The sequence below is a fragment of the Stigmatopora nigra genome, chromosome 16 (assembly GCF_051989575.1).
Source record: "Stigmatopora nigra isolate UIUO_SnigA chromosome 16, RoL_Snig_1.1, whole genome shotgun sequence".
Lineage (NCBI taxonomy): Eukaryota > Metazoa > Chordata > Actinopteri > Syngnathiformes > Syngnathidae > Stigmatopora > Stigmatopora nigra.
Genome location: NC_135523.1, coordinates 11,410,074 through 11,482,162, shown reverse-complemented (window position 1 = coordinate 11,482,162; position 72,089 = coordinate 11,410,074). Strand labels below are relative to the sequence as shown.

General features: G+C 41.8%; 2 protein-coding genes and 1 long non-coding RNA gene across 6 annotated transcripts in view; 2 read left to right on the top strand and 1 right to left on the bottom strand.

The window, feature by feature from the left end:
• Positions 1 to 15,495: 15,495 nt before the first annotated feature.
• On the top strand, positions 15,496 to 47,346 carry LOC144209888 (uncharacterized). Of its 3 annotated transcripts, none has more exons than XM_077736438.1 (8): positions 15,496 to 16,281; positions 33,314 to 33,428; positions 33,493 to 33,637; positions 33,719 to 33,832; positions 38,895 to 39,039; positions 39,104 to 39,252; positions 41,295 to 41,434; positions 46,810 to 47,346. In XM_077736438.1, exons 2-8 carry the CDS (start codon positions 33,329 to 33,331, stop codon positions 46,968 to 46,970), a joined length of 954 nt encoding a protein of 317 aa, XP_077592564.1. In that variant the 5' UTR covers positions 15,496 to 16,281; positions 33,314 to 33,328; the 3' UTR covers positions 46,971 to 47,346. The 3 variants fall into 3 exon arrangements, with proteins under 3 accessions (XP_077592564.1, XP_077592566.1, XP_077592565.1); XM_077736440.1 differs by lacking the exon at positions 15,496 to 16,281 and adding an exon at positions 26,345 to 26,478; XM_077736439.1 differs by lacking the exon at positions 15,496 to 16,281 and adding an exon at positions 28,273 to 28,751.
• LOC144209890 (uncharacterized) lies at positions 28,807 to 30,285 on the bottom strand. Its single transcript, XR_013329272.1, has 2 exons — positions 30,059 to 30,285; positions 28,807 to 29,490 (listed from the first exon to the last, which is right to left on the bottom strand). It is a non-coding gene; the product is annotated as an uncharacterized LOC144209890 (long non-coding RNA).
• Positions 47,347 to 66,124: 18,778 nt separating the features above from the next.
• The window catches only part of alg14 (ALG14 UDP-N-acetylglucosaminyltransferase subunit), a 17,179-nt gene continuing 11,214 nt past the window's right edge, over positions 66,125 to 72,089 (top strand). Inside the window, exons 1-2 of one of the 2 annotated variants that reach the window (XM_077736566.1) lie at positions 66,563 to 66,708; positions 68,338 to 68,466. Coding sequence is in view for 1 of the 2 variants with exons in the window: in XM_077736565.1 (XP_077592691.1) it covers positions 66,567 to 66,708 (142 nt within the window). In the remaining variant the exon portion in view is untranslated. Of the gene's footprint in view, positions 66,709 to 68,337; positions 68,467 to 72,089 lie in introns of both variants that reach the window. The other variant, XM_077736565.1, reaches the window with a different exon arrangement.

Genomic DNA, 72,089 nt, shown 5'->3' with positions numbered 1-72,089 from the left:
TAGGTTCATTAATAATTACCTTCGTCCGTAATTATCAATAACTGCAGGCAGACATCTTATTCAATTATTGACATTTAATTAAATAGAAATGGATAACAATGGGTAAAGGCCTCCGAAGGGGAGAGTCAGCAAGTGTCACCTTACAACTTCCGAACGTCTCCCCGAATAGACGTTTTCGTCCCACTCTTATGGTCATGAATCAAAACAAGTTACAGAGTTGTTGATCATTCCATCACGTATGAGTAAAAACAACATCTGGGACTACAATAACTAAGTATTTTACCAATGACAAAAACAGGAGACTAGACCTAACAACATTTAGATTAGAGTAATTATACAACTTCCTTGACCTAAGAATCATTTAATATAATCATAATCATATAATGGTTACATACAGAAAAACCCGAAGTGCGCGGTTACATAACGATAACAACATTCTTGTTATTGGCCGAATAGCCCTGTCCTCGTCACCAAGGGCCCACCAAATCTCAAGGACCCAGATTGGGTGGATTGTTTGTATAACCATCCTGGAACAGGCCGTCCAGGTTAAAGATGACTTGGCAATACTCGTGACCTCGCAACACTTTGAAAATAGAAAGAGAATGATTTAACAAAGAAATGAATTAATACAGAGAATAGAAAGAGAATGATTTAATAAAGAAATGAATTAATATAACTATTATAATAGTAATACAGAATAAACCCAACATTCCCCCGTTTTTATAATATGTATGTTATTAATCTTTTTTTTTTAGTAATCACTAAATGGTAATGTCGGGTGACTGTGAATTTTTCCCGCCTACTCCTTACTCCCATGGCTGGTCTGAAAGAGAAAAAACATAATCATATTCGTCCAATTGGTCCTCGGATTTCATATAAGTAACTTCATAACTTCATATAAGGTCCGCCAATTGTGGATGGTAGACAACTATTATATTAACAAACTGCAGAATGTCCCCACCTTGTGGAAAACTTCCTGCGTGGTCCCAGTCCCAAAGACTGCGAACCCCAGGGAGCCAAACCACTTCAGGCCGGTAGCACTAGCCTCTCACCTGATCAAGACACGGGAGAGGATCATCCTCAACCACCTGAGCCCCCTGATGAATGCAGAGCTGGACCCTCTGCAGTTCGCCTATCGTCCAGGCATTGGTGTGGAAGATGCTACCACCTACCTGATGCACAGGTCTCTTTCACACCTGGAGAACTCGGGAAGCACGGTAAGAATGATGTTTTTTGACCTCTCCAGTGCATTCAACACCATTCAGCCGGTCCTTCTGAGAGGGAAACTGGAGGTGGCTGGAGTAAGGAACCACCTAGCTGCATGGATCATCGACTTCCTCACCAACAGACCACAATATGTGAGACTCCAGGACTGTACGTCTGATGTGGTAACTTGCAGCACGGGGGCCCCACAAGGCACAGTGCTTTCCCCACTCCTCTTCTCCCTCTACACGTCAGACTTTAAACATAATACAGACACCTGCCACCTCCAGAAATTCTCCGATGACACCGCCATTGTTGGACGAGTGACTGACGGGAACGACCTGGAGTACAGGGGAGTCATCACAGCCTTTGTCGACTGGTGTAGGCAAAACCACCTGCAGATCAACACCAGCAAGACAAAGGAAATGGTCGTTGACTTTCGGAGGACACCTCAACAGACCACTCAGGTGAACATCCAGGGTAAAGACATTGAAATCGTGGAGAACTTGAAGTACCTGGGTGTTCACCTCAACAGCAAACTAGACTGGTCCACAAACATAGATGCCCTGTACAGAAGGGGCCAGAGCCGCCTCTACCTGTTGAGGAGCCTACGGTCCTTTGGTGTGTGCAGGTCACTGTTGAGGACCTTCTATGACACTGTGGTGGCATCTACTGTGTTTTATGCTGTGGTCTGTTGGGGAAGTGGGAGCACGGAGAGGGACAGGAACAGGCTGAACAAGCTGATCAGGAGGGCCAGCTCTGTTCTGGGCTGTCCTTTGGACTCTGTGGAGGAAGTGGGAGAGCGGAGGATGCTGACCAGGATGAGGTCCATCATGGACAGCACCTCCCACCCCCTGCACGAGTCGGTGGAGTCCCTTCGAAGCTCCTTTAGCAGTAGACTGCGGTACCCTCACTGCAGGAAGGAGCGCTTCCGCAGATCCTTCCTCCCATCAGCCGTCAGGCTCTTCAACTTAAAAAAGGCTGTGGGTTAGGACCTCCTGAATTCGGATACAGTATAGATGTGCTTCTATATATATGTATGTATATGTATATGTATATGTATATGTGTATATGTATATGTGTATATGTCTATGTGTATATGTATATGTGTATATGTGTATATGTATATGTGTATATGTATATGTGTATATGTATATGTGTATATGTGTATATGTATGTGTATATGTATGTGTATATGTATGTGTATATGTATATGTGTATATGTATATGTGTATATGTATATGTGTATATGTATATGTGTATATGTGTATATGTGTATATGTATATGTGTATATGTATATGTGTATATGTATATGTGTATATGTATATGTGTATATGTATATGTGTATATGTATATGTGTATATGTATATGTGTATATGTATATGTGTATATGTATATGTGTATATGTATGTGTATATGTATATGTGTATATGTATATGTGTATATGTGTATATGTGTATATGTATATGTGTATATGTATATGTGTATATGTATATGTGTATATGTATATGTGTATATGTATATGTGTATATGTATATGTGTATATGTATATGTGTATATGTGTATATGTGTATATGTATATGTGTATATGTATATGTGTATATGTGTATGTGTATATGTGTATGTGTATATGTGTATGTGTATATGTGTATGTGTATATGTGTATGTGTATATGTGTATGTGTATATGTGTATGTGTGTATGTGTATATGTGTATGTGTATATGTGTATGTGTATATGTGTATGTGTATATGTGTATGTGTATGTGTATATGTGTATGTGTGTATGTGTGTATGTGTATGTGTGTGTGTGTATGTGTATGTGTGTATGTGTATGTGTGTATGTGTATGTGTGTATGTGTATATGTGTATGTGTATATGTGTATGTGTATATGTGTATATGTGTATGTGTATATGTGTATGTGTGTATGTGTATATGTGTGTATGTGTATATGTGTATGTGTATATGTGTATATGTGTATGTGTATATGTGTATGTATATATGTGTATGTATATTTATATGTATATATATATATGTATATATATACACATATATACACATATATACATATATATATACATATACATACATACATACATATATACATATATACATACATATACATACATATACATATATACATATATACATATATACACATATACACATATACACATATACACATATACACATATACACATATACACATATACACATATACACATATACACATATACACATATACACATACACACATACACACATACACACATACACACATACACACATACACACATACACACATACACACATACACACATACACACATACACACATACACACATACACACATACACACATACACACATACACACATACACACATACACACATACACACATACACACATACACACATACACACGTATACACGTATACACGTATACACGTATACACGTATACACGTATACACGTATACACGTATACACGTATACACGTATACACGTATACACGTATACACGTATACACGTATACACGTATACACGTATACACGTATACACGTATACACGTATACACGTATACACGTATACACGTATACACGTATACACGTATACACGTATACACGTGTACACGTGTACACGTGTACACGTGTACACGTGTACACATGTACACATGTACACATGTACACATGTACACATGTACACATGTACACATGTACACATATACACATATACACATATACATATACATATACATATACATATACATATACATATACATATACATATACATATACATATACATATACATATACATATATATATATATCTATATATATATATATATATATATATATATATATATCAGCAACACAGTTACCTATTTATATATTTATTCATGTATTTATTTATTAACTTACTATTAAGTACCTATTTGTGTATAATGCCTTTCCTATTCCTGCATCCTCACCCTCTTCCTATTGCAACAAAGAAATTTCCCGATTACGGGATGAATAAAGTTATCCAATCCAATCCAAAAATGGGAGCCATTATCACTATAAATAGTTTCTGGAATTCCATATCGTGGAATGATATCTAAATGATCTAATAAAAATAAAATAAAATCTATATGTATTTTTTTTTGTTTTTGAGATGGATATGTGGGTATGCATATAGATTTAAACCATAAGCCTTGTAGTGTCGTTGTAGCAAGGCCACCTCCCCCTTGTCGAGACATAGGACTTCCCTTGACTCAAGCCCAAATTATTTTCTTTATTGATAGAATGTCTCGTTGGCCTGCCAATCAAAAAACACAAAAAGACAAACTATCATTCACGCTCACACTCATAACCAGAAGAATTTAGTGTGTTCAACCAGTCCAGCATCCATAATTTCATTTTGTGGGAGTAAACTGGAGTACCCGGAGAAAATCCACAAATTCTCGAGGACACCATGAATACCCCACATTCCGGAAGGTCTGGATCCACCCCGCATTCATTAGTAGATCCTTTAATATACACACCCCCACTCTAGCATTTTAACCGTTTGTAAAAAATTACCTTCAAGTTTCACACAAAGTTATATCCTTTTTAATGCTATCAGTTTAGCTGTTTGTTCCCCGAATTGAGGTGGCAATAGTTTCACATCTAAGGTTTTTATTTTCACAGCCGCCATGACCTGATGGCCCCCTATCAGGTTTTTGGAAAATCCCAATTTCCTCTAATAGCATGCCAATCACCTTTTAATGCGGCCATCCAATTTTGTTTCCACTTGTTTCAGGTGATAAGATAATCTCCCCCATTTGTAAAACAAATTCATCCACGCCTATTTTATACAACATGACGCCTATGGCCTTTATTACGTCGCCTTGACTCCAAATTCTATGAACCAAGATAACACGGCGAATTTGTAAGCGAATTTCGCCCATCCCATTTTGTTCATAGACAACCCATCTACCTAAAGCGTCACTCGTTTCAAAACATGAAAGGCCCCACTAGAATTCGGGCATCCAGCGCCAAATAGAGCCTATTTACACATTTGTCTCAAATTTGTTTTAGATATGGGGTCCCCAATTTCCCAAAATTTCCCAGAATTTATGTACCACCACATCCTGTCAAAAACCCAAAACGACTAACATAACCTGTTTCTAAGCCAGATTCTGGAATTTGGAGAATTTCTCCTTTCCCTCCCTTATCTAAGCTTGTTATTGCCACTCGTTATCACTGTAACATTCAGGCGTATTAACCCCATCGTTGCAATGGTATGAATTTCAAGCTAAAGTTCTCACCAATTTGCATGCCCTTAAAGCAGTAAAAAGCAACGTTATTTGGTTGTATCAATTGACCAATGCTTATCCAATCCGTAATATCCTTAAAATCATCAATATGACCTGTGACAAAGCATATTTCCTCCCGCCAGGACAACAGACAATGTTCTTTCAAGTGCACTTTGAAAAACATTCCATGTTACTCCATTCTTAGGGAAAATATGCTCATCCTAAACCAATTATTTTATCTACAATTCACCTAATTATTTGGATGAATGCCAAGAATTTTCTCATGCTGCTATCGCATTGTAAATTTCCCATCTGATGTCGTTAACAGCCAAATAACTCAATACCTACTATATACTTCGTAAACCACCTCATATGATGTTTACTTAAGACAAGAGTCATTTCCCATAGCTCCCTGTTACCAAAACAAAAATCTACAACCATTAAATTAGAGAAATCAACCTTTTGTTAGGCATTTCCTAATTACAATTTTTAATGTTTTAAAAACCTTATTGTCACCAATATACCATAATATTGTAAATTTTGTCATCCTGGCCTTTTCTTTAACCAGCCAACCTCCTGGATTAAAGTATTTTGAACAATCAAAATATTCAGAAATAGAATTAATATTATTTTATCCTCCAAAAGCTAGTTTCCTTTAACTAAGAGCCCTTTGAAATCCACAATTGCTCAAAAATGACTATTTTGGTCTATTCCCAAATCCAAAGCTTTTTACCAAATCAACCTTTTACTAATCAGATTTTCTATCCTCTTAATATACATTTCAACCCAAAAAATGAATGCGTAAGTATTCGCATAACCTTGCATTTCTTGCAGCCCATGTATTGTTCTTATTCTGAAAAGTCCAAACAGAAAACGCCATAAGCGGCTAACTATGACCTCCACTCTTGTTGCGAAAACAGCATTGTTATCTTATGTTTACAAACCAGCGAGTCAACACTTGAAACGTCGCCTCTTTTTCCCTGTGCCCAAATACAACGCTTTTTAGAGAAGACAACCATTAAACAGTCAAATGAACCCCTCTTCCGATATTCAATTACATCACAATATTTTTCCAAGACCCCATATATCCAGAATATGTATGCTGCAAGCACAATGGCAAAAACCCATTTTCTGCCCTCAAGTTTGCTTCAGCACCCCCAAAGCCAATTATTGTTATTATAATGTCTTCACGGAAGGGATCACAAAATTTTAGTCGTTTACACGGTCCGAACGCTCCCAAAGCCCAACACAGTTAAATCGTCAGCCCCGCGGCCCACATGTTTTACTCCCATCTAATCAGCAGCCGCTGCACCAGAACGCTTCTCCCTCAGTCGACACATTATTTGGCAAGTCTAGAGCATAATAAAAACACAGGTGACATTCCCTGCTAAACATTTAAATGATCATTTTGTATATATTCTTTTGTCTTTTTAAACACCATCTTCCCGCTAGCGGACGGGATCAAAAACCAAGCTGCAATAAGCCATCACATTGCTGTAAATTGACAGTACATATAGGTTATATTAACAAAGCACCACCAGCACTTGGAAATAACCATTCTAATTGTTGTTATACAAGCCCAAGCATCACAAAAAAAAACCCAATTTAATTGTAATCACAAAACGTCATACCTGGATTAACCAAATCAAATACCAGTGTCCCCATTAATTTTCTAGTTCCCTTTATTTTTGTTAAACTTCCTCCGCGCCCGTCACCTATCTCAGTAAATATTTTCCCCGTCAGCCGAGGAGGCCCCGCTATTTTTTCTTACCAAACAGTACTTTCCCGCCGCCACGGTCTTAAATATATCCCCGTTATCCGAGGGAGTCCCCACTATTTTCCCAAAATAGTATTTTTAACTTCTCCCCGGTCTTATTTCGCCATTAGTGTCTGTGGAACAAGCTGTTACACTTTTATCCACTCACATATTATTTATACATCTATATTACCTTTATGCATTAGTGCATATATTATCCTGCATTTTATGCATTTTTAAGCTGGCCAGCAAACCCATATTTATTTATCCATAAATATAGCTGTGTAATATTTTTAAAGCGCTTTGTCTTTCCAATTTTTTCCAATCCTTACAAGTTAGACGTATTTTTTGGATCGTCATCGAAACCCGCCTTACAACACGTGTTTACCATATTTTACTTTTTTGTAGTGAGTTCGTGTGCCTCACACAGTTAACTTTATTATATTTATTATTATTATTATCACCCCTTTGACTGTATTTCCTAGGCTTATCTTAATTTTACTGCAGAAACCACACAAACACCATACAACATTTACAATATATTCGTGCCTACCCTTGAGACACAGGACACTTTCCAGCCCCAAAATTGTACCTGTTGTACAATATATTCGTGCCTACCCCTGAGACACAGGACACTTTCCAGCAAAGTGCCCCAAACCGTACCTGCCATTGACTAGTATAAACACAGGGTTTTTGTCGCATACCTGTCAACTGGTACGTTCTCGCCGTAATTGGTACAACTGAAAGCCCATTTTTATATTGGTACGCTGTACACATGAAAATGGTACGCTAAACGGTGATTTTGAGAAAAAAAAATAAATTAAGGCACTTTCTAGCCATTTTTCACCATCCGCCATTGTTTCTTCCCGGAAACGCATGTCTGCCAAGTGATATATGTACCGGCGCCTCTGATTGGCTAAAAAAAAAAGATCATGATAAACATTTCGTTTTGTAACACTTTCACCATGTGATTTCCGTTTCCTGTTCCATACCTGTCAAAATATTATTGAATGCACCAGGTATTGGAACAATTTTTGTAGGAAGCTGTTGTAGTGGAACTTTGAAAGCAATAAACACATAAACATACATTTTCTACTTGTTGTTCGTGATTTTTTACAAAAAAGTAAAGTGGTAAGATTTTCCATGTATTTATACATATATGTAAGGGCGAAAACAAAATTTGGTAAGATCACAAATGGTTCGAGGTTGACAGGTATGTTGTCGCCGTCACCCAGGACGCGAAAACCAGCCCACAATGGACCTCACATTCAATGTCCCTTTAACGCATTTGGAAACACCGTCACAACATGCAGACATTAATGTGGACTTACCCGAGATCCATCAGATGTCTCCCTCCAGCAGGAAAAGTCTTCAACCGCCGAGAATCCAGGCGCCCCCGTCGAAAACTCCGGCCCACCAAGGGTTTTGAAGACGCCGTGCGCACGGTCACTTACCAGATGTCGAACAGCAGCGCCTGGGTTCTCGCTCCGGTATATTGACCTCCATGGCTCAGAAGGACCAAAATGTTAGGTTCATTAATAATTACCTTCGTCCGTAATTAGCAATAACTGCAGGCAGACATCTTATTCAATTATTGACATTTAATTAAATAGAAATGGATAACAACAGGTAAAAACCTCCGAAGGGGAGAGTTTCAGCAAGTTCCTCTTACAACTTCCGAACGTCTCCCCGAATAGACGTTCTCGTACGACTCTTATTGCCATGAATCAAAACAATTTACAGAGTTGTTGATCATTCCATCACGTATGAGTAAAAACAACATCTGGGACTACAATAACAATCAAAGTATTTTACCAATAACAAAAACAGGAGACTAGACCTAAACAACATTTAGATTAGAACAATTATGCCTTCCTTGACCTAAGAATCATATAATAATTACATAAAGAAAAACCTGAAGTGCGTCACGAGTGTTATGGACGTGGCAGAAATAATATCTTTGTTATGGGCTCCGTTGCTGGAAATGGCAGATATCCAGTCTTTGCCCGATCAACAACCCTCTCAGCCCGATACTGGGTATGTGGATGTAGCAACAATCCTTGGAGAAGTCCATGTGAGAGTGGACTAGGCGGCAGTTCATGACCTTGCAACACTTTGAGAATAATAAGAGAATGATTTAACAAAGAAATTACTTAATACAACTATATTTATAATAGTAATACAGAATAAACCCAACAACTATTATATATACGTGTGCATTAATCATTTTTGTATAAAAGCATTCTTCAAATTGTCTGAAGAGAACTAGGGGTCGTAACCAGCCACCTATTCCTCGTTCCAAGGACTGGTTATCTGACATCTCACCCAGTCCCGGGCTCCGATGACTGGTGATCTGGGTTTGCAGCGAAGAGTCGTCGAGGACTCTTGATACCACCAGATGGAAATCAATCACTTCCAGGAACACTCGCATAGTGTTCCTACATCGTGACACACTTCTCGCTTCTTTATGTAATTCTTACGCCGAATGAAGGCGTGATTGTTTAAATTCAAATGAAGTTTGTTTTTAGTTTCCTCTGTTTATTATTGTTAAATACCTTAATTGTTATTATAATTGCAGATTTTATTTTTGCTTATGCTGTTGGATTAATCAATAACCTTGTAATTTTTTCATTTAAAGCCGAACGAGAAATTACTGTTCAGGAGGATATTTCGGAGACCAAGAGGAAGTCTGGATGTATCTTCCCTTATAAGGTTGCTTATCAAAATGCCTATTTAATTAAATGTCAATAATTAAATCAGGTGTCTGCCTGCAGTGTTTGATAAATATATTTAAATATAATTATTAATGAACCTATTTTAATTGTGATAAGAGGGAGCTACAAAAAATGGCTCTTATTTTAAATAAACACAACCTTGGAGCAGAATAGGGATTAAGCTAGTGCAATTTAGCAATCCGCAATTTAGCTATTTTAGCAATATGAGTGATTTGCGATTTAGACTTAAGTATTAAGAATCATCCAAATTATTAATGATATCAAACATGAAGAAAACAATGCAGAAATGGCATTGATCCAAATTGTTAGGTACATTGTACCTGACAAGTTAAGTTATAAAATTAATTTAGTATAGGCATGATTTCCCTGGGATGGAATAAACATGGGGTATCTTCAAGTGCACAGAAGATAGTTCATCGTCTTGCCTTGAACAGTTGGTGTTACGATCGCCGCCGCGTAGTGCGACGCGATCGTAGGGTAAGTTGAACCCAGATGCAGAGTCGCCGAAGTAATGGAAAGGTGAGGCAGATCTGTAGCTCTTGTAGGTTGATTTAATAAACGGGGTAACATAACTTCAACAACTTAGCTTGACCACTCATTACAAACGAAAAGAACATGCGGCGTGGCGTCAATGGAAACAGCAATGACTACGAGGATTAACAGGAAACAAAACCAGAACTAAACCAGTACTACACCAGACGATCCAACGGCGTTCACAGAAAATCATAATGCTTAAATACCAAAAATAATCTAATCACGTAATTAGTCACAGCTGATAATTATCGTGACGTCATGTCAGGAGAGGCAATCCAGCGACTCCTGACAGTACATCCCCTCTAAGGGACGGATTCTAGACGTCCCTAGGTCAATTACAACATGAGAAACGGGAACAAGCAGGGAGGGTGGGTGGGAGATCTAGTTTATTCCGGTGGTCTTCCACACCAACCCAAGAACAGACGGAGAGGTCGCTCCGGCGGGCGTCCGCGCCAGCCAGAAACGAGACAAGTCAGTGGCAGGTCTGGCGGGCGTCCGTGCCGGTCAGAAACAAGACGGGGCAGAGGCCAGTCTGGCGGGCGTCCGTGTCGGCCAGAAACAAGACGAGGCTGTGGTCGATCCGGTGGGCGTCCGCGCCGGCCAGAAACGAGACGAGTCAGTGGCAGGTCTGGCGGGCGTCCGCGCCGGCCAGAAACAAGACGAGGCTGAGGTCGATCCGGCGGGCGTCCGCGCCGGCCAGAAACGAGACGAGGCTGTGGTCGATCCGGCGGGCGTCCGCGCCGGCCAGAAACGAGACGAGGCTGTGGTCGGTCCGGCGGGCGTCCGCGCCGGCCAGAAACGAGACGAGGCAGTGGTCGGTCCGGCGGGCGTCCGCGTCGGCCAGAAACGAGACGAGGCTGTGGTCGATCCGGCGGGCGTCCGCGCCGGCCAGAAACGAGACGAGGCAGTGGTCGGTCCGGCGGGCGTCCGCGTCGGCCAGAAACGAGACGAGGCTGAGGTCGATCCGGCGGGCGTCCGCGCCGGCCAGAAACGAGACGAGGCTGTGGTCGATCCGGCGGGCGTCCGCGCCGGCCAAGAACGTTACGAGGCTGTGGTCGATCCGGCGGGCGTCCGCGCAGGCCGGATACGAGACGAGGCTGAGGTCGGTCCGGCAGGCATCCCAGCTGGTCCCTTAAGTCTTTGCCAAACTGCCTGCCTTCAGGAAATATTAGAAGTTTAGTACGGTCGGGCACCTTACCCTGTTTGCTCGGGGGGTGGACAACCCTCCTCTCCCAGGAACCCGGATCATTGCTTCTCTGGACGTCGCCGGCCCCGTCCTCCAGGGGCACCGGCGAATTGCCACTCTCGACGTCGCCGGCTTCTTCATCCAGGGACTCCGGCGAATTACCACTCTTGACGTCGCCAGTCCCTTCTTCCAGGGACTCCGGCGAATTACCACTCTTGACGTCGCCAGCCCCTTCCTCCAGGGGCAACGGCAAATTGGCACTCTCGACGTCGCCAGCCCCTTCATCCAGGGACTCCGGCGAATTGCCACTCTCGACGTCACCGGCTTCTTCCTCCAGGAACACCGGCGAATTGGCACTCTCGACGTCGCCAGCCCCTTCATCCAGGGACTCCGGCGAATTGCCACTCTCGACGTCACCGGCTTCTTCCTCCAGGGGCACCGGCGAATTGGCACTCTCGACATCGCCAGCCCCTTCCTCCAGGGACTCCGGCGAATTGCCTCTCTCGACGTCACCGGCTTCTTCCTCCAGGGGCACCGGCGAATTGGCACTCTCGACGTCGCCAGCCCCTTCCTCCAGGGACTCCGGCGAATTGCCTCTCTCGATGTCGCCAGTCCCATCTTCCAGGGACTCCGGCGAAATACCACTCTCGACGTCGCCGGCCCCGTCTTCATCGAGCGCCGGAGCATCGTCGCCACTTCTGGGCGGGCAGGCGCTGGACGGGCAGGCGCTTGGGAGAGCGGTGCTTGGGAGAGCGGTGCTTGGGAGAGCGGTGCTTGGGAGAGCGGTGCTAGGGAGAGCGGTGCTAGGGAAAGCGGTGTTAGAATGGCCGTCCGTCACCAGAAACCTGATCTGTGGCTTCGGTACGGGTGCGACCGGCGACCCCAAAGGCAACGGGAGTAATTTGCGTGGCCTTGGCACAGGAGCTTGGGGCACTTGAAACGGCGCGCTGGGCCGAGTAACTTCGGCCACTTGGACAGGCGTGGTCGGCCGAGTGACTTCGGGCACTTGGAACGGGGAGGGCTGAATAGTCCTTAGGAGCTGCTGGTACAGCGGGGTCGGCCGAGTAACTTCGGGCACTTGGAAAAGCGTGGTCGGCCGAGTGACTTCGGCCACTTGGAACGGGGAGGGCTGCATAGTCCTTAGGAGCTGCTGGTACAGCGGGGTCGGCCGAGTAACTTCGGGCACTTGGAAAGGCGTGGTCGGCCGAGTAACTTCGGGCACTTGGAAAGGCGTGGTCGGCCGAGTAACTTCGGGCACTTGGAAAGGCGTGGTCGGCCGAGTAACTTCGGGCACTTGGAAAAGCGTGGTGGTGGTCGGAAAAGGAGCTTGGAGGGACGTGGTCGGAAAAGGAGCTTGGAGGGACGTGGTCGGAAAAGGAGCTTGGAGGGACGTGGTCGGAAAAGGAGCTTGGAGGGACGTGGTCGGAAAAGGAGCTTGGAAGGACGTGGGCGGGCGCGTAACTTGGACAGTGGTTAGTGTGTCCAGGCATTGCTTTCGCTTCGCTCTACGGCGTGGCGCTCGGCGCCTCCTCTGGGAGGATTGCACAGCACCCCCGCCATCACGTCGTGCCCCATAACTGGTGGTTAGCTCACTCTGTAATTGCTGGTCGGGGTATTTGTAATAGGAATTATCGGGGGAACAATCGGGATAATCCTCCTCCAGTGGAAGGTCTCGGGGTCCGAATTGGTCAAAGAATTCATCATCAGATTCCGAAACGCCAGCGAAAAAATCAATTTCCTCAATGATGTCCTCCTCACCAGAATCTTCAGGCTCCCTCCATGGTGAATCAATTCCTCTGGGCATAGGCATAAGATAACTTGGGCGCTCTCTGGTGGTTGTACGCACCTGGGCATCATGATGAAACGGTAAAGGCTTCCCAGGGCGACGTGCATAGCAGTGGTGGGGCGTATGAGTACGCTGCGGCTCTAACTTTTCTACCAGCTGTGGCTCATCTCTAGAAATGATGTGCCTGAGAGCCCCGCACCACGGTGTGTCCATTACAAAATTCAAATTCCCGTGTCAGCTACCCCCGCGTGTCAGCTAGATGAGTCCAGACACAAAAAAATCGAATACCGATCCATACCCTTACTATATGGCTGGAGGCATCAATAATCGAAGAATGATAAACACCCAATCCCAAAACTATTTTTACATCACACATGCACTCATTTATAACTTAACTCACTTTACCCTGTCACATACATATAGTCTGCACCAACACTGATCAAATTTCTGCTGTGATAACGGATCTTAACATCTCGGACGAGCCCCCACTCTTCACACTTCCTTTAATACACCAATCAAAACTGCCCTCCCTTATTTTATAATGTCGAAGATGTTATAATTTAAAAAAAAGAATTATGCCGCAATAAATAGTCAGGCTGGCTTCCTCCACATGCAAATTCTTTGCTTCTCACCCGTGAACATAGGAAAGGAGACTTGATTCCAAGACAATAGAATGATACAAACAAAAATCATGTAATCTTAAAAATAGGGAAAACATACAGAAGGCAAACCGGGCTGGATTCTTCACAGGAGTTCAAAAACCTCTTCTACAGCCAGTCACAGAAAAAAAAAATGTTGTTCTCTCCAATAGTTGCATTCACATGAATTAACATTCAGAAACAAATGATCACATTTATATTTCTTAATAGAATTGAACCATTAACTCCCCATGTTCACTAGGATTACCATTTTAAGCGTGGGTATATAACTCTGCCCTTTAAATCAATTACACCACACAGCTAATAAAATACATATCTATCAATACATCCAAATTCCTTCAATAATGTGTAATGTTTTTTTATATTAAAACCAGTTGATTGAAAAAAAAATCCAATCTAATAGCTTTTTAGCAAAATAATTAACATTACATTGTCTTTATAGGTTGTCTCTCATCTACTATAACACTTTAAACAAAAGATAATTCTACAAATTATCCACTTAAACTTTGAAAAGATAAAAACTATTTACAGTTAATTTCAGACATTAAATGCCAGGCAAATGTATGGATATTAAATCACTTTGGATAAGTGTGTTAACAAAAGCAAAATGAACACAGTCATTTTTGGTAAAGTTAAAAAAAAGAGAACAATTAAAAAGGTTAAAAAAATTAATGAAGGTACCTTACTTCGTTAATCAGAATTCTGAGAGAAAAATGTAATAAAACAACATTTAACATAATCCTCGGCAACCTGTCATTATGAACTTTTGAATTGAAAATCGTGACAAAAATTATATAAAAAGAAAACAATCCCTTAATATTTATGGTCAAATTGTATAGCGGTACCTAAATTGTAAGAGTATATTCATTAAACCTGAACCGAAAGCATTTCAAATAGGCTCTTACTCCAAATCTCCAAATGTTACCACTTTCTACTATAACTAAGTCCACTTTAGCATAATAAAAGCAATTGTCTAGATTCAGAAAATGTTTCCCTTTTTAGTGATTTATAAATTAAACGCTATGGCTGATCTCCTTGGTATTGGAAAAAACGTCGCATAATCTCAAAACATTCAAATTCACATACATCAAATTATTAATTTTCCCCTAAGAGGCGCGAGTGGTTAGCGCATCGGCCTCACAGCTCTGCGGTCCTGGCTTACAATCCATGTCACGTCCCACCTGTGTGGAGTTTGCATGTTAGCCTGCATGGATTTGCTTCGGGTACTCCGGTTTCCACCCCACAATCCAAAAATGTGCATGGTAGGCTGTATGAACACCCCAGATTGCCCTTATGTATGGGTGTGAATATACATGGTTGTCTTTCTCCTTGTGCCCTGCGATCAGCAGGCCACCGATTCAAAGTGTCCCTCGCCTCTGGCTCGGAGTCAGCTGGGATAGCTTCCAGCACCCTGCGTGACCCTAATGAGGATGAAGTGGTTCAGAAAATGAGATGAAATAAGATGGGACTTCAAGTACCGCAGATGAAGATGCTTAGGCTCTCCTTAGGAGTGTTTAGTATAGATAGAAATATAAATAAGACAATAATAGATAGTGGGAATGTTAAACAATTTGGAGACAAGGTGAGGGAGACCAGACATTGAAGGATTTGACATTTCCAGACGAAAGATAGTGACTAAATTGGTAAAAGGATATTTAGGGTGGAACTGCATGGGACCTGGGCAAGAGGTTGGCCCAAGAGAAGATATACATGGATGTGGTAATCAAGGAAAGTACATGGCCTCGGGGAGGATGATGCAAAGGAAAAAGTTGATTCGCTGAGGCTATCGTTCACAAGAAGAGCCAAATGTGTTGTAGTAGCTGATCCATACAACCCACCACAACCCTAGTGAGGATAAAGCGGTTCAGAAAATAAAATGAGATGGGAGTCTGGACAATTATCAATGGTGCCCATTTTATACCACTGTATACCAAGAAAGGGGGGAAATAAGGAGGTGTGCTGCAATAGTCAACCTTTTTTATGACTGCTTTCCTCAAGTGTGTACAAGATAAGAGTTCCACGTGCTTCTTGTCGTTGTCATAAATATAGTCATTGTTTAACAAACAAACCCATAAAATTGGACCTAGTTCTCCCACCACCACTCTGTCGTCAATTTCTACACCTAACTTCAAGCGGTAGACAGCGAAAGGTATGTTTTTATATTAATTACAGATTTTGTGTCTAATTTTATCAGATTTTCTCGGGATTTAGTGGTGTTTTATTTTCACACAATTTATAAGACAAAACAAATATTTTTATAACATTTAGTGGCAAATATGATGTACATTTATTCTCAATTAAACTATTATCTCTGTGAACATAATTTTGATGCATTGTAAATAATTACGATCCATCAATCAAGTAATCTTAATCTTTCGCTCCCAATTGGTATGGGTTTAATATATATATATATATATATATATATATATATATATATATATATATATATATATATATATATATATATATATATATATATATATATATATATATATATATACATACACACATACACACATACATACACACATACATACACACATACATACACACATACATACACACATACATACACACATACATACACACACATACATACACACACATACATACACACACATACATACATACATACATACATACATACATACGTACGTACGTACGTACGTACGTACGTACATACGTACGTACGTACATACGTACATACGTACATACGTACATACGTACATACGTACATACGTACATACATACATACATACATACACACACACACATATATATATATATATATATATATATATATATATATATATATATATATATATATATATATATATATATATATATATATATATATATATATATATATATATATATATATATATATATATATATATATATATATATATATATATATATATATATATATATATATATATTGCACTCATCAAAAGCTTTACTGGGTATTTATTAGGGAAATCTGCAGTGGTCAAGATGCAGCTCCTCTTCTCTTTTGTATTTCCTGCAATAGAAAAACATAAGCATTAGCATGCAAAATTTGTCATTCATGTATGTATATATATTGGATTAGATAATTTTATTCATCCCCTATTCGAGAAATTCTGTCGTCACAGCGGCAAGAGGGTGATGATGCAGAAATGGAAAGGCAATTCAGACATAAATAGATAAGTAATTGGATTGGATTGGATTGGATAACTTTATTCATCCCGTAATCGGGAAATTTCTTTGTTGCAATAGGAAGAGAGTGAGGATGCAGGAATAGGAAAGGCATTATACACAAATGGGTACTTAATAGTAAGTTAATAAATAAATAAATGAATAAATATATAAATAGGTAACTGTGTTGGTGAGATATATATATATATATACATACACATACATATTTATACAAGCACATCTACACTGTATCCGAATTCAGGAGGTCCTGACCCACAGCCTTTTTTAAGTTAAAGAGCCTGACGGCTGATGGGAGGAAGGATCTGCGGAAGCGCTCCTTCCTGCAGTGAGGGTACCGCAGTCTACTGCTAAAGGAGCTTCGAAGGGACTCCACCGACTCGTGCAGGGGGTGGGAGGTGCTGTCCATGATGGACCTCATCCTGGTCAGCATCCTCCGCTCTCCCACTTCCTCCACAGAGTCCAAAGGACAGCCCAGAACAGAGCTGGCCCTCCTGATCAGCTTGTTCAGCCTGTTCCTGTCCCTCTCCGTGCTCCCACTTCCCCAACAGACCACTGCATAAAACACAGTAGATGCCACCACAGTTTCATAGAAGGTCCTCAACAGTGACCTGCACACACCAAAGGACCGTAGGCTCCTCAACAGGTAGAGGCGGCTCTGGCCCCTTCTGTACAGGGCATCTATGTTTGTGGACCAGTCCAGTTTGCTGTTGAGGTGAACACCCAGGTACTTCAAGTTCTCCACGATTTCAATGTCTTTACCCTGGATGTTCACCTGAGTGGTCTGTTGAGGTGTCCTCCGAAAGTCAACGACCATTTCCTTTGTCTTACTGGTGTTGATGTGCAGGTGGTTTTGCCTACACCAGTCGACAAAGGCTGTGATGACTCCCCTGTACTCCAGGTCGTTCACGTCAGTCACTCGTCCAACAATGGCGGTGTCATCGGAGAATTTCTGGAGGTGGCAGGTGTCTGTATTATGTTTAAAGTCTGACGTGTAGAGGGAGAAGAGGAGTGGGGAAAGCACTGTGCCTTGTGGGGCCCCCGTGCTGCAAGTTACCACATCAGACGTACAGTCCTGGAGTCTCACATATTGTGGTCTGTTGGTGAGTAAGTCGATGATCCATGCAGCTAGGTGGTTCCTTATTCCAGCCACCTCCAGTTTCTCTCTCAGAAGGACCGGCTGAATGGTGTTGAATGCACTGGAGAGGTCAAAAAACATCATTCTCACCGTGCTTCCCGAGTTCTCCAGGTGTGAAAGAGACCTGTGCATCAGGTAGGTGGTAGCATCTTCCACACCAATGCCTGGACGATAGGCGAACTGCAGAGCGTCCAGCTCTGCATTCATCAGGGGGCTCAGGTGGTTGAGGATGATCCTCTCCAGTGTCTTGATCAGGTGAGAGGTTAGTGCTACCGGCCTGAAGTGGTTTGGCTCCCTGGGGTTCGCAGTCTTTGGGACTGGGACCACGCAGGAAGTTTTCCACAAGGTGGGGACCTTCTGCAGACTGAGGCTGAGGTTGAAAATATGCAGAATCACTGTGCCAAGCTGATCCGCACACTCTCTCAGTAGTCTGGAGCTGAGGCCGTCCGGACCGGTAGCCTTCCTTGCCTCGATCTTCTTTAGTTGTTTTGTCACCTGATCGACAGTGATGCAGAGACCGGTGGAAGAGGGGGAGGAAGAGGGGGAGGAAGAGGAGAACGAGGGGGTAGAGTTGCTTCTGGTCTGGGGGGTCAGAGGAGCAGGGGCAGGGCTGGATCTGTTAAAGAACTGATTCAGTTCGTTGGCCCACTCCCCGTCTCCGGACTCCGGGCCTCTCCCACTGTTGCCTCCATGGCCCGAGATGGTCCTCAAGCTCCTCCAGACCTCTTTGGTGTTGCCTCTTTGGAGTTGCTTCTCTAGCCTCCTCCTGTAGCTGGTCTTTCCCCTCCTTATCTCTCTCTTCAGCTCCTTCTGGACCGTTTTGAGACTCTCCTTCTCCCCAGACCTAAAAGCCCTCTTCTTCTTGTTCAGGAGGGCCCTTAGATCCCTGGTGACCCACGGCTTATTGTTGGAGTAACAACGGACCTTCTTGGAGGGTACGATGTTCTCCACACAGAAGTTGATATAATCTGTGATGCAGTGGGTCAAGCTGTCGATGTCTTCCCCATGTGGTTTGCACAGCACCTCCCAGTCGGTTGTCTCAAAACAGTCCCTCAGTACCATGCTGGTCTCCTCGGTCCATCTTTGTATGATCCTCGTGGTAGGTTTTATTTTCCTCACCATAGGGATGTAGGTGGGGATCAGATGGACCAGGTTGTGGTCTGAGCGGCCCAGTGGGGGAAGGGGGGCTGAGCTGTATGCCTCCTTTGTATTGGCATACAGCAGGTCCAGAGTTTTTTGTTCCCTGGTGCAGCACTTCACATACTGAGTGAAGGTGGGGAGAGTCGAAGTCAAGGGAGCATGGTTAAAATCACCGGAGATAAGAAGGAGAGACTGGGGGTGTGATGTCTGTAGCCGGGACAGAGTAGTGTGGAGCAGCTCACGAGCCACTGCCGCATCGGCCGAGGGAGGTATATACACAGTTATTATGATGACGTGCGAGAACTCCCGGGGGATGTAAAACGGCCTGATGCTAACAGCTACTAGCTCGATATCTCGAGTGCAAAATTGCTCCTTCACAGTAATATGCCCAGGACTGCACCATCTACTGTTAATAAAGACAGCTAGTCCCCCACCTTTCTTCCTACCGCTCTCCTCAGCGTCCCTGTCCGCCCTCACCAGCTGAAAGCCATCCAAGGAGATGAGAGAGTCTGGTATTCGCTCATCCAGCCAGGTCTCCGTGAAGCAGATAATGCAGGCACCCCGATATTGTCCTTGTTGTTTGGTCAGCGCCGTTAGCTCTTCCATCTTGTTGGGGAGAGATCTTACGTTCCCCATAATAATAGATGGAATGCTGGGTCTGAAGCGTCGCTTTTTCTCCTGACATTTTCGTCCGGCTCTGCATCCTCTTCTCTTCCTCTTTAACTCAGCGGGGAGGTCCAAGTCCAGGGGAATCCCGGTGTTGCGTAGCGCTAACAGTTGATCCCTCGTGTAAAGCAGCGTAGGCATGGCTGGGTGGGTCAAAATAGTCTCCAAAATTTTGAAATTTGAATTTGAAAAGATGGACTAAACTAGTAGATCAAAGACTGCCTCTCGCACAGCTTGAGTCTTGGAGTAGAGTCTTGAAAGTAAAGTCCCAAAACATTAAAGTATCGAATATAATATATAAAGTGAAGTAACAACTAAAGTCTTAAGAGACAATAAAAACATAAAATAAAGGATAAAAATCCGTAAAAAAGCTGTACAAACACAGAATTCGAGTGAGGGTTTAGGGAGCTATTGCAACAAGCAGCCGCTTTGAACGGCGCCCTATGATGATAAGCAAGTTAATAGCATATATATGTGTGGCGTCTCTCGTCCACAGGAATTTTAGCAAATATATGAACTCAACCGGCATGCAATTGATAGAATTGACACTTTTAGCAGTTTGGAAAGCTTTCGGCACCTGCCTCGGCCGCGCGACGACGACAGTTTCGATTGTCGTCGTCCCACCATTCCTCGTGTTGCTCAACCGCAGGAATTTGAACAAACATAAACTCAAACGGCATGCAATTGATAGATTTTTACATTGGGTGACAAAATCTCTGGGTCATTGTCAGGTTCATTAATAATTACCTTCGTCCGTAATTATCAATAACTGCAGGAAGACATCTTATTCAATTATTGACATTTAATTAAATAGAAATGGATACAACAGGTAAAAGCCTCCGGAGGGGAGCGTTACAGCAAGTGTCCCTTACAACTTCCGAACGTCTCCTCGAATAGACGTTTTCGTCCCATTCTTATGGTCACAAGTTACAGAGTTGTTGATCATTCCATCACGTATGAGTAAAAACAACATCTGGGACTACAATAACAATCAAAGTATTTTACTAATAACAAAAACAGGGACTAGACCTAACAACATTTAGATTAGAGTAATTATACAACCTCCTTGACCTAAGAATCATATAATATAATCATAATCATATAATCGTTACATACAGAAAAACCCGAAGTGTACGGTTACATAACAATAACAATATTCTTGTTATTGTCCGAATAGCCCTGTCCTCGTCACCAAGGGCCCACCAAATCTCAAGGACCCAGATTGGGTGGATTGTTTGTATAACCATCCTGGAACAGGCTGTCTAGGTTAAAGATGACTTGGCGTGACCTCAACACTTTTGAAAAACAGAAAGAGAATGATTTAACAAAGTAATGAATTAATACAAAGAAAAGAAAGAGAATGATTTAATAAAGAAATGAATTAATATAACTATTATAATAATAAAACAGAATAAACCCAACAGTCATTTTCAAACAGTGCTACTTGCGGTCAATTCGCAGTCGTCTTGTTCCGTTGACGGTGATGTGTCGTTTATGTGGCGCGCCGGTCAAGAAAGAATGGAGGTAGGTCGTGCCGCCCAAAATGGAATGAGGGTCGCTCGGGGTAACCCGGATGTAGATCTTTCGTGGCGATGCTCTTATTGATATTTTGATATTGGATATTTACATATTAAACTCTCATGAATGGTTTCAACAGTAGATATTTAGATATCAAACTCATGAATCAACATTTGATGCTACAATGAAAACACCATCTGTCAATTTGCTTTGTCTTCTTTTTAATAAGTACATTTAACTTATTGCCTTTTGTTTTAATGTCAAAGCTCTGGGCCAAAAGTATGCTAAGACTTTTATTTGTTTGATAAAAATGACCATCTAAAGCAGGGGTGGCCAACCCGCGGCTCGCGAGCCGCATGCGGCTCTTTGCCCGGTTTCATGCGGCTCTTACGTCCATATCAAAGTTTGTATTTGTGTTTTATTTTTATTTGCGTGTGCGCTTCGCTTGAGTTCAATACGGTATTTTCGTCCAATGCGCATGTGCTCGGGATGAAAATACCTCAAAGTTTTCCAGTAGGAGCAAGGTCATTTAAGTAAACGTTTTTAACAGAGTGGGAGAGCTCCCGTGAACCAGAAGCGACAATGAACAGCGTCGCGCACACACAAAGTATCCCAAAGATCGAGCGTCGGCTGAAAAAGCCACACCCCCTGCGAGGCAGACCAAGGCGAGAGTGCTCAGCCGGGAGCAGCCAATAGGAGAGTGAGGCGTACACCACGTGGTGGGCGCGCTACTTAAAAGCCATTCATAATAAATGAGAGCTCACAAGGAGCGAATGTTGCGCAAAAATAGGCTCTAATTTTATGCCAGAAGTCCCACTAAGTAACATGCATAGCAAAAGAAAAACGCTATTGTAAATTATTATATTTTTGTTTGTGGACTTGGTTGAACTGAGAGTTTGTCTGTGTGAGACAGTGCACACAATGTTCATTGTTGATAATGACTGGCCTGTGCTGTTAGTGCTGTAGCAGTCAATTTATGTCATTACTATGCTGGTGTGTGACATTTACAATAAATCTGGCTGAGCAAAGGTATGTGTATGATGTGGCTCTTTGCGGTAAAACAGTAAAAAATGTGGCTCTTTGCGGTACCACAGTAAAAAATGTGGCTCTTTGCGGTACCACAGTAAAAAATGTGGCTCTTGGTCTCTGACTGGTTGGCCACCCCTGATCTAAAGTATTTTAACATTGCAACAGTGGATATTTAGATATTAACCTCTCTCTGTCATGAATCAACTGTAGATATTTAGATATTAACCTTTCTCTGTCATGAATCAACAGTAGATATTTAGATATTAAACTCTTGTGAATATAATTTTGAGAGCTGGTTTCAACAGTACTTAGGTATTAAATAGTACTTAGATATTAACCTCTCTCTCTCATGAATCAACAGTAGATATTTAGACATTAAACTCTTGGTGAGAGCTGTTTTCAACACTACTTACTCTCGTCACCATTTGACTGGCGACCAAAAGACCGGGGACCAATGAGGACCAAACGCCCAGCGACCAAACGTCCGGGCGACCAAACTTCTGGGTGACCAAACTCTCGGGAGACCAAAAGTCCGAGCGACCAAACTTCCGGGCGACCAAACGTCCGCCCAGCGACTAAACGTCCGGCGACTAAACGTCCGGCGACCAAACGTCCGGCCAGGCCAGCGACCGAACGGCCGGGCGGCCAAGCAGCCGGGCGACCAAACGGCTGGGCGACCAAACGGCCGGGCGACCAAACGTCCGGCGACCAAACGGCCGGGCGACCAAACGTCCGGCGACCAAACGTCCGGTGACCAAATGTCCGGCCAGGCCAGGATGTCATCTGCTATTGGTTCAATATCAGCTAAGCCCGCTCGAAGTTCGTTCTGTTTGCGTCGGTAGATATCCGGTGCTACCAAAACACAGAATGGCAACTTGAGCCACCTCATGCGGACCCACGGCGTCCAAAACGTCGTCAAGCGACTGTTTTCCTCATCAAGTCTGCACTCTAGGAGAGTGTCGCGGGCATCGACCAATGTAAATATTTGATCCTTGGGTAGCTTGAACAGTACCTATTCAAGTGTTGGCATGTGATAGTGAGACCTCAGCAGTGCTCGGTTTAAGGGTTTAGGGTCTATACACAGTCATGTTTTTCTGGTTTTGCGACTGTTACCATATTACTAATGCATGCAGTAGATTCGCTCACTCTTTAGACATGCTCTGCTCTGATGTGTCTGTCTAGTTTGTCCTTGACCCCCTCCCTTAATGCTGCAGGAACATTTCAAGGTGCGCACTGTACGGCTGGTACATTTGGATCGAGCTCAAAGTGTATTTCACCTGGGACTGACTCAACAGGGCCATTGAAGACATCAGCATACTTGTGTAGCAGCTGCTCTTTAGTGAGGGGCATACCTTCTCCTCCCTCTACTTTGTTCAGCTCTTTGGGTATTGTGAATGTCAATAGGCCCAGGCGTCCACATGTGGCCCCAGAGAGGACGGGCTCTCCTCCTTTAATGACGCATTCTGTGTGGAATCTCCCTTGTGATAGCATAGTTTCACCTGAGTAAAGTCTCAGCCTAGTTGAGCTTGGGTATAGGGCTGTGCCCGGCGACAACTTCTCTTTGGTCCTACTGCTCATGACGTTACAAGTGGCACCGGTGTCAAGTTGGCATGCTTGTCTTTTCTTGTTCAATCGCAGGTGCACAAACCATTTCCTACTTTTTGAATACACTTTGCTGATGCATTCTGTATCCATTAACATATTATGCAAAGACTTCATCTCCGACCTCATCTCTACGCTCTCGCTCTAGAGCAGACATGGGCAAACTACGGCCCGCAGGCCATATCCGGCCCGTTAGGCTCTTTAATCCGGCCCGCCGACGTTGTCCAAATAATCTTTTTAACTAAAAAAAAATCCCCAAAATGGCACTGTCACGCGGAAGCCAGTGGCAGTAGCTCTGTCCACTCTTATTTGTTTTTCGTGTTTTACAGCCCCTGTATCTTTTTTAAATGACATTTTAATATTTCTCAATTCATTCCTTTTTACTTTACTTTGTACTTTATTCTTTAATGATGAGTGAGGAGTATGTTAATACTTTAGTCCTTTTTTTCTGTTTATGTTTCATATGTACTGTTAACGGATGCAGTTTTTTATATGTATCGTATCTTGTGCTGACCCGGCCCATCTGTCAAAATTTTTAAGTCAATGTGGCCCCCGGACTGAAAAGTTTGCCCACCCCTGCTCTAGAGCTTCCAGCACATTTACTTTCTTGGTCCTGTTAACAGGCTGGCATACCTTGGCAAAATGATTTGCGACGCCACATGCACAACATGCATTACATTACACTACATTACATTACCGGCTGGGCATTGTTCCTTGCCATGCTTGTGACCGTTTCTGCAGTATTTGCAAGCCAACTGCTCTCTTTTCTTGTCCAGCATTCTATATCTCCCAGTCTGTCTCTCTGCTGCATTCACACTGTCCACTTGTACTTGCGGGTTCTCCATGGTTTTCATGCGTTCTCAGTCAGCTCAGCAAGCTGACATATTTCCACTTAAGCTGGCAATTTGAGGTCTGGCTCACACAGCAAGCGCCTTCGAGTGTCCTTACTTGCAACCCCAAGCACGAGCCTGTCACGAATCATCTCATCCTCTTGCCCACGATACTCGCACGATGTAGCTCTTTCCCTTAGCCTATTTAAAAAACAGCTTATTGGCTCATCAGTCTCTTGTTTGCAGCAATCGAAAATTTATCTCTCATAAATCAAGTTTCTTGCAGGTTTAAAATACTCCCCCAATGCATTTAAGATGGGTCTTTCCTTTGATCTTTCGTCAATACCACATTATGCATATAGACGTGGCAATACTCGTTACCCATTAGCTGTCTCAGGGCGGTAGCTTGCACCTCCTCAGGTTTCTCGTGTAGCCCTGTGGCTAGCACAAAGTCCTCAAATTCAGCAGAAAAAACGTCCCAGTTCTTTGCCAAATTCCCAGACATCTGCATGCCCTCGGTGGCCTCGAGATGTCCTCCTGGTGTGATGGGTATATCGCATCTCCTCCAGAGAGTAATTAAATCCTGGCGACTGTAGAAAAAGTTTGCCTCGCAGATGTTAGTAAATAACGATAAGATTTAATGGGTGGGTTTAAGTGAGAAGGGAACATCCAATGTACTTTGCTTGTTTGATCAATTCAGGTGACCCTCTGACTTGGGGGAAGGAGACTTTTACGATACTGCACCCCTTGGATAACTACCAGATTCAGGAACTATAAATCAAACAGTGCGGTTTAACATAAAGAATTTTGTGCATGGGTCAGTAAAAGCTTTTACAATGTTGGTTTCTCTTTGAACAGCTTTTACAACTGCAAGAACAAAGGAATAATTGTTTATAATGCATATTGTGTTTCTGCAAACTATTGAAATGTAAAGCATAATGAAAATATGTATAAAAAGAGAACAAAGTATAATTTCTTGCTCATTCAAATTGGCAAATTCAAATTCCACAACATGAACCTACATTTTTAAGGTGATCCTTTATCCGCACTTGCATGTTATGCAATGGGCAAATGTTGGTATTTTTGGAGACAGCTTCAACATGGGATATTTTGTCAAATGGCAACCAATAAACTTCTGCGTGTCTAGGTTTCTGATTAGAAGTTTCATCCAAACTGCCATGCATTTTGAGCTTATCCCGAGCAGGCATATCAACAAGATTTATGAGTGGTGAGTATTCCACCTCCTTTAGAACAACCCCTAGAAATGATAAGATTTGTTTCAAAACAAAAGATTGGTAGTTTAGTCAGTCTTAATAATACTTCCCTTGTGAAAAAAACGACAATATGTAATCTATTCAGTATTGATTGCCACGCAGGAGTCACACAAGACGAATCATTTATCAGAACTTGTAACACGGATGATTCACTATGCACTCATGTTACCAAGTTCATCCGGTTTATAGTACAGTTGAATCTAATTTAGAAGAAAGTTGCAGATGCTGTAGCGATGGTGTGAATTTCGATGCTTTCAAATGAGAAATTTGGTACTTTTCCGAAATGCTTCCTTCCAAAAAAACTTTAAGGGATAATTTTTGGATTTCCGGAGTTTAGGGAGGTTGTGCAGAGTCCCGGAGTTTCCGTTGATCGTCTGGGGAAACTGAAAATTCCAGAGAATTTGGCAGCGTTGCTTTTCTAAATGACTTAAAGCGAAAGGCAGCGTACCGTATTTTCACAACTATAAGGTGCACTTAAAAGTTTTATTTTTTTTCCAAAATAGACAGTGTGTCTTATAATACAGTGCGCCTTATAATACAGTACACCTTATAATACAGTGCGCCGTATATATGGAAAAAATATCATTCATTGAGGGTGCGCCTTATAATGCGGTGCGCCTTATAGTCGTGAAAATACGGTACATCCTAGACTGGTCGGCAATCTGCCATAGGGCACAAAGAGAGACAAACAACTGATGATGAGTCCAGCGACACAGAGCTCCCATGGCAAACCGTGTATCGGTGCACGTACTGCCTTAAGATAGTCACGTGACCAATGCCGACACAGAGCTCCCTTGGCAAATCCTGCATCGGTGCACGTACCACTAAGATAGTCACGTGACCAATGCCGGAACTGTGTCAACACAGCAGTTGCGCACCAAACCGTGTTCATAAAGAACTGCATCTGTCAATAGGGTGGAGGCTCAATCGAGGATGGAGTTCTTGACGTGTTCATGCTTATTGAAAATTGTGGTCAAGGATGGAGGACCTCCATTGAGAATAAAAATGTTGAGTAGCGAACAAGTACCTATGCACACCTTCATCTTCTAGTTCTTGAGAACGCATTTTCTCTAAAGCAGGATAAATTGTGACAAAGAAAAAAAATAGACTCGGTTACAAAAGTCTGGAGAAACTCCTTTTTTTAAATAGAAATCTTTAAACAGTGAGTCCAATGTCAGTTTTTCACAGTAACTGCATTTAGGTTTGGACATTATCACAGATGTTCTCTTAACTCAATTGTGTCTCAGATATTAAAGAGTTTTAATAACATGAAATTTATTGAACAAGAACATGTGAATGAGAATATGTAAATGATGGTATTGCATACAATGGGTCATCAAATCAGTGTCATTTGAGTCTGTCAACTATTCAGCAACAATGTGTCAAGTGTGTCACTGTGTCATACCTGTCCATGTATACATTTTCCGATATTTTATCTGATTTTTTTTGATCATTTGAAAATGCTGACGTCGTTTAATAACTTTTGTACAGAAATTTAGTTTTTTAAAGTACAGACGCACTCCTGCTAACGAACATTCAACTTACGAACAAACGGTACATACGAACATGTCTGCAAATTGCGTTTATGTGGAAAAATGTTTGTAAGTTTGAGTTTGTATTGCACGCCTTTTTCTGAGTAGTGCTTCTTTCTGCCGCTAATACCGACGCCTGGCACTGTGAGAACTCAGCTCACCCAGCATCCACCTTCCTCTGCCAAGTGCGTTGCAGTGCGGAAGTGCGAGACGTATCTCCAGTGCGCAAAGAACCATTTTCATTTCTATCTTTAAATATCTTGTACATCCATTATTCAATATGGTTGGTACTGCGTATTTTTGTGAAACTGATCTCGTTTTACCCATTTCAGCTCTAATCCGGATCGTCTCGGTCACTGGTATCAGACAAAAAAGTCATCGTTGACTGTTAATATTCTCATCTCTCATCTCATTTTATTGGGTTGCAGGAGCCTATCTCAGCTAACTTTGAGCCAGAGGCGGGGGACACCCTTAATTGGTAGCCAGCCATCCGCATGGCACAAGGAGACAAACAACCATTCACACTCACACTCATACCTAGGGGCTATTTAGAGTGTCCAATCAGCCAACCATGCATGTCATTGGAATGTGGTAGGAAACTGGAGTACCCGGAGGAAGCCGGATTACCTGGAGAAAACCTACGCAGGCCCGGGGAGAACATGCAAACTGACGGATCAACCTAGATTTGAACCCAGGTGTGCCACTGTGAAGCCGACACGCTAACCACTCGTGCCCCCAATAATAAATGCATTCCTTATCTGCTATTTTATTTTGAAAATACTGTCATGGATACATTGAACAATGTTGACGTACACAAAAGAAAAAAAACATACTTTACAGTTTACACCAAGGGTGTCAGACTTGGGTTGGTTCGCGGGCCGCATTAATGTCAACTCGATCTCATGTGCGTCGAACCATTTTAGATATAATATTTAGATTTTTTAAATAAATTGCTCAAAAGAACTGGATCAAAAGTCCTCAATATTCCATTATTTATAGATCTAAAAAAAACATTTGAGTTTTTTTTCTTAGTAAGGGAAAATTTCTTAATCATTATGTTCCATATTAAAGTGGAAAATAGAAAATATTTTTATATATTTTTAGATTTTACAAAATTATTTTTTAACTAAAAACACAAAAAAAACATGTATGAAAAAATGCTATTATCTATTTAAAAGGGCGGAAATCAGGATATATAATCTATCTATATACTTCATTATAATTTGATCCACAAACAGAAAGTCGGCACTCACGATTTACTTTCCCTGGGCCACACAATATGATGCAGCGGGACAGATTTGTCCCCTGGGCCGCCACTTCGACACCTGTGCTTTAAACACTACTTCATTATGGTAACAAGAAACTAGGGGAAAAAATTACTCGAAGGTCTGCCACTGAAGTTCTTCTCATAGTCCTTCCTCTTCTTCCTAAGGCCTGTCAATAGAAGTCCACATTCAAAGCAAAATAACTATGTTTCACTGACATTATTTTATAAAGCTCCTTATGAACAGCATCAAAACGGCCATGTGAAGGGGAATACTGAATGAGAAAATCATACACAACAAGTGATTAAGAAGCAGAAGCATTAAAGTTATTAATACTAAAAATAAATTTCTAATCATACATACATGCAACAATACAGCAACTAAGAAGTAAAAACAATAAGAATATAGGTTTTAAAAGAAGCAATTAAAGAAACTACCCATTTTTCCATTTCGAAAGATTGTCAAAAGCAATGCTAATTTTGTATAAATGAGTAAAAGTGCATATGACATAATTTAACAGTATATGAAGTTCACATTCGAATAGACAGTACTTTAAAGTGTAATATCAATACTGGAAAAATAAACCATGAAATAGGAACTCTTCAGCCAGATGCACAATCAGGCAAACTGCTTTTTATCAGACACAAATATCTGTGAAAAACACAAAGATCCTCCACTCCTCAGAGCCTTAAGAATAAAAGTAAGCAAATGATTAAAAATGCACTTATTATTATTACCATTGCTTGTTTAAGATCCTCCAGGCAGAATATTCTCTCTTTTTTGTTGTTGTCCTATGTTCTTCACAAATTTCCAATAGATCTGATTGTGCTTCATTGAGATAGGACTGGTGCTGCATTGTTTCCTTGACTGTGATGTCTGTCACCCAACCAAACGGCCTGCATGTTTAGGCTAAGTTTACGGAGCGGCAGGAGTGAAACTCTGATTGTTTCATCAGGAGTCGTAAATCCTCCACCGCCCTCGCAAGGATGTGGGTTTGAACCTGCTTGGGTTTGTGACAATCACAGCTTTTCATGTCTTCATATTTCCACGTGTAGCCTGTATAAACAATCAACAGTTGTTAATTGCTCAAGTCCAATATATATTTTTTTAGTGGATCAAATCTTACTGTCATACGATCTACCAATAGTACCTCAAGGATCAACTGGTAGCTCGTGAACGACGTATTGAGCACCCTTGATTTCAATAATTTAAAAACAGGTTATTGGAGCTTTAGTCCATCCTTTGTCAGATTCAAGAGGCATTTTTCTTGCACAATTATTGTTGTTGTTGTTGTTGTCATGAGACTGTCGAGATTATTTACAAATTGAATGGCTTGTAGTCTTAGCTTGTGAGTTTCAGAATGCATTTTGACATATTCATGTTGTCATCAGTCTCTTTCTGAGTGGCCTCATCCAGTGTGTTGACAATGTCAGTGGTGGCCTGCGACAGACCAATGTTAATTATGTTTTGTCCATGAATACTATAATTACAAATTGTCAGCTTCTTATCATTGCTTTTCTCCTGGTTGCGCTGCTTCTAGATGTGTGTTTTCATATTTAAGTATCTAATCATTCACATTTCAGCCATTATTTGTTGTCAGGGTCAGAAATCTGCCTTGAGGCCTTCACAATCAGTTCTGCAGACTGTGCTGCATAAAACAAGCGTTTATAAAAATGTTGCTTTAACCAATTAGATTTCAAGTAAGCGACACCAATGCTTTCTTGAAGGCATAGGAATATGTCATCGCTTTCATCAACTATGATTGACTGGTAATAGAGTGGACTAGCCAGTGATACCAAACTGTATCTGGAGCGAGATGAACAAGCAAATATATTGTTGTGTTGATTAAATAGCGGTTTTGTCCACCCGTAATTGCTGAAGGAGGAGAAGAAATGGATTTGGTTACAGATTTACTGTCAAAGCCATTTTCAAAAGAGACTTTTCAAGAAAAGCTGGACTTAATTAAAAAAGGTTGGACAACTCCGAAGCAAGCAAGCCTGTCACAACCGGGAACGAACATTTCAGCAATAAATCTGATAAAAACGTATGCCAGAAATACGACAGGACAGGCTCGACTTTCCGCATTAGCTTCAATGGCGATAGAAAAGAAGAAGGGAAAAGGAGGATGGATTTTGTGTACAGATAAAAACTAAGTTTGGTGAGTAAAATGGGGAAAACCTGGCAACTCGCTGAAACGGGAGAATTTGTTTGGCTGGCCAGAACGAGAAGATGGGGCGCTGGAACGGGGATACTGAAGTTCAAATCGGGCGAGGAAATCACTGTCTGAGTATAATTCATCTATCAAGGGGGAGGGACAAACAATCTCAAAAAGCAAACATACGCACGTGGAGGAGAAAATGAAATACCAACCCATAACACACCTAACAACAAGGCATTTTGGAAGCTTTAAAAAAAACAGGAAGACTTCCTTTGATTTTTTTAGTGGGCTCGGTGATGTCCTGCATCTCGTAATGTCTCATTTTGGCTGTGGTATAGTCCTTCTATTTTCATGCTCAGTGTTAGTCGCTCTATTCCTAACCATGCTAAAAATAGCTGTTTGTTCTTTACCATCTTTTTTGTCTACTGATGCTGGTCTAGAACTAGCATTCACATATTACCATTTTTATGGCGTTCGACATTTATCGAAAGCTTATATTATTTTTAACAGAAATTATTTGACAATAATTATTATCTTTTTATCGTCCAGGTCTACTATATATCATCTAAACATTCTCTTTACCCACTACAAAATATGTTTTTTTTTACATTTGATAGCTCTGTAAACATGTAACGGTACAGAAGTGAACTGAACAGAACATGCAAAAATGAAACAGTTCAATACACCTGTCTGAACCTCTCCACTCTCATAACATGACCTCCCTCCCCAAAAACATACAGACGCTCCCCAACTTCCGAAGGTGTTACAGTCCGAGCGCTTGTTTATAAGTTGAATTTGTTCGTAAGTTGATTCCGTGCTATATTTTGTATTATAATTAATGTTTAAGGCTTTTATAAGTATATTGAAGGTTTATATAAGTGGATTTGTATGTTTAAGGCTTGTATAAGTAACCAGCATTGGTTTGTACTGAAAAAAACATTTAATAAAATGGAGAGAATACATACAGTACTGTATACATATATTAAAGAGAGAGATTTACTAGAAACTGGCCGAATAAAGCTATCGAATGACAATTGCACTGTTTTCTTCTTTTTTTTCATCATAAATGATGCGGTAGCACTGTATGGCATCATTCAATTTATTTGCAATCTTTGTGCAAGGTTCAATATTTGGGTCCTGCTGCTCGATCTCTGTTTATAAATGGTACTGACGTTCGAACGATTCAAGCTGTATTCCTGTGCAACGCTCACCACTTTCTCATGTGCATCAAGCTTCTTTATTATTGCCACTTTCGTTTCAAATGAAATGGCTTGCATCTTCCTTGCACCTCCCTCACTAGATGGGTTTAGCTTTTCACCAACCATATTGAACAATGGATGCACAAGATAATAAATGATAACAAGGAAAAAGGTTCTTTTCGCACTTTGTGGAGATACATCACGCACTTCCACACTTCCGTATCTTCCACACTGCAACGAACTGGGTAGAGGAAGGTGGATGCTGGGTGAGCTGAGCTTTCACAGCGCCAGGCGTCGGTATTGGCGGCGGAAAGAGGCACTATTCGGAAAAAGGCACGAAATACAAAATCGAACTGATGAAAATTTTTCGACATAGACGCAATTTGCAGACATGTTCGTATGTACCGTTGTTCGTAACATGAATGTTCGTAAGTAGGGGAGCGTCTGTATATCCATATATACCAGTAACCATAACAGTAATATCAAGTAACATGTTATTTTGTGTTTTATCAACTATAAAGAGGGGTGATAAATTAAAATAAAACACATTTAAAAAATCCATCAAACGACGTGCCAAATGATGAAAAGATACAAATGTTGTTCAAGTGATACATTATTTTATTATTTATTTGCAGAAGCAGTTGCCTACAATGGGGAAACACAATGTCGGACGCCTTATTGCTATATCACTGTCTGTTGTGGTTTATGGCATAAGTTTGGTGTTCAACAGTCTTTCAGTTTTGGGAATAGGTAAGACAAGGTGCTCGGTGTGACAATTGCATTCAGCGAACACTGCACTTTAAAATCTGTACAGGACCCTTTAGTACCACTACAGGCAACGTGTCCGACTTATATGTGACGGAGATTACTCCATCAGGATGGACCTTCAGTATCTGGAGCGTAATTTATGTGTGGTTGACGCTGATGATTTTCTACATCCTGGCAAACATTTGCAGAAAGTAAGTTGTTAATGATGTATTTATCAATTTAAACATTTTGTCTGTGACATTGTAAATAATTCCTTGTTTTGTCTCTCACAGGAACGTTAGTGGCTTTGTCTACTGTAGTCCACCAGTTTTACCTTACGGATTCTTCATTTGCTGGTGTCTCAATATGTGCTTCAATATCGCATGGTTGCTGGTCTGGGATAGAATGTAAGGTTTTTACAATCTACAATACAATTATGGTAAATTTTTGAAACTAGAATTAGTAATATTATGCTTTACAAAATTTTAGTCATTATAAGGCAGTACATTCTGTCTCAATGGCCACGGCTGTCGTCTTTGACATTTGGGTTTCCGTTTACAGTAGAAAGACAATCGTTCATTTTCTGAAACCTTTATTCTCACAAAGGTTGCAGGGGGTGTTGGAGCATATCTCAGCCCAGGACCCCAGGCGAGGGACACCGTGAATTGGTGGCCAGCCATTTGCAGAGCATAAGGAGACCGTAAACCATTCTCATTTGCGCTAATGCCCAATGTCAATTTTGAGTATTCAACCAGCCTACCCTGCATATTTTTGGGATGTGGGAGCAAACCGGAGTACAAGGAGACAACCTACGTAAGCGCCATGCAAACTCCATACAGTGATGATCGACCCGCATCCCCAGAACTGTTAGGCCAACGCACAAACCACTCGTCCGCCACGCCCCAGTAAGAAGACAAATAATATATCTAATTATTATTATTTCATAAAAAGGAAAAATGTTGCTGGGTTGGCAGTGGTTAGCATGCCCCACTCACTGTTAAAGAACAGTTAAATTCTTGGTGGGCTCGTAATCGTAGTAGTGTCTATGGTCGTCGTCGTTGGTCATAAGGCAAAACAAGAGGTCCAAGATCAGGCCATCAAAGCAGGGAAATAGCGTGAGAAGGTACTTAACAGTAGACTGTGTAAGACGATCCAGTGGTGTGGTCAAGCTCTGGGTGGCTAAAATAGTTCCTTGACGACTGATGAGCCACAACTGAACCGCTTGGCCCAACCGGCGCTGGACCTGTGATTAGCTGGCAGGCGCAGCCCTGGGCCTGACAGTCTCTTTGTGCCCTGCGATTGGCTGCTAACCAATTCAGGTTGTTGGCTGGCATAGGTTAAAGTGCTATTATTTATGTGTCTCATCACAAAGTACAGTAATACCTTGACATACAAGTGTCCATTCATATGAGAAATTTGAAATATGAGGAAAAAGGAGACCGGCAGACCGGCAGACCGGCAGACCGGCTGTTAGGTTCATTAATAATTACCTTCATCCGTAATTATCAATAACTGCAGGCAGACATCTTATTCAATTATTGACATTTAATTAAATAGAATGGATAACAGGTAAAACCTCAGAGGGGAGATTCAGCAAGCTCCTTCAACTTCCGAACGTCTCCTCGAATGGACATTTTCGTACGACTCTTATTGCCATGAATCAAAACAATTTACAGAATTGTTGATCATTCCATCACGTATGAGTAAAAACAACATCTGGAACTACAATAACAATCAAAGTATTTTACCAATAACAAAAACAGGAGACTAGACCTAAACAACATTTAGATTAGAACAATTATGCCTTCCTTGACCTAAGAATCATATAATAATTACATAAAGAAAAACCCGAAGTGCGTCACGAGTGTTATGGACGTGGCAGAAACAATATCTTTGTTATGGGCTCCGTTGCTGGAAATGGCAGATATCGAGTCCTTGCCCGATCAACAACCCTCTCAGCCCGATACTGGGTATGTGGATGTAGCGTCAACAATCCTTGGAGAAGTCCATGTGAGAGTGAACTAGGCCGTTATTCGTGACCTCAACACTTTGAGAATAATAAGAGAATGATTTAACAAAGAAATGACTTAATACAACTATATTTATAATAGTAATACAGAATAAACCCAACACCGGCAGACCGGCAGACCGGCAGACCGGCAGACCGGCAGACCGGCAGACCGGCAGACCGGCAGTCCGGCAGACCGGCAGACCGGGACAGACCGGCAGACCGGGACAGACGGAGAGAGGGACAGACGGAGAGAGGGACAGACGGAGAGAGGGATAGACGGAGAGAGGGATAGACGGAGAGAGGGGCAGACGGAGAGAGGGGCAGACGGAGAGAGGGACAGACGGAGAGAGGGACAGACGGAGAGAGGGACAGACGGAGAGAGGGACAGACGGAGAGAGGGACAGACATAGAGAGGGACAGACGGAGAGAGGGACAGACGGAGAGAGGGACAGACGGAGAGAGGGACAGACGGAGAGAGGGACAGACGGAGAGAGGGACAGACGGAGAGAGGGACAGACGGAGAGAGGGACAGACGGAGAGAGGGACAGACGGAGAAAGGGACAGACGGAGAGACGCCAGGCGTCGGTATCAGTGGCGCAAAGAAGCACTACTCGGAAAAAGGTGTGCAATACAAAATCAAACTTAGGTACATTTTTCGACATAAACGCAATTTCCAGACATGTTCGTATGTACCGTTGTTCGTAACTTGAATGTTCGTAAGTAGGGGAGCGTCTGTATGAGCTCACTCCTACAACACACTAAGGTCGTGTTTAAAGGTATGACTGTATTTACACTCGTAGGATGATTAATATTTTATAAGTTGGACAGCTTTAAGTCTCAACTTCCATAGCACCCATTCTCGAAAGGGTTGTGAGGGTGGCTGGAGCCTAACCCAGCTCTGTTCAGGCAATAGGCAGACTACACCCTAGACTGGTGCCCAGTCAGTCGTGGGGCACACAGAGAGACAAGTGACCACCCACACTCCCAATAATTCCGCCACCAGCGAGAATTGAGCAAGTGAACCCCTTCACTACAAGGCTGCTCACAGCTTTATGGTTATTGGAACATTAATTTGCATATTAAAGTGGTTTGGAACCTGAGAATTTCAAATTTATATAATCATTTGTAAGTAAATGTACCCCTGTATTCATATAACTAATTTACAGTAGCTGAAAATGGATAACTAATATACGGTCATACCTTGAGATACGAGCTTAATGCGTTCCGGGACTGAGCTCGTATGTCGATTTATTCATATCTCAAATCAAAGTTTCCCATAGAAAAAAGGATAAATAAAATAAAAAATTCCCACTATCAGAAAAACCAGCAAAAAACAGGATATTATAATGGAATTTTTTTTGTAATTCACCATCTAGTAACAGAGTAAAAAAATAAGAGAGAGAGAGACTTGAGAGATTCGCTCATAATGCAAAAAAAACACGGAAAAATACAACGCTCAGATACCTTTGCATGAGGGAGATGCTGCGAGAAAGAGCTGAAATCATAAGCAGCCTCTTGCGGCCACATGGCTGTCTCGAATGTTTGTAGTATCTCAAAATTTGTCTCGTATCTGAAGGTAAATATTTAGGTTACGTTAGGTTAGAACTTTAGTTCATCCCGTATTCGGGAAATGTCTTGGTTGCAGTAGCAAGACAGACACAAGCCACACAAGACATTGTAGACCTTCTGCAGCTTGGGAGTGAGGTTACCACAGAGTCTCTCGGTAGTCTGGAGGTTTTAAAGATCATCTTCCTTGCCTAGATCCTCCTAAGCTCTCCTATCACCTAATCAGCAGCAGGGGAGAGGCCGGTCGGGGAAACACAAGCATCCCAGCAAGCACCGGCAGCCTTTCCATGACCGAAAAACAATGATGGAATGCTCGGTCTGGAGCGATGCCTCTTCTCCAGGCACTATCATCCACTGCTTACAGCTGATCCTGCATGCATGACAGCGGAGGCGCGGCTGAACGGCTCCAAAGACATCTAGGACTAGCACAAAGAAACCAAGCCACTCGATGCGTGGGGCTGAGTCACAAAGGCCGCAGAACAACAAAGAAAAAAGCACACAGTACAAATCAAAGCAAAGTTTATAGGAAATCATTAAGAAATTCCAAAATGCAATCAAAAAAGACAGAATAGCAGCAAAAACACAAAAGGAGCAAGAGTGGACGAATCTACCGCTACCGGCTGCCACATGAGCGGCGCCATCTTGGTTGCAGTGGCAAAAAGGGATACAGACACAAAAAAAAGATGTAGAGTTGGATAAAACTGGAACCACACACAGTATGTCTTGCACAAGATGGGGAACTACTGCAGACTATGACCGAGGTTGAACATATGAAGTCACTCTTCCAAGCTTATCCGCACAGTCCCTCAGTAGTCTGCAGCTGAAGAATCAACAGTAGCAGAGTATAACTCTCCGACTCCATTTCTGGCCTGATAAGCGCCAACAGCTCTTCCATCTTATCGGGGATGAAACTCACTTTCCCCATAATAAAAGATGGAATGGTTGGTCTGAAGCAGGGGTCGGGAACCTTTTTGACGAGGAGAGCCACAAACACTTCATTTTTTCAAATGTCATTACTTGTGAGCCATACTACGAATTAAAAAGTCAAAATACATGTGTATAAACGAGTGCCTTTTCAATTTTGGGGGGTAATTTCAGCACTTTTAAAGTGACAAAAATGCCAATCAATTAGAATGTATTCCGGAAGAATCTTTAGCGAAAAAAATGAAGATTAAGCAGTTCTAGATGTAGTATCTCAGTTCTGTCACCAGAAGTTTCCATATTTTATCTCACAGGTTAGCAGAGAGCAAAAGGCACTCATATAAAGAACCACATATGGCTCCCAAGCCATAGGTTCCATACCCCTGGTCTGAAGCGTTGCTTCTTCTCCCGGGAACTTTTGTCCAGCTCTGGATTTCCGGCAGCATTGCTCCTTCTTCTGCATATTATACACAGATAATCCCATCTGTACGAAAGCGTAGGCATGGCTGAATGGTTCCAAAAAAGAAGTAGCAGAAACATGTAACTGAACAAAAAAAATTGTAACAACATTGAATTAAAAAGTATAACGTGCAAAGTAAAAATGATTGTAATAAGAAATATTAAAATGCAATAAAAAAGATAGAAAGGCTGTAAAACATAAAAAAACAAATTAGAGTGGACAGAGCTACTGCCACCGGCTGCCGCCTGACAGCGGCATCTTGGAAAATAATTAAATAAATAAATAATTTGATCGGAATTTTACGTGTCTCAAATTCCTCGGACGCACTCTTAAGTCAAAGTATTACTGTATTTAAACCCTATTGCTAAAAAATGTTTCCCAGTAGTTAAATTCATACACAAGTTAAAGCAGATGAGCAAATACTCCTGGAAAAATAATTTATTGAATTTTGTGCCTAAAAATTGTCCACCTGTTTGCTTTAACTTGTATTATTTTTTACATATTCTCGAAGGTGGATGATTACTGCGCTTGTTTTTCTGATCCTGGTCGCTGGCACAAACTATGGCATGATCTTTTTTGCCTGCCAAGGTCTGCATGTTTATGGATCATGGCTCAATAAATACCACAAAGTCGACCTATGGCTATTCCGCACACTGGTTCGTAGACCGCCAACTGATTCGTATAAATAAAAACACTTACAACAAAATATTGTGACTGCAGGTTCAGAATGGCGTGATGATCTACACAACATGGACAACCATTGCCATGCTTATCAACTTGGCCATTGTTCTGACCTACGAAGCCAACATTTCCCCAGCGAATTCAGCTACCGTTTCCTACTGTATGTTGACGGCTGTGATGCTTATTTGGTAAGCCATACTTATATATACGTATATATATATATATATATATATATATATATATATATATATATATATATATATATATATATATATATATATATATATATATATATATATATATATATATATATATATATATATATATATATACGTATATATATATATATATATATATATATATATATATATATATATATATATATATATATATATATATATATATATATATATATATATATATATATACGTATATATATATATATATATATATATATATATATATATATATATATATATATATATATATATATATATACGTATATATATATATATATATATATATATATATATATATATATATATATATATATATATATATATATATATATATATATATATATATATATATATATATATATATATATATATATATATATATATATATATATATATATATATATATATATATATATATATATATATATATATATATATATATATATATATATATATATATATATATATATATATATATATATATATATATATATATATGTATATGAAGAACAATGTGAAGCCTCTTGAGTTTCCAATTATTTCTACAACTAAGATTTTACTCTAATAGAGTGAGTGTAACAGATACTTCTTCGTCAAAAAAACATTCATGAAGTTTGGACTTTATTATGGGTGAACAGAAAAAAGTGATCACATATGCTGGGTCAAAAATATACATACAGCAGTGCTAATATTTGGTAACATGTCGCTTGGCCATTTTTACTTCAATTACTTCAGTTAAATTTGATGATTTTCTGACATAGACTTGTTTCTTCACCATTGTCCACTAGTTCTCAATGTGGTTTAAGTAAGGAATTTGGGAAGGCCATTAAACCTTAATTTTAGCCTGATTTAGCCATTCCATTACCACTTTTGATGTGTGTTTGGTGTCATTGTCCTGCTGGAACACCCAACTGCGCCCAAAACCCAATCTTTGGGCTGATGACTTTAGGTTATCTTGAAGAATTTGAAGGTAGTCCTCCTTCTTCATTATCCCCTTTACTCTCTGTAAAGCAGCAGTTGCATTGGTAGCAAAACAGCCCCACAGCATAATACTCCCACCACCATGCTTGACGGTAGGCATGGTGTACTTGGGAATAAAGGCCTCACTTTTTCTCCTCCAAACATAATGCTGGGAATTGTGGCCAAACAGCTCGATTTTTGTTTCATCTTACCACAGAACTTTCTTCCAGAAGGTGTGATCTTTGTCCATGTGATCAGCAGCAAATTTCAGTCGAGCCTTAAGGTGCCGCTTTTGGAGAAAAGGCTTCCTTCTTGCACGGCAGCTTCTCAGTGTGGACACTGGCACCTGTATTCCAGCAGCTTTTAATTCTTGGCAGATCTGCTTTTTGGTGATTCTCGGTTGAATCTTCTCCCTCCTGACCAATTTTCTCTCATGGTCATAGCTTTCGTTTTCTTCCTGATTGTGACAGTGACAAACAGTGCCATGCACTTTGTACTTCCAAACATTTTTTGCACTGATGCTCTTGGGACCTGCAGCTGCTTTGAAATGACTTTCCTGACTTGTTCAAGTCAAAGAATCGCTTTTTCAGATCCATGCTGAGCTCCTTTGACTTTCCCATTGGAGCGTTTTTGGGCGTTTTCATTCAATGAGCCCCATTTAAATGGCCTCAGAGTAGTCACCCGCAGTAGTCACTCATAATCACTCACAAGAAGTTAAGAGGACATGCTATGAAGCTAATTTCACTGATACAACTTTCTAAGTCACCAAAATTGCTAATTCGTGTTGATGTATGTATATTTTTGAGCCAGCAGATTTAATCACTTTTTCTGTTAACCCATAATGAAGTCATAAAAGAACCAAACTTCATGATTTTGTGTTTGACAAAGAAGTATCTGTTCCAATCACTCCATCAGAGAAAAATCAGATAACTTGAAACTCAAGAGAGCCATGACATTATGATCTGTACTGTATATATGTATGAAGATTGCTTAAAAAATCCCCTGTTCTTAAATAATATTCTTTCTTATAGGTTTTTCATGCAAAATGTAATACTGGACAAGCACATGCGTTATGTTCTGGTTGATTACCCAGTTGTGATCTGGGCACTGGCAGGAAACTTTGATAAAAACTACAATACTGAATCACCCAGCCGTAGTGGTATCTTCATTGGTGAGACAGTACATATTTTTACAAAAACAAGTAATTCACCTTTGCTCGGTATGACTGTGAGTGTTAATGTATTTTTCCTTGTGCATTGCAATTGGCTGGTGACTAATTTAGGGTGTTCCATGCCTAGTGCCTTCAATTGAATGGGTAATGTTAGGTTCATAAATAATTATACTTTAATATAATTATAAAACAATACAAGAAGACATCTGTTAAATTGAAGACATCAATTAATTTACCATCTCTGATGATACTTGCAAGGAAAGTTCATTCTGACATCATCCTCGTCACAAATGAATTTCTGGCGAGCGGCATTTTCTCCTGTCCATTTAAGGCCTCAAATCAAAACAATTACAAGGTTATTGATTAATCCAATTGCGTAAGGTAACTTGTATGAAAAAAGAATGAATGAATGAAAGTCAATTATGATCTGAGTGTACTGTACTTACGGTGAAAATAGTTCAGCCCTGCTTGATTTACTTAATTAAAAATAAGGGTTCCTGGGAGCTTGTGTCCAAGTGCTCTTCGTCAGAATCGAGAGGCATTAGATCTTCAATGGAATCTTAACGGAGAAACAGGAGGCTTCGGACTTCTTCCTGCGAGAGGTTTTTTGCTCAAGAAACATGGCAACTGCTGTTTCTTTTTTGTACTATTATGCTGTTGTAAAGGGACATCACGCTGTCAGGACGATTGCCAAATTCAATGACTCCGACCATGTTGTCATCAATCTCCTGGTGGAGTCTCCTTCTGAGTGGCCCCATGCAGTGAGTTGTCATCGTCATGCCAGCTTTACGTATTTACGTGCTGGTTCATTTTTTTATTCATGGGTGTAGAGCGAGGGTGTCTAAGTTCACACGAGAAAATATCTCATCTCATCTCATCCCATTTTCTACTGCTTTATCCAAAGTCGGGGTGTGGGGACAGCAGTTTCAGCAGGGAAGCCCAGGCTTCCCCAACCGCGGCCAATTGGATTGGATTGGATAACTTTATTCATCCCGTATTCGGGAAATTTCTTTGTTGCAGTAGGAAGAGGGTGAGGATGCAGGTATAGGTAAGGCATTTTACACAAATAGGTAGTGAATAGTAAGTCAATAAATAAATACATGAATAAATATATAAATAAGTAACCGTGTTGCTGAGATATACATATTTCATACACATACATATATATAGAAGCACATGTATACTATAGTCCTAACCCACAACCTTTTTTTGGTTAAAGAGCCTGACAGCTGATGGGAGGAAGGATCTGCGGAAGCGCTCCTTCCTGCAGTGAGGGTACCGCAGTCTACTGCTAAAAGAGCTTTGAAGGGACTCCACCGACTCGTGCAGGGGGTGGGAGGAGCTGTCCATGATGGACCTCATCCTGGTCAGCATCCTCCGCTCTCCCACTTCCTCCACAGAGTCCAGAGGACCGCCCAGAACAGAGCTGGCCCTCCTGATCAGCTTGTTCAGCCTGTTCCTGTTGTTGTTGTTGTTGTTGTTGCACTACAAGCGGCTGAGGATTGCCCTCAGATAGCGCTAGAGCTGCCACTGGAACGCGGATTATTTCATCCGGGGGGTAGTCGGAGGTGGGGGGCAGTCAAATGTCTCCGGCTGGATGAAAAACGTAGGGTGCCACGGTCCTTGTTGGCAGCTCTGAGTGGTATTTGTTGGAATTCGCAGGCCGCGGCGAGCGGCCTCTCAGGAGACACCACGTGAAGGTTTCCAACTTTGTCTCCCCCTGTTCCTGTCCCTCTCCGTGTTCCCACCTTCCCAACAGACCACTGCATAAAACACGGTAGATGCCACCACAGTGTCATAGAAGGTCCTCAACAGTGACCTGCACACTCCAAAGGACCGTAGGTTCCTCAACAGGTAGAGGCGGCTCTGGCCCCTTCTGTACAGGGCATCTATGTTTGTGGACCAGTCTAGTCTGCTGTTGAGATGAACACCCAGGTACTTCAAGTTCTCCACAATTTCAATGTCTTTACCCTGGATGTTCACCTTAGTGGTCTGTTGAGGTGTCCTCCGAAAGTCAACGACCATTTCCTTTGTCTTACTGGTGTTATTGTGCAGGTGGTTTTGCCTACACCAGTCGACAAAGGCTGTGATGACTCCCCTGTACTCCAGGTCGTTCCCGTCAGTCACTCGTCCAACAATGGCGATGTCATCGGAGAATTTCTGGAGGTGGCAGGTGTCTGTATTATGTTTAAAGTCTGACATGTAGAGGGAGAAGAGGAGTGGGGAAAGCACTGTGCCTTGTGGGGCCCCCGTGCTGCAAGTTACCACATCAGACGTACAGTCCTGGAGTCTCACATATTGTGGTCTGTCGGTGAGGAAGTCGATGATCCGTGCGGCTAGGTGGTTCCTTACTCCAGCCACCTCCAGTTTCCCTTTCAGAAGGACCGGCTGAATGGTGTTGAATGCACTGGAGAGGTCAAAAAACATCATTCTCACCGTGCTTCCCGAGTTCTCCAGGTGTGAAAGAGACCTGTGCATCAGGTAGGTGGTAGCATCTTCCACACCAATGCCTGGACGATAGGCAAACTGCAGAGGGTCAAGCTCTGCATTCATCAGGGGGCTCAGGTGGTTGAGGATGATCCTCTCCAGTGTCTTGATCAGGTGAGAGGTTAGTGCTACCGGCCTGAAGTGGTTTGGCTCCCTGGGGTTCCCAGTCTTTGGGACTGGGACCACGCAGGAAGTTTTCCACAAGGTGGGGACCTTCTGCAGACTGAGGATGAGGTTGAAAATATGCAGAATCACTGTGCCAAGCTGATCCGCACACTCTCTCAGTAGTCTGGAGCTAAGGCCGTCTGGACCGGTAGCCTTCCTTGCCTCGATCTTCTTTAGTTGTTTTGTCACCTGATCGACAGAGATTCAGAGACCGGTGGAAGAGGAGGAGGAAGAGGAGAACACGGGGGTAGAGTTGCTTCTGGTCTGGGGGGTCAGGGGAGCAGGGGCAGGGCTGAATCTGTTAAAGAACTGATTCAGTTCATTGGCCCACTCCTCGTCTCCGGACTCCGGGCCTCTCCCACTGTTGCCTCCATGGCCCGAGATGGTCCTCAAGCTCCTCTAGACCTCTTTGGTGTTGCCTCTTTGGAGTTGCTTCTCTAGCCTCCTCCTGTAGCTGGTCTTTCACCTCCTTATCTCTCTCTTCAGCTCCTTCTGGACCGTTTTGAGACTCTCCTTCTCCCCAGACCTAAAAGCCCTCTTCTTCTTGTTCAGGAGGGCCCTTAGATCCCTGGTGACCCACGACTTATTGTTTGAGTAACAACGGACCTTCTTGGAGGGTACGATGTTCTCCACACAGAAGTTGATGTAATCTGTGATGCAGTGGGTCAAGCTGTCGATGTCTTCTCCATGTGATTTGCACAGCACCTCCCAGTCAGTTGTCTCGAAACAGTCCCTCAGTACCATGCTGGTCTCCTCGGTCCATCTTTGTATGATCCTCGTGGTAGGTTTTATTTTCCTCACCATAGGGATGTAGGTGGGGATCAGATGGACCAGGTTGTGGTCTGAGCGGCCCAGTGGGGGAAGGGGGACTGAGCTGTATGCCTCCTTTGTGTTGGCATACAGCAGGTCCAGAGTTTTTTGTTCCCTGGTGCAGCACTTCACATACTGAGTGAAGGTGGGGAGAGTCGAAGTCAAGGGATCATGGTTAAAATCACCAGAGATAAGAAGGAGAGACTGGGGGGGTGACGTCTGTAGCCGGGACAGAGTAGTGTGGAGCAGCTCACGAGCCACTGCCGCATCGGCCGAAGGAGCTATATACACAGTTATTATAATGACGTGCGAGAACTCCCGGGGGATGTAAAATGGCCTGATGCTAACAGCTACTAGCTCGATATCTCGAGTGCAAAATTGCTCCTTCACAGTAATATGCCCAGGACTGCACCATCTACTGTTAATAAAGACAGCTAGTCCCCCACCTTTCTTCCTACCGCTCTCCTCAGCGTCCCTGTCCGCCCTCACCAGCTGAAAGCCATCCAAGGAGATGAGAGAGTCTGGTATTCGCTCATCCAGCCAGGTCTCCGTGAAGCAGATGATGCAGGTGCTCCGATATTGTCTTTGTTGTTTGGTCAGCGCCGTTAGCTCTTCCATCTTGTTGGGGAGAGATCTTACATTCCCCATAATAATAGATGGAATGCTGGGTCTGAAGCTTCGCTTTTTCTCCTGACATTTTCGTCCGACGGTTGCAAGCAGAGGTGTTAAAATGACTTTTTTGATTTTAATAGGCTAAGCAAAGCATTCTTCATTGCGAGCTAATATATAATAATGTAAGACTAATTACCCTAACAATAATTTGCCATCTTACATTTCACTTGCTCACTCAGTAATTTTCCATACTTTTCCAATAATACACAGACTTTAGCTTGGAGAGAAAAAACAACAATAATGATAGGGGGAAAGGTTCAAGGCCCAGTTGTGAGAGCAACAAAAATATACATTAAGACGGATTGCTTCTCAACAAATTTGCAAACCTTACACAACTAGTTGTTCAAGGTCTTTATCGTTAGCGGCTTTATTGTTGGATTTCCCCATTTTGGAGATAATGTTTCACCTATATTGACTGTATATTTATTGGAACAGGGTAAAAATCTTCCCTTCTTATAGCTTCCACGACATAGAGGTTTTTCTTGACTCTGCTCCTACAGAAGGTTGCTACACAAATATCTTTCCATACATGCAACACAATCAGAGTTTCGAATCTTGATTAATGGTACTGGACACACGCAATTTTATTAGTTTTATAGACCATACTCTGTCTCTACACAGGTTAGATGTTAATGTGATTGTCTCCAAGGCATTATTTTTATTTTAAAGTGGTCTGGTGTTCCCAAAATCTGTGTGGTGGCAACTAAACCATTTACTGAGTAATGCTAAAACAAAAATGGATGAATGAGTAAATTAATGTTGTTATTATCTTGCTATATCAAATATTTTGTTTTTTATTCCACTTTCATGTATTGGCCAGTGACGCTGGCTCCGTTGCCTCTCGATCAACAACCCTCAGAGCCCGATACTGGATGAGATGTAGCACAAACAATCCTCGGATAAGAAGTCCACGTGAGAGTGGACCAGGCGGCTGTCTATGACCTCGAGCCGAACAATAGGAAGAATGATTTAATGATTTAACAAAGAAATGAATTACTACAAATATATGTATAATAGTAATACAGAATAAACCCAACACTTTCCAATTAAAAGTATGAGTACATTAGTCTGTGTGAAAATATTTACCTAATAACATTATTATTTATCCTCAACCTCGCTCGGTTGAGTCTAGGCAAGAATACTGATCTTGTTGTCAGACACAGATAATAATGATTAAAATGATAACATATACTTTATTCAAATAATTCTTGTACATAATTAGTTGTATTTCCTCTGCCTAGTTGTTCTACTTGCTGCATCGTCGTTGTTGTATGCTGTACGCCTTGTCCTGGTGTTTTGGCGTCACTTCAAGCACCCACTATTCAGTGGGGTCAGCCCCGATGCCATGGAGCCATTGGGAACTGCAAAAACAGCGGAACTTTGTCATGCAGTAAAGTGTTGATAATTTCTACACTGCAACATTATATTATTTCAATGTTGTCTGTGATTGTCCCCGGATGATATTTCCTCACTGAACTCTGGACCTTTTGTCAGGCCTGAATATAATAAAAACAGCACAACACAAGCAGGCCAGATCTGCAGTTACAGTTGATTACATATGTAAAATTGATTATTGTGCTTATTAATTTATTAGGAAGCAAAGTATCTCAAAGATACCAGCTAGAACTGGGTGATGTGAAAAACATTGTTATCATGCTAAAAAAAAAAAAAAAAATTAAAAACTAAAACTTCCGTGGATACGTAAACAAATTACATTGCCCATTATTCAATTATGAAAGTCACTATGTTACCAAAATAAAACAGAATATGAAATATGATTTTAAAAGTAGTTTTGTTGTTCTGTTGTGCAATAAAGGTAAGACAACTCCCTCCTTACACTATGAAAAGTAATGAATAATAAAACCTGTAGAAATTTGAAAGGCATCTTTAATTTTATAAATTTGACTCCAAAGCACAAATTGTTGTTCAATATGAAATACATAAAATAATCAAGTGAAGACATCAACCATTGACAAGGTATATTCACCCTCAGAAAAAGAAATCATGCAAATGTACCTCCTGTAGCGATTAAAAAAAGTTGGATGATCCTATTTAACCCAAGTTAATAAGTTTTACACTTTTGCAAAAATTTTATAACATTTACATAAAATGGGGAAACTCCTTTAAAAAGGGACAAGGACTTTTCAATAAGGTTCCTGTTTGTGCACAGGTATTTAAGAGGCATTTGAAAAAAGAAGGTGAATTCACTCAGATCTTTTAGTGCAGAGATGTCAAAGTCAAATACAAAGAGGGCCAAAAAGACAAATTTGCTAGCCAAGGGCTGATTCAATGTTTATTCAAACAAGTTGAAATGATTGCATAGTTTATTGAACCTAATGCAGCATATACTTTTTTGATTGATTAAATGAATAATTCAGTATTTTTATGCCTATGTCAGAAACCTCAAGTGAAAACAGTTTTCAACACATACAAAAAACCTCATTGAAATAAAAATCACATGTCCTTTGCATTAAATGAATAACGCAATACAGTCAAACCTCGTGATACGACCGCTTCATCATACGACATTCTTGTCTTATGAAGAAAATTTCGATCGAAAAAATTTGCCCGAGATACGATCAAAATTTTGTGATGCGACCAAGCCAGGTGGCCACGGTCTTTTTTGCATCTCTTTCGTGTATAAAATATTTCTACGACCACTGGGCGGACTTCGCATTTCCCCACCCGCCAGCTTTTTCCCCCGCGTTGGGTACATTTACAGGTAAACAATATTACTATGGATCGGCAGAGTTCTGCAAAGAAAAGGCCTTGACAAAGGACACGAAAAGCGAAAATAATTGAAAAATATGAGTGGTGTACGTGTTACTAAGCTTGCTAGGCAATACAAGAGGAATGAGTCAATCATTTCCACCATCCTTGAGCAGAAGGACGCATTAAGACATTTGCCTTGATTATTTGCCCAGGAAAGTAACACCCCCCAGCAAGTTTTCAACTGCGATGAAACTAGTCTTTTTTGGAAAAAGATGCCCAGGCGGACATTCATCGTGGCAGAGGAGAAGGGACACAAAGCCATGAAGGCCCGCTCAATGCTAGGGTTGTGTGCTAATGTGAGCGGTGACTGTAAAATTAAGCCGTTGTGGCGCGCTAATTCTAAAGCTTGGATTACGCGTATTGTGATGATATTTGTGTCCGTCATTTTTAAAACATCTCAAAGGGGAGCCAAGTTCCTAACAACGCTTGATGCTTTCGTTTTGAAGACTCAGGCAAAACGGCCGGGTGGGGTCAACCCGTAGAACTGAGGTAAAAAAAAGATTAAAACAAAATTAAAATTCAGTTATGTGTCAAGTTACATTAAAAGTTGAGTGTCTGTATATAGTTATCCAAGTTAATTTAAATGTGTTTGTTTGTGTACGATTGCGTTGTTGCCGTGGATAAAGTCCCCCGAACAGCCCCCACCTCCGCCTCCGAGTGTGTCATTGTCTCTATCCTCTGCCAAATGTGTCTAATTTTACATCTATTAAACACATTTTGTTACTATTGAACCACTCGTTATGTATTACTTTGTCAATTTATGGCAAATTAGAAGAAATATAACCTATTTTCCAATCCAATATCCTGTTTTTGGTGTTTTGTCAGAGGGTTGGAACGAATAAATTTGTTTTCAATTCCTTGTCAATGAGAAACGTCCGCTTGTGTTACGATATGCTTTTCATACGATCACAGTCTCGGAACGGATTACGATCGTAAGTCGAGGTACCACTGTATTGTCTTATGGCTCTGTCAGTAATTTCAAGGGAACTTTCAAAATGTGTCCTTCAAACACAAAATATTGAAGATAACATATTGTAACCATATAATCTAATGAAGACTATGATGTGTTTTACTCATTCATTTTATCATAGCTGCTTCATTTTTATATATTGCTTTTGTATGATTATCGAATGAAGATACGTATATTTTGCTTATCCATTTTATTATAGCTGATTCATTTTGTATGTTACTGTTGTATTATTGAGCACTTGTTTTAACTTAGTATCACACAGATTGTCAAGGTTCCCCTACAGTGAGGCCTTTACAAAGAACACGCCCTTCGTCCAAATTCCGTGTGCCTTTACAAAGAACGGGCCCTTTGTCCAAAATATTTGTGAGGTTGATTAACAGGAGGCTCCAAGGCAGTCCAGACAGAGATGGGAGAAAAGTGGTGTAAATCTTCAGGTCCAGGTTGATAAGGAGACAACCGGTAACGGGAATCCTGAGCGAAGACAGACTCTTGGACAGTCGTGAATCAGTCAACATTGTGTTGTTAATAAGCTAATGAATATTCATTTTTGTATTACTATAACCGGGCAAACTTGCGTGTGGACACTGTTCTTCTCATCCTCTGCTGCGCATTGAAACGCTCAGCGGCCTTATTACTTGGGAGGGGGACCAAGTGCTCTGTATAGATCAATTTGTTAGGAATAAACCATCTGTGGATCCATTCGCTCTGGCCTGGTCTGTCTCTTCCGATGCTGAACATGCTCCATTGTTAGACGGGTTAAGACTGAGTTAAGGAATTGGAGTCAGGTGCTAAAAGTAGCCATCTAACAATATGTTAATTAATATCAAATATCAAAATACTGCCTTCAAGGAAAAAAAATCACCTCTTGTAGAAACAAATGTAGAGTTTAACTGCATTAAAAACTAAAACTATATTAATGCAGAGTAATGCTCACTTGTCTGAGGATGAGCCTGATACTTGGTGGTGTCTCATCTTTTGTGCAAGTTTGTCAATGTTTGGGGTCAAGCTCTGAGCTGAAGAAATCCTTGGGATTGTCTGAAGGTGCTTATCAATAAAACGGCTTCTGTGCGATGTTTTGTTTAGCCTCATCGAAGAAAAAAGTTGTTCAGACAGGTATGTGTTGCCAAATATAGAGAGTGTCTTTGTAGCTTGGATGAGGAAGCTATGGGATGAAACATGCAAACACAACCACTCTCATGTTTTTCCTTCAGTGTGTCATTGTACTGGAACGTGATGAACTCCATTTGTAGGTTTGATGGTGTGCTTTCCACGTCAGCTGCAAAAGGATTACTGAGAAGTTCAAACTTGCCCTTTTGGGATTCAAAGTCAACAAATTGGTGTCAGAAGTTGAGGGCAAGTGTGTTGACTATAAGCAAAAAAAGAAAAATATTTAACTCAGAATAAACTCTGAAAGAAACTCAAGTTTGCTCATATAAAATTGCCAAACACTGAATAAATTGAATAATTTGGTCACAATGAATGAATTCCTGTATTGTTTTTTATTTTTGTTTTTTTTTCTATGAAAAGAAGAGAGACAATTCTGTTTCCCACAGTTGTACCTGTAATAGAATTACAGACTAATTTAGAGGGATAACCTGCATAGTTGATGGCTGCCAAATAAGTGTATGAGTGCTCTATAATCGGTAGACGTCTGATTCATGTTGACTGTGAGGATTTTTCTTTTTGCTATGAAAAAACTAATTATCCTATTGCAAGATCGGTACCTGGACGTCCGGCTGCCTTTGACGGCAGTAGATGTCCGATTCATGTTGACTGTTCTGTTATATATCCACTAGATGGAGCTCTAATAACAGAAATGGCATCTGCACCTCAGTCAACATGAATCAGACATTTACCGCCGTCAATAGCAGCTTAATGATAATGTGTTTAATTTCGGAGAATAATAGTATAAAAGAGATAAGTTTGTCTATACCAGTGGTGGGCAAACCTTTTGAATTGCGGGCCAGAATGGATACTAAAATTTGACAGAGTCGCCGGGCCAGGAGCATTTGGACACATAGTGTAATTTATCAAATTTGGGATTGAAATGTAAGAAAAAAGACAGTGTAAAGTGAAAATTTATTTTCAAATGTACATTAAACATATTAAACATAAGAACATATTATATTTATTATTATGTCTTTTGGTTTATATAGTGAAGTCACTAGAATAGAATTTTGCATGACCTAGTGGAAACTTCCATCATGACACCTTTTAGTTGGGGGGTGTCATCTATCACGACACCCCCATTTCTTTGTTCACCTCTTCCCGCCTAAAGTTTGTACTTAGGTCACATGACCCTTTGTTAATAAAACTAGCTCAACTGTTAAAGGTAGGCAGGGATTCAAACTGGTCAGGCTGGGGGATGGACACATCTCCAAGCGCTGGCTATTCTGACCCCTCCTTCAGCTGAAGTCTTTGAAAATCTCATCAAGCCGAATCTCCGTGTGCTACCTCTGAAGTTATTGAATGGATTTGGTTTTAAACCTGACAATAATCATTCAACAAAAGAAAGCAGTCTTTAAATCGAGAGTGATGAGCGGCACGTTGTTCTACACATTACAGTCCAACAAAGGTCTAGACTAGTGCACCATCCATCAAGGAAACGAGGGCATTGCGGGGCAAAGGGAAATGAATGAGGTCATTGATTTTTACTATAATTTGGATTGGATAACTTTATTCATCCCGTAATCGGGAAATTTCTTTGTTGCAATAGGAAGAGGGTGAGGATGCAGGAATAGGAAAGGCATTATACACAAATAGGTACTTAATAGTAAGTTAATAAATAACTACATGAATAAATATATCAATAGGTAATTGTGTTGCCTATATATATATATATATATATATATATATATATATATATATATATATATATATATATATATATATATATATATATATATATATATATATATATATATATATATATATATATATATATATATATATATATATATATATATATATATATATATATATATATATATATATATATATATATATATATATATATATATATATATATATATATATATATATATATATATATATATATATATATATATATATATATATATATATATATATATATATATATATATATATATATATATATATATATATATATACACATACACATACATATATATAGAAGCACATCTATACTGTATCCGAATTCAGGAGGTCCTAACCCACAGCCTTTTTTAAGTTAAAGAGCCTGACGGCTGATGGGAGGAAGGATCTGCGGAAGCGCTCCTTCCTGCAGTGAGGGTACCGCAGTCTACTGCTAAAGGAGCTTCGAAGGGACTCCACCGACTCGTGCAGGGGGTGGGAGGTGCTGTCCATGATGGACCTCATCCTGGTCAGCATCCTCTGCTCTCCCACTTCCTCCACAGAGTCCAAAGGACAGCCCAGGAGAGAGCTGGCCCTCCTGATCAGCTTGTTCAGCCTGTTCCTGTCCCTCTCCGTGCTCCCACTTCCCCAACAGACCACTGCATAAAACACAGTAGATGCCACCACAGTGTGATAGAAGGTCCTCAACAATGACCTGCACACACCAAAGGACCGTAGGCTCCTCAACAGGTAGAGGCGGCTCTGGCCCCTTCTGTACAGGGCATCTATGTTTGGGGACTAGTCTAGTTTGCTGTTGAGGTGAACACCCAGGTACTTCAAGTTCTCCACGATTTCAATGTCTTTACCCTGGATGTTCACCTGAGTGGTCTGTTGAGGTGTCCTCCGAAAGTCAACGACCATTTCCTTTGTCTTACTGGTGTTGATGTGCAGGTGGTTTTGCCTACACCAGTCGACAAAGGCTGTGATGACTCCCCTGTACTCCAGGTCGTTCCCGTCAGTCACTCGTCCAACAATGGCGGTGTCATCGGAGAATTTCTGGAGGTGGCAGGTTTCTGTATTATGTTTAAAGTCTGACGTGTAGAGGGAGAAGAGGAGTGGGGAAAGCACTGTGCCTTGTGGGGCCCCCGTGCTGCAAGTTACCACATCAAACGTACAGTCCTGGAGTCTCACATATTGTGGTCTGTTGGTGAGGAAGTCGATGATCCATGCAGCTAGGTGGTTCCTTACTCCAGCCACCTCCAGTTTCCCTCTCAGAATGACCGGCTGAATGGTGTTGAATGCACTGGAGAGGTCAAAAAACATCATTCTCACCGTGCTTCCCGAGTTCTCCAGGTGTGAAAGAGACCTGTGCATCAGGTAGGTGGTAGCATCTTCCACACCAATGCCTGGACGATAGGCGAACTGCAGAGGGTCCAGCTCCGCATTCATCAGGGGGCTCAGGTGGTTGAGGATGATCCTCTCCAGTGTCTTGATCAGGTGAGAGGGTAGTGCTACCGGCCTGAAGTGGTTTGGCTCCCTGGGGTTCGCAGTCTTTGGGACTGGGACCACGCAGGAAGTTTTCCACAAGGTGGGGACCTTCTGCAGACTGAGGCTGAGGTTGAAAATATGCAGAATCACTGTGCCAAGCTGATCCGCACACTCTCTCAGTAGTCTGGAGCTGAGGCCGTCCGGACCGGTAGCCTTCCTTGCCTCGATCTTCTTTAGTTGTTTTGTCACCTGATCGACAGTGATGCAGAGACCGGTGGAAGAGGGGGAGGAAGAGGAGAACGAGGGGGTAGAGTTGCTTCTGGTCTGTGGGGTCAGGGGAGCAGGGGCAGAGCTGAATCTGTTAAAGAACTGATTCAGTTCATTGGCCCACTCCCCGTCTCCGGACTCCGGGCCTCTCCCACTGTTGCCTCCATGGCCCGAGATGGTCCTCAAGCTCCTCCAGACCTCTTTGGTGTTGCCTCTTTGGAGTTGCTTCTCTAGCCTCCTCCTGTAGCTGGTCTTTCCCATCCTTATCTCTCTCTTCAGCTCCTTCTGGACCGTTTTGAGACTCTCCTTCTCCCCAGACCTAAAAGCCCTCTTCTTCTTGTTCAGGAGGTCCCTTAGATCCCTGGTGACCCACGGCTTATTGTTGGAGTAACAACGGACTTTCTTGGAGGGTACGATGTTCTCCACACAGAAGTTAATGTAATCTGTGATGCAGTGGGTCAAGCTGTCGATGTCTTCCCCATGTGGTTTGCACAGCACCTCCCAGTCGGTTGTCTCGAAACAGTCCCTCAGTACCATGCTGGTCTCCTCGGTCCATCTTTGTATGATCCTCGTGGTAGGTTTTATTTTCCTCACCGTAGGGATGTAGGTGGGGATCAGATGGACCAGGTTGTGGTCTGAGCGGCCCAGTGGGGGAAGGGGGGCTGAGCTGTATGCCTCCTTTGTGTTGGCATACAGGAGGTCCAGAGTTTTTTGTTCCCTGGTGCAGCACTTCACATACTGAGTGAAGGTGGGGAGAGTTGAAGTCAAGGGAGCATGGTTAAAATCACCGGAGATAAGAAGGAGAGACTGGGGGTGTGACGTCTGTAGCCGGGACAGAGTAGTGTGGAGCAGCTCACGAGCCACTGCTGCATCGGCCGAAGGAGGTATATACACAGTTATTATGATGACGTGCGAGAACTCCCGGGGGATGTAAAACGGCCTGATGCTAACAGCTACTAGCTCGATATCTCGAGTGCAAAATTGCTCCTTCACAGTAATATGCCCACGACTGCACCATCTACTGTTAATAAAGACAGCTAGTCCCCCACCTTTCTTCCTACCGCTCTCCTCAGCGTCCCTGTCCGCCCTCACCAGCTGAAAGCCATCCAAGGAGATGAGAGAGTCTGGTATTCGCTCATCCAGCCAGGTCTCCGTGAAGCAGATAATGCAGGCACCCCGATATTGTCCTTGTTGTTTGGTCAGCGCCGTTAGCTCTTCCATCTTGTTGGGGAGAGATCTTACGTTCCCCATAATAATAGATGGAATGCTGGGTCTGAAGCGTCGCTTTTTCTCCTGACATTTTCGTCCGGCTCTGCATCCTCTTCTCTTCCTCTTTAACTCAGCGGGGAGGTCCAAGTCCAGGGGAATCCCGGTGTTGCGTAGCGCTAACAGTTGATCCTTTGTGTAAAGCAGCATAGGCATGGCTGGGTGGGTCAAAATAGTCTCCAAAATTTTGAAATTTGAATTTGAAAAGATGGACTAAACTAGTAGATCAAAGACTGCCTCTCGCACAGCTTGAGTCTTGGAGTAGAGTCTTGAAAGTAAAGTCCCAAAACATTAAAGTATCGAATATAATATATAAAGTGAATTAACAACTAAAGTATAAGAGACAATAAAAACATAAAATAAAGGATAAAAATCCGTAAAAAAAAGCTGTACAAACACAGAATTCGAGTGAGGGTTTAGGGAGCTATTGCAACAAGCAGCCGCTTTGAACGGCGCCCTATGTTGTCCGGATTAAAAGGCCTAACAGGTTTTATATGGCCCGCAGTTTGAAAAACATGTACAAACACACCAATAATACGCCATTTATTGATAATTTTTAGAGCGACCGAGTCCGGGAGCGAGCGTGCAAATTCGGCGACGAATAACATGAACACACGTCAATAATACGCTATTTATTGATAATTTTGAACCCAGAAGCTTGTCTTTATAAACTTTTGATTTGAAAATCGTGACAAACATGATTTAAACAGAAAACAATACATTGATATTCATATTTAAATTGTTCTTTAATTATTCATTGACAAAATATTTGCGGAACACCAAATAGCTTTGAAACTAGGTTATTCCAGGGCAAAGGGAAATTAATGAGGTCATTGATTTTTACCATAATTGGACAACGGGATGGAGGGATTGATGGATGAATGAATGAATGAATGAATGAAAGCAGAGGGCATTCATGTTATGGACCTTCAGCCTCGGTTTAAAATTTGTATGGTACATTCTTATGTTTTCGGGACTAATGACCAACGTCTCCCTTTGGGCACATTGACAACCAGAAAATTTACATACTGGGAGATACAAAGACTTTCTATATGTGAGGCAAGGAAAAGATTGGTGGAGGGAATAATTTAAATGTTCCATTAATATATACAGTCAGTTGAACAAGTATTTGGAGACCATGTCATATCGCAAGTTCTCCCACTTCGAAATAATGGAGAGGTCAGAAATTTTCATTGTACGTGCTGATAGTGTTTTTTTTTTTTTTGCTCTGAGGGATTTTGTGTGATGATTGACAAATTATAGACAAGATATAAATAAAAGTTTCAATGCTCCATTCTCTTTATTCGCAAGGGAAAAGACAACCTCTCATGATCTGACTCCAGCTTAAAATATCTCTCTAAAATGATCATACCCAGCCAAATGGTTGTATTCAGCACATGAAAAACACACTCTGGCAAGATGTACTTAAATTGTGCACTGCAATCAAAGAAAATATCGTGGACTGAAAGTTTTTTGATATATAATGTAACTTAATTCCTTGAGTATTTTGATTAATTAGACTAATTCAACGCAATAACTGGTAGGTTTTGATTAAAATTACCATACAAATCATGTTTTTCAGCGCATTGAGAGCAAACGTTGGCCATAGTCATCCAGTGGCCTTATAATCCAGTGTGCTTTATATATAGACCAAAACTACAATTGTTGTCACGATAGAATAAAATAAATCAGTCGATAGGACTACTACGGCAAGCAGCCCCCGACTTGAATATTTTCCCATGGACAAAGTACTGCGCCGTGAATGCTGGGATATGTGGTAGTTCTTTTGTCAATACACCCAATGGATTGCGGCCTAGCGATCGGCATCAACACAGTTGCTAAGGATGGAAGACAGCCTTGGAATAGTTATGCTAGCTACTAGCTAGCAACAATTTGCAAATGGATTGTGGCCCGGCGATCGGCATCAACAGTTGCGAACCATGGAAGACAGCGTTGGAATAGTTACGCTAGCTACTAGCTAGCTACTATGGGTTGTGGCCGCCTGGACGAACGTATTAAACTCAGCCTTTTCGATGGACAATTGTTCAATTCGGACACAGAAAATGAGGACTTTGATGGTTTTGTGGGTGGCGATGACAATGGCTAAATAAAGTACATCCAAACTCAGTCATGTTTGCGTTGCCTTTTCAAAAACGTGTTTTCAGCATGCGCGTGTAGCGTGCATTTGGTGCAGGTAGCATCAAATTAGTGTGATTGCCGTTGTAGTATCTTGATACTATTAGTGCAAAGTTATCACAGCCATCAACCTGGGTGTATTGACAAAGGGACTATATATCGCAGCAGTCACTGCACACCGGAAATAGTGTCTGGGGCTGCTTCTGTAGCACTAATACAGTTCAATATCCATAAATAATATATATATATGCCATGCCTGGCTGCGTCTAAAGCAGACATGTCCAAAGTCCGGCCCGCGGGCCAATTAAGGCCCGTGGACAAATTTTTACCGGCCCGTGGCCTCTATCTTGAAATCAATAATACACGGCCCGCCAGCACTGTTGACCACAGTATAAAATACATGAGTTCATAATTTTTTTTGTGATGGTCAAAATCACAGTTTGAATATGCAGTGATCATTGTTTTGTTTTCAGCACTGTTCCTACAGTGAGCATATAATAGTGAATAATATGTGATGTTTCACATGAACTTAGATATCCTTGGTGGTTTTCTTAATTTTTTGTGGTTTGTGATTTCGGTAAAAACCTAAATGTAAAAAAAAAAAGTAAAAGTAAAAGTATGCCATTTGTAATTAAAAAAAATCCCAAAAGGTTTATTTGTATTTAATGTTAATGGTTCAAAGAATGTCAGGGTAAATAGTCGGCCCGCACACATTTTCACCTTACCAAATCTGGCCCACTTTGCAAAAAGTTTGGACACCCCTGGTCTAAAGGAACGATGCAGCCTTTGTCGGTCTAAAATACAAATAGCACTCGTTATTGACATTGCGGTTAAAAATACGGCGCGCTTAATAGTCGCGAAAATACGGTAAATTGTTCACTGCAAACAAACAGAATATCATTGTTACGACTCCCCCTGGGGTAAGATATACCAGGGAGTTGCAACTACCACAGCAGATGGGTTTGGTCAAGGATGAGTCCAGACAAACAATGCAAGTAGCCTTCAGTGCTATTTTATTTACAACAAAGTCCACAGAAACCTAGACTACGGGATAACATAGGGGAAGCACGAGATATTAAAATGGCACCCTCAAATAAACACGGTAAAAATCACCCTCCCAGACAGGTGTCCAAATGAACACCCATAAAATACAGGAAATAAGGCCGAAGGGTGCCACTGTCAGAACTGATGTAATAAAAGTCTAGACGGGAATAACTACGTGTCTAAATGCACAAACTATATGTATACCCCGGGGGTGTAAACTTATCTCAAGTCCCCCTATGCAACCCAAAATCTTTATCTTTGCCAACATAAATACTAAATATAACAAGGAGTAACGTATTCACATTACCAAGTGAAGTTGGGACAATCAAACTTTACTTTGCACTAAACCACGTGCTCTCTAAGGAAAGAAAGGACTCCACTGCCTCAGCAGTTACAATCACAGGCAGGCAAGGGAGTCAAAGTCAGGAATCAAGAGAAACCAAGTCAGTCTGAACTGACAAACACATAAATAAATAAGGGTTTAAATATGGGCAGGAAGTGAATCTTGATTGGAGGAGGGATGATGGGGAAGTAGTCACAGCAGTGTTGGCCTGGGTAGGGCTTTGTCACAGGGGTAGAGAAACCACACACCCTCCTACATAGTGTGTCCAGGCTGACAGCCGAGTGAAAGTTTCTATGTATGAAGTATACATTTATTGGAAATGGTGTAGAATGAAATGTTAGAGTACATAGTGCAATCTCAAAGGATTCATGTAATTTTAGTACTTGTACTTAAAATGATCATGCTCAGCCAAATGGTTGTTTTCAGCACATGAAAAACACACTGCCAAGATTTACTCAAGCCAGGAGGGGCAAACGAGCCGCTCCTGACAGTACCTCCCCTCTGAGGGACGGATCCTAGACGTCCCAATGGCAAATGTACATGAGAAGCGAGAAGCAGGCAGGGAGGGTTGTGTGCCGTTAACGTCAAACGTACAAATAATCCCCCTTCTCTCTGAGCAACCCATCAAAAGTCAAGGGTGGCAGTACACCAAAGAGCTGTCTGCTTTACAGGTGGAGCGCACCATCAGAGACAACTTAGTGGAGGGCTGTCAAGGATTGATGAGAGCCAACTCCCTGGAAAGTTTGAGGTCTGGTGTTACCAGTTCATACTCTACAAAATGGTAACATGGCCCTTGGAAATGAGCAAGATCTCATCCACTGTGAGCAGGATGGATGGAAAAGCCAATTCATTCATCAGGAAGTGGCTAGCTTCACCACCATCATCTCCTTCCTCTCCTTAGGGTTAACCTTTGACCAGAATCGCAGCGCTTCTCCCCATGCTAGCCTTGCTCTTCTTTCCTCAATTCTGCCCATGATCTCCTGATGCTGCAGTCTATTCATAGCTTGGTCAACCTCGGCTTGGGCGTTTCATCTCCAGCCAGTGGGAACAGTGATGGCGTTCCTTACCGACTGGTCAGTGGACTCAAGAACCAGCTTAGACTTCTCTTGCCTGTAGCCCAGACTGATAGACTGCAGTGGCAGTTGCAGTGCCTTCCTTCCAAAGAGGCCCATTTCAGAAAGGTATCGTGGTAGACCTCTAGAAACCAAAAGTGGAAGCTAATTCGAATATTAGTGGTGGGTTTCAGTAACAAAGGAATTTCCAGATCGGACCAAATTATGTTTAGGTTCACCACTACTTCCCAGGTTGTCCAGCTTCCCTGCGAGACGGCCTTCATTTTTGTTCGCTCATCTTTCATATCTCTGCCACCACCATCTCCTTGCTCTCCTTACGGTTAGCTCTGGACCAGAATCGCAGCATTTCTCCCCAGGCTGGCTCTGGTCTTCCTGCTTGAACACTGCCCACGATCTCCTGATGCTGCAGTCTATTGATGGCTTGGTCGGCTTCTCTTGTCTGTAGCCTAGACTGATAGGCTCCACTGGCAGTTGCAGTCCTATCCTTCCAAAGAAGCCCGTCTCGGAAAGGCTGTGGTTGACTTCCAGCAGCCCAAAGTGGGCGCTAATCTGAAGGTTAGTGGTGGGTGTCGGGAGCGGCCTGTTCAGCGTGTCCCTCCTGGCTTGTCATCGAGGCAGAGCAGCTGGAATCAATCTGTTGATTATTTCCTGAGTTTGTATTTAAACAACAATTAGTTCTAGTATCATTGTCGGATCGGTCCTGCAAGTCCTACGATTCCTGCATATTACTGGATGTCACTGCATGGATTAAACAGCCATGCAGCCACGCTGCCTTTCTCCTCGATACTATTCGTTCTCCTGTTTCCGGTTTGGTTTCCTTTTTCGTTTGACAAGTCATCGTGTTTTGTAAGATCCCTTTTTAGTTATTAAAAATGTTGTTTTGAAGCTAGTTTCCTCGCTTCCTTCCTACTTCCCTCACCAGGGTCCTAATCCATTCCCAAATGACACAACGACGCGGGGTGATCATAACAGAACGATTTGACCATCATGGACCCAGCGGAAAGCCACCCACGCTCGTGCCGAAACTCTCGTCGATGCCAGCCAACCTTGTCCAAGGCCCCCGACCATATAGATTTGGCAGGAAGCTCCCCAAAGTCTTTTAGGAAGGTTATATTGGACACGCTGTGGTGTGGGCATGTCAGAGATGTTCTGGCAGCGGATGAATCCCTACTAGGAGGTTTTTCTGAGCCTGCATCCACCTTTAAACCTACCCTTCGCTCAGCCCTTCGCACCGGGAAGCCAGCACAGATAAGTAAGTATACACAAGGTCCGACACCCCCTGTTCATCGCCCAAGTTATCTGAATTCAAACTCCAGCGAGTCTTTTCCTCAATGGCGGGAGAATCCCGAGCTTCCATCGGCCACGTTGGAATGCCACATCTATGTCGGTTGGGACTCTGAATTTTCTGATGGTGAGGATGACCGGGAGATAATTGATATGTATGCTGCAGATTCTGTCTCGAATTTTCTTAACCGATTTGGACTCCGATACACTCCATCAGAGGATGTTGACCCCTACTCCTTCTCCGATTACTCAGACCTGGATTACTCCACCAGCATTTGCCTTGTCAGCTGGCCATCTACAGTGGACCATACCTTTGCGGCCGGCGGGGAGGCTCAGCTAGGAGTTTTGAACACTGCCCGTCTTGTCTTTGTGGGAAGGAGGAGCAGTGAGGTCTTTCACTGTAACGGCTGGTCATCTACAATGAACCTCCACCTGGCTGCCGGTGTGCCGTACCGTCCTCCTGGAGAAAAGCGGAAAGAGGGCCTGGAGGCTCGATCCCCTGACTAAGTTCCTCGCTCGACCTCGACCGTCCAAGCTCCTCGCTCGACCTCGCCTGTCCAGATGCTTTGCCCGACCACGCTGTTCCAAGCTTCCCAAATTCCCGTGCCGAAGCCACGCAAAAAACTCCCCTTGCCAGCTGCGCCACCAGTCGCACCTAGCTAAAGCCACAAACCAGGCGTCCGGTGCCGGCTGGTCCGCTTAGTTCCTGCCAGCCAAGTTCCTGCCTGCCAATTTACTGCCTGCCAAGTTCCTGCCCGCCTAGTTCCTGCCCGCCTAGTTCCTGCCCGCTTAATTCCTGCCCGCCTAGTTCCTGCCCGCCTAGTTCCTGCCCGCCTAGTTCCTGCCCGCCTAGTTCCTGCCCGCCTAGTTCCTGCCTGCCAAGCTCCTGCCTGCCAAGTTCCTGCTTGCCATGTTCATGCCTGTCAAGTTCGTTCCTGCCAAGTTCCTCCCTGCTAAGTTCCTGCCTGCCCGGTTTCACCCTGCCCGTTTCCGGCCGGCCCAGTCACTGGCTGCCCAGTCCCTGCCTGCACAGCTCTTGCCTGCCCAGCTCTTGCTCGCCCAGCTCTTGCCCGCCAGGAAGCGGCGGCGATGCGCCAGGCTCCCTGGACAAGGGGGTCGGCGACAGCAACGCGCCGGTGCCCCTGGACGAGGGGGTCAGCGGCGTGGAGAGCACCTCTCCAGCACCCCTGGACAAGGGGGTCGGCGGCGGCGAGGGCGACTTTCCGGCGCCCTTGGACGAGGAGGCACGGACGCCCGCCGGATCGGCTTTGCCTACGCCTCGTTTCAGGCCAGCGCGGACGCCTGCCGGACCGGCCACTCCCAAGCCTCGTCACCGGCCAGCACGAACGCCCGCCGGACCGACCACTGCCTCGTCTCGTCTCAGGCCGGCGCGGCTGCCCACCAGACTGGCCACTCCCACGCCTCGTCACCGGCCGGAGCGGATGCCTGCCGGACCGGTCCCTCCCTCATCTCTTCACGGGCTGGCGCGGACACCCCCGGACGATAAGAACGCAATCATAACAGTGGGTTTCAGTTACAAAGGAATTTAGATATAAGGATTCGCTAAGGCATGCTCGTCTTTTAATGAACTTGATTTAGTACTTAGGCCTTGAGATCCTTCAGGCTTCTTGGACAGTAAGACATTTTTATTTTTGTTCTGAAAGATTTGGTGAGAGAACTGACGTGAGCAAGGGAAAAGACAAGACTCTCATGCTCTGATTCCACTTTTTAAAAGCCTTCATAATCTCCGGTTAAAGTGGTTATTAATTTGAATATTCATGGGTGGTTTGAAATCAAATTCTTTTGGGTTTTAACTTATCCATCTGTTGGGACAGAGATTCTCAAGATATGGCACTTCTCTTAGAACTAGAGGAACAGGATATTTGGATAGGTGAGGAAAAGCTTTTACAGTGTTTTGTTTCTCTTTGAAAAGCTTTTACAACTGCCAGAACACAGTTCAATTGCTTATAATACAAACTCTAGTGCCATGTATTGTGTTCACACATTACTGTGACGAATGCTACACTACCTCCAATGATCAGGTAGATGTTCATGGTAATTTCAGGGCGAACAAATTTGAATATGGCTCAAAACTTTAAATTAATTATTGTAACAATTAATTCATAACAACAGCTAGGCGTTAACAAAGAAGGAATTATGGGTCTCAAGATAAGTGTGGAATGTACAACCTTTACAAGACATGAAAATAATAAACAGAATAAATGTTTAGTGTAAATGATGTCAAATGGTTTGTAGACTGGTGAGAATATATTTTAGGTACTTAGCAGTGTATGTCCAATGTTAGAGATACTCTAAAAAGAAAAATCCAGGAACCACAATGTATGATACAGCTGGAAATAAGAACTTGAACAACTGAAAAAAAAAATCTGGCTGTTGAAGACCCTCATGATGATCATTTATCAGAGACCTCTCCGCCAACTGCTGTGACTAGACCTGAGGCGTACACTTAGGAACGGCCAAGAAGGGAGAGACATCGACCACGACGCACGACATATGATCAGCTTGGTGTCCCCTCCTCTTACCAAGCACCAGGAGTGGTCCCTTGGTAAGTACACCTGCAGCCATAATACATTCAACCACCCTTTATGTATGGACTCCAACAGGCTTGAGCCTACAAGGGTGACATGTATTATGCGGGCATGGATTGTTTATGGACTGTGATTAGAGTTTCCATCCAGTAAACGTGGACCGTGTGAGTTGTGGATTGTATTTGAACTGTGGCCCTTGCCGGCTGGAGTTTTCATGAGTTTCAGCTAGTTCGCAAGACTGTTCAGAATAACAACCAAGAGAGATATTTGGAATGTATTGCTGTCGATTATTGATGCCTTGATCCACATAGCAAGTGTGACATGTTAAAGTGTGTATCGGTATTCAATTTTTGAAACCTTGTTGCACATAGCTGGAGGCACAGGAGGTTTTTCCTCATTATAGTAAAATTATATATATATATATATATATATATATATATATATATATATATATATATATATATATATATATATATATATATATATATATATATATATATATATATATATATATATATATATATATATATATATATATATATATATATATATATATATATATATATATATATATATATATATATATATATATATATATATATATATATATATATATATATATATATATATATATATATATATATATATATATATATATATATATATATATATATATATATATATATATATATATATATATAAATCAGTGTGCTGGCCTTCATACTTGGTGTATTAAGAACTCTATTTTTACAGCAGTCACTGCGCAGTACTTTATCTACGGGAAAATAGTAGAGTCGGGGGCTGCTTCATATATACATACATATATACATATATAAAAGTGGTGGTGCCTTCAGGGCCTTCCAGGCCTTCTCTGCTGGCCTAAGAAATATCTGAATAATAGATCATATTTTGTCCATCAATACTTATTAAATAATTCTAAATTTTCTGTTAGCTCCCCATTCATTGTGTTTTCCCCCTGGTTGCACTGCTTCCAGATGTGTGTTTTCCTATTAAAGCATTTAACCAATCACATTTCAGCTATTATTTGTTGCCAGGGTCAGAAGTCTGCCTCAAGGCCTTCAAAATCAGTTCTGCGGGCTCTGCCGCATTAAACAAGCGTTGATAAGACTGTTGCTTTAAACCAATTAGAATTCGATTTGGTGACACCAAGGCCCTTTCGCAGGCATAGGGATATGTCATTGCTTTCACCAACTATGATTGGCCAGTAGGCGGGCCAAAGTGAGCCAGCCAGAGATCGCAAACTTCTCCCACAATAGCCGGTGGAGGAAAACAAATGGATTTGGTTGCAGATTTGATCACAAAGCTATTTTCCAAACTGACATTTCCAGAAAAAAATGGACATCATTTAGAAAGGGCGGTCAACTCCGAAGCTAGCAAGCCTGTTACAGCCGGGAAAAGGGTATGCCCGCTACTTTCAGTGCACTAACTGAGAGAGCTACCAAACTGTATTTGGAACGAGATGCACAAGCAAATATATTGTTGGGTTCATTTAAAGCCATTTTCAAGACGGACTATGCAGAAATACGACAGGACAGGCTCGACTTTCATCATTAGCTTCAATGGCGATAGAAAAGAAGGGAGAAAGGAAGAAGGATGGATATTGTGTACAGTTAAAAAGGATTTTTGGTGAGTAAAATTGGGCTATATTCCTAAATAATATTTCAATTGTGGGCCCAGTTCTGGTATCTGAAAAGCTCCAGTGTTTGTATTTAATCACTAAATGCTGCTATGAAGCTGATTTTACCCACTTTTAGTGCAATTTTTGCCGTTTCGCAATTGACGTGCATCGCTGTCTTTTCCTGGGGAAATCACCCCCTGGCCTGGTTGTAATGTCTCAAAAGCTCCAGTATTTGTATTCAATCAATAAATGCTGCTAGGAAGTGGATTTTACCCTATTTTAGTGCATTTTTTGTCATTATGCGTATGGACGTATATGGACGTATCAACAACATTCATTGCTGTCTTTCTCTCGAGGAAATGATACTCCGAGCCTGGTTGTGATTTCTAAAAAGCTCCAGTATTTGTATTTAATCAGTAATTCCTGTTGTCGGCTGGCCTTTACCTCATTTTCGGGCAATGTTTGCCTGTACGCCCTTGATATTGCTGTCTTTTCCCGGGAAAATCACCCCCCTGGCCCGGGTGTAATAGCTGAAAAGCTCCAGTATTTGTATTTAATCATTAAATGCTTCTAGGAAGTAGATTTTACCTCATTTTTGTGCATTGATTTATTAATTATTTTTTAATGTGTCGCAGCTGTAACTGCAGTTGAGGTTCTATAGCCATAAAATAGTTTTTGAGGGTTGGTTTGATTGCTTGAAGGCGCTATGAGAAAATGCACGGAACGCCACTGATATAAGCACATATATACATACACATAGATGTACATGCATGTATACGGTAGGTCTTAACACTCAGCCATTTATTTGTTAAAGAGCCTGACAGCTGATTGGAGGAAGGATCTGCGGAAGCACTCCTTCCAGCAATGAGGGTGCAGCAGTCTATTGCTGAAAGAGCTTCAGAGGGACTCGACAGACTCATGCAGGGGTGGGAGGTGTTGTCCATGATGGACCTCATCCTGGTCAGCATCCATGCTCTCCCACTTCCTCCACAGAGTCCAAAGAATATCCTAGAACAGAGCTGTTCCTACCGACCAGTTTATTAAGCCTTGTCTTGGAAGACCCGGCCACGAGCTATCCCTTATACCCAATTGGATATTCGTTCTAAAGTTTAGAACAGAATCTAAACAGAAACACTCACGCGGATGTCAGGGTTAATGCTCACTCGGAAATAATTTAAAAATAAAGTCAGAAAAGACAGGGAATCTGCGTCGCTGGAACCATCCCTTCTCTCCAATAAAGTAGCTGGCGGTATTGCACTACACGTGAGAGGCCATCTACCTTTAAAACCCGAAGAAGAACGACCAGTGTTTTGTTTACTTTCTTTTGCTGTCATGACTTTACAATTAGGATCCGTGTTTTTGATAATATTATTTACATTTTTTATTATACGGTTACACGTAGTCCTCAGGAATGGACGTAACTATAAACCGGGAAAAAAAGGATGCATTACTCTTCTTGTCGTCGCGGGATCAGGTAAACGTGATGGAGAAATTATGGAAATTGTCGTGATGTATCGGGTATATAGAGCTATTGAGGAGGATTTATGCTTGATATGTTCCATTTAGCCACCAATAGATAGGGAGTTGTATTATATTTTCACCCTTCAGGGGCTTAGTTTATTTTTTGTATTTATGTGTTTCTTGATCGTCTCCTCGGAAAAGTTAAACATGATTTTTCAACAAAGTCTCAATAATTGCTTGAAATTTATAGTTGCCAAGATGCACGTAGTCTTAGAGGCTACGATTTCGTAAGATATTATTATAAAATGGATTTATACAAATAACAATTTCGCGCTAGTAGATCCACTTTAAAGCCCAATTTACCCAATGTTTTTTTTTCTTAACTTAATAAATCAAATCAAGGACGGCTTGACAAGTATTTTGCCCTCTCCATCAATTTAACTTGTTATAGTATCTTGACTGCCATGTGAAACCCCTTAGTTCAGGGGTCTGGAACCCATGGGTTGCGGGCCAAATACCGTATTTTCACACCTGTAGGACGCACCGCCTGAAAAGGCATTGTCTCAGTTGCGGGTGTATAGTTTGTTTTTGTCACTAGAAAATGTGCTTCGTTTCAAAGGAGGCTCTGCTATGGTTGTGCTAGCATGACATACATGTTAGCATGCATGCTAGCGTATATTTTAAAAATTGCAACAGGAAACTGAGTTTAATTGTGCTTTATTGACGCAATGAGTATTCACGAGAATATAAGTCAAAGTATTCACCCATCTACAAATCCTCATATTCTGCATCCAACCTAAAGAGTCAGAGTTGTTGCTGTGGGGTTTCGTAATATTGATTCCAGCTTTGACGAAAGCTTAAACTACAGTGCTCGGCGGCACTTTGGCCCAGGCACCAACATTCATTCAATCATTTTTCTGAACCAATTTATCCTCATTAGGTTTGTCGGGGGTGCTGGAACCTAGAGGCCAGAGGTCGGGGGGCACCCTGAATCTGCATCCAGCCGATCGCAGGGCACAAGGAGATGGACAATCATGCACACTCACAGCCATACCCAAACCTACTGTCAATGTAGTGTCTAATCAGCCGACCGTGCATGTTTTTTGGAATGTGGGCGAAAACAGGTGAACCCAGAGGAAACAAATGCAGGCACATTGAGAACATGAAAACTCCACACAATTGGACCGACCTGGATTTGAAGCCAAGACCCCGAGCTGTGAGGCCGACAAGCAGTAGGAGCATACAGAAGTAAACTGCCTTGCCACTAGTCTGGGATGTTTTGAATGGATTTAGCGTAATGCTTGGAATACACAGGGAGACCTTTTAGGTTGAACGACCACTGGGTTGATCGCAATAAGTTCCCTGTCCGCAAAAAAAATGACACCAGTTATTCAAGAGATGAGGGTCATACAAAATTTTGAGTTTAGTGCATAAACAAGGCGCACATACTGAATGGGCGCCCCGCGTCCATTTTAGAGAAAATTGTAGACTTTTGAGTGTGCCTTATCGGTGTGAAAATACAGTATTTATCTTTTGATTGGTTCATATTCGAGGCCGGATGATATATCGTCTGGTCAATATATGGAGTTTATTCAGCATTGGCCATCAGCCACAACCAATTTTAATTTTTTTTTAATCGCAGATTAAAATAAAAGTCCTTTTGATCAGGCATCTCTATGGGCAACTGCAGCCGCTTGGCTGACGGAAAGACCATAGACTGAGATAGAGACTAACACTAACCCTCAACGAGAGACTTGGTTTGAAACACATGGTAAGATTTTGTTTTTTATTTGAGCAAAAAAATAATATACAACTTTGATTTAGCCCAGTGCTTCTCAATTATTTTTCTGTTAGGCCCCCCCTAGCAAGAAGAAAACTATTCGCGCCCCCCCGCTTCCCACCGTGACTATAAATAAAATCATTTTATAAAAGTGTTATAGGTACAACATGTGAAATGTTGTACTCTCACAAACATAACAAAAGTAACAATGAGAGCGCCACTGCCAGCTACTGTTGTGGATGCGCAATTACACTTTATACTAGTACGGCCAAATAAAATCCTGTTCCCCAGGGTTACACGTGCCCCCCCAGGTATCGCACCGCGCCCCCCCAGGGGGGCGCGCCCCACTATTTGAGAAGCACTGATTTAGCCTATTACGGTCTTTACTGAGTTATGCATTGGCGGCAACAAGAGTTCTACCAACCATTGAAAACGACACCTTGGCATCAATCTGTTCTCTTTCAATTGTAATTTCTGTATTTACTCGCATATAAGCTGCTTTTGTAGAACAAAAAATGACTGAATCAAGGGTACGGCTTATATCCACATAGAAACACGACATGCACAGAAAATTGTAATGTCTATAATTAGACGGCATCAGGTCATGGGTGTGCTGGGGCTTATCCCAGCTGACTCCGGGCCAGAGGCAGGGGACACCCTGAATCGGTGGCCAGCCAATCGCAGGGCACTAGGAGACGGACATGCACACTTGCACCCATGCTTTGGGGCAATTTAGAGTCCAATCAGCCAACCATGCATGTTTTTGGAATGTTGGAGGAAACCAGAGTACCCGGAGGAAACTCACATAGGCCTACGGAGAACCTCATATGCGATTTTTAAATAAAAAAAATTAAGGCAATTTTAAGGGTGCGACTACTGTGTGCGGACGGTTTATATGCGAGTAAATACGGTAGTTCATTGCAGGCGGGTCCTGCTTGTTTCACCAAAAAAAACTCATTGGTCAAACTGTCTGTGCTGTTTCAATTGGAAGTAAAAACCTGCACCCACTTGGCCCTTTGTGGAATCGGTTTACTGACTGTACAGTAAAGAAACCTGAATGTATATTCTTCCAAAAACTTGTGCAGAGTGGCCTTGTGTTATTGCCAAATACCAAGCTTGGCATAACTTCACTTTGGCCAATTCTAAGATCAATAATATATTCCTCCTGCAAATGAAGAAATACTTAAAAATGGTTAGCTCTTGGGCGACTATAACGAGTGTCAAGTAACCCTCACACTTTTTCTTAATTGAGTGTGACTTACACAATGTGGAAAAAAGCAACAATCATGGGGAAAAAGGGGTAAAGTCACTGTGCACTTAGATTAGCATGTAGAAAAGCGACCACTGTGCTCTCTGCTCCACATCTTATGTGGCGCAAGGGGATTTGTAGGAGTTGGTGGCTATTGTTGTGTTACAGCTGTCGTTGTAGTGCTGATCACACTAGTTTCACAACAGTGGCAGTCGCTAGGAGCAAGAAATTCCGCTCAGCCAAAATGTGTGTTCTCGAATGTGCTATTGTTATGTCCTCTTAGAGCAGTGGTCTCAAACCGGTCCTTAAAGAGCCGCAGTGGCTGCAGGTTTTCATTCCAACTCAACAAGGATACCTTTGGCAAGTGCAATCAGTCAATTAGAGTCAGGTGCTACTTATTTTAAAGACACCTGATTGGTTAAAATGTCGGCACTGGATCGGTTGGAACAAAAACCAGGACCCACTGCGGCCCTATGTGGAACCGGTTTGAGACCACTGTCTTAAACTTTCTACAAAACCGCCTAATCACCTGCGTAGTAAACAGTCACATGTACTCTTCTACAATAGCATATGCTAATGGTGTCGTAATATCTAAACGCTACGTGAAACTATTGTACTTGAGTCCCATTTTTCACCCCCAAAGGAACTAACCTAAATTCTGTGCTAGTGGTGGAATTATCATAGTAGAGCTCTGTATTTATTTTAGGGCACAAGCGTTCCCTGGCACGAAAAAAAAGTAAATCAGTCACCAAACATTGGGAAACATTCTATTTGTGTAGTTTTAGAAATTTTATTTAAGGCTGAAGTGATTGAAAGGACATGAATGTGTCCTGGTACTTTGCCTTCTGTGATTGATTGGATATCTGGAAGAAAGCCTATTAAACTGAATTAATATGTCATGTCAAATAGAATGCTGTTTAAGACTATTATACGTCATCTAATGCACAAGGACAAACCAAGTATATTGATTATTATTATGCAGGATCTACATTTTTAATACAAAATAATGAGCATTGCAAACAAGCTTTTTCACTGTCTTCATCATAGCATAGATTCCTGCTATATTTTAAATAATATTAACTATTTACTTTTATGTTTTACTGGAACATAACTAAAGCAGAATCGGGTCATTTTACCAGTCAATAACAAGGAACCAAAGGTGGCGACACTGAACATGGGAGCAAATTACAGATTATAATATTTTGTATTGTTTTGATTGTATATATTTTTTTAACATTTATCATTGTTACTTGTATACTGTAGAAATAGTTTTTCTTAGTTACTTGAACGAGCAATCTGAACTAAACCACTTTTCAGTTTACAGTTTTGAATGATTTAATCTCATATATGTTCCCGTGCTTGATTCTGTTATGATCACGGATATATTTGTCAATGCTACACTATGTCAGGATGTTTGAAATAAAAATTTGCTCTGATATATATTTTTCAGGTTAATGCTTGACTTGACTAATCCTTTCTACAACTTTTTTTACAAATAGTTAAGGGCATCAGGTGTCATTTGTCTACATCAAGGGCGTCAGACTCGGGTTGGTCCATGGGCCGCTTTAATGTCAACTTGATTTCACGTGGGCCTGACCATTTTAGATATAATATTTAGATTTTCTTTGTTTTATGAATGGATTAAAAGAACTGGATTAACAGCCCTTAATATTATTTTTTAATAGATCTAAAACAATGTCAATTTTAGCTTTTCTTAAAATATATTTTTAGATTTTACAAAATGATTTTTTAAACTAAAAACAGAAAAAAATTGATTAAAAAATCACAATTATTGACTTTAAAATGGGGGAAAATCAGGAAATTTAATTCAATTAATAAATTTAATCTATAAATAAAACATAATATTATGCCAGCTGCACGGCCGTATCTACGGCGTAAATACATCATAATGCTAGTTCATTTTTGTATTCCTCTGAGTCCAAGGCGGGTGTCTTTAGTCCACACGAAAATTTCCGCATCGGAAGATGCGAGGTTTGGGCTGTGCACAATGGCACGTGCATGCCGGTGGTCAAGCAAAAGCGGGAACGCTGTGAAGGTGGCTGCAACGTGCAGCACGACAATCTGGCCGGAGAGACCAGCCGGTACAATTTGGACCTCTTCACCTCACGCAAATTTATTTTTATTCATTCCTAGCATACAAAACGCCACAACACACGTGCATCTCCAGAGGGGAAATGCGTTCACTTCCCAGTCTCACTTTTAACCGCACGGCGGACCCTATTACCAATAACAAGTTTCCTATCAGTTGACTTATGTACAAAGGAACGCCATTTATACTGCGATGAAGTGCTACACCTTTAACATATCAAGAAAACGCAAAATTTAGGATGCATTTTCAACTTGG

What these genes read in the sequence shown, in the direction of transcription:
- LOC144209888 (XM_077736438.1), top strand. Translation starts at nt 33,329, where the DNA reads ATGGGGAAACACAATGTCGGACGCCTTATTGCTATATCACTGTCTGTT. An exon ending in CTGGCAAACATTTGCAGAAA is followed by an intron (nt 33,638 to 33,718) that starts GTAAGTTGTTAA and finishes TGTCTCTCACAG; the next exon opens with GAACGTTAGTGGCTTTGTCT. An exon ending in TTGCTGGTCTGGGATAGAAT is followed by an intron (nt 33,833 to 38,894) that starts GTAAGGTTTTTA and finishes ATATTCTCGAAG; the next exon opens with GTGGATGATTACTGCGCTTG.